This window comes from Lonchura striata, chromosome 11 (genome assembly GCF_050655825.1).
Source record: "Lonchura striata isolate lonStrDom1 chromosome 11, ASM5065582v1, whole genome shotgun sequence".
Lineage (NCBI taxonomy): Eukaryota > Metazoa > Chordata > Aves > Passeriformes > Estrildidae > Lonchura > Lonchura striata.
In genome coordinates, this window is record NC_140713.1 from 12,817,750 (window position 1) to 12,880,528 (window position 62,779).

General features: G+C 42.1%; 2 protein-coding genes and 1 long non-coding RNA gene across 12 annotated transcripts; 2 read left to right on the forward strand and 1 right to left on the reverse strand.

Moving 5' to 3' along the window:
- Window positions 1–26,308: 26,308 nt before the first annotated feature.
- Window positions 26,309–37,242, reverse strand: LOC146766415 (uncharacterized). Its single transcript, XR_014957883.1, has 3 exons — window positions 36,844–37,242; window positions 27,238–27,329; window positions 26,309–26,553 (listed from the first exon to the last, which is right to left on the reverse strand). It is a non-coding gene; the product is annotated as an uncharacterized LOC146766415 (long non-coding RNA).
- A 73-nt stretch (window positions 37,243–37,315) lies between these two features.
- Window positions 37,316–43,342, forward strand: CNEP1R1 (CTD nuclear envelope phosphatase 1 regulatory subunit 1). Of its 8 annotated transcripts, none has more exons than XR_014957880.1 (7): window positions 37,316–37,600; window positions 39,556–39,627; window positions 40,932–41,005; window positions 41,338–41,447; window positions 41,584–41,638; window positions 41,891–41,991; window positions 43,205–43,342. XR_014957880.1 is itself a non-coding variant. In XM_085589580.1 (6 exons), exons 1-6 carry the CDS (start codon window positions 37,396–37,398, stop codon window positions 41,930–41,932), a joined length of 558 nt encoding a protein of 185 aa, XP_085445706.1. In that variant the 5' UTR covers window positions 37,316–37,395; the 3' UTR covers window positions 41,933–43,169. The 8 variants fall into 8 exon arrangements, 3 of the variants coding, with proteins under 3 accessions (XP_085445706.1, XP_021391805.1, XP_085445707.1); XR_014957879.1 differs by lacking the exon at window positions 43,205–43,342 and adding an exon at window positions 42,418–43,169; XR_002465896.3 differs by lacking the exon at window positions 43,205–43,342 and adding an exon at window positions 42,418–43,169 and having other exon boundaries at window positions 37,316–37,420.
- HEATR3 (HEAT repeat containing 3) lies at window positions 43,233–60,492 on the forward strand. Of its 3 annotated transcripts, XM_085589578.1 has the most exons (16): window positions 43,515–43,668; window positions 45,020–45,192; window positions 45,711–45,798; window positions 46,247–46,332; window positions 46,741–46,848; window positions 48,612–48,721; window positions 49,436–49,576; window positions 50,309–50,592; window positions 50,849–50,939; window positions 53,900–54,057; window positions 55,092–55,174; window positions 55,428–55,564; window positions 58,171–58,259; window positions 59,026–59,169; window positions 59,272–59,448; window positions 60,299–60,492. In XM_085589578.1, the coding sequence occupies exons 1-16, from the start codon at window positions 43,546–43,548 to the stop codon at window positions 60,416–60,418; spliced, it is 2,112 nt and encodes a 703-aa protein (XP_085445704.1). In that variant the 5' UTR covers window positions 43,515–43,545; the 3' UTR covers window positions 60,419–60,492. The 3 variants fall into 3 exon arrangements, with proteins under 3 accessions (XP_085445703.1, XP_085445704.1, XP_021391806.3); XM_085589577.1 differs by lacking the exons at window positions 43,515–43,668; window positions 46,247–46,332 and adding an exon at window positions 43,233–43,370 and having other exon boundaries at window positions 46,736–46,848; XM_021536131.3 differs by lacking the exon at window positions 46,247–46,332 and having other exon boundaries at window positions 46,736–46,848.
- The last annotated feature ends 2,287 nt before the right edge of the window (window positions 60,493–62,779 follow it).

Genomic DNA, 62,779 nt, shown 5'->3' on the forward strand with positions numbered 1-62,779 from the left:
TTGAGGGACAGGTGCTGCCACAAAAAGGCTCTGACATTGCTGATGGGCTGTGCAGCTCATTCCTTGTCCTAAGAAAAGGAGTATTTCCAAAAATACAATGACCTGGAGAAGCAGAAGGACAATTTAAAGCTTTTGTGTTGGGCAGAGGTGTCCTAGGGGACACCTGAGCACACTTCCTGTTGTTTTGAAACCACTGGACAAGTTCCTGACCCCAGCAAAAGGAAATGGCACAAGTGGGCTTCACTCAGTCTTCACTCAGGTCTCTGACACCAGCAATAGAGTGTGCTTGGGGACTGAGGATGAAATTTAATTTTGCTTATGTGCCTGATCTCCTTTAGCATCAGGATTGCTAAACAGAAAAAAAAATTTAAAGAGACACTTGAAGAATGGACTGGTTGCCTCATATATAGCATTCATTGAAGCACACTTGGGAACAGACAGATGTATGACCACAAGGGATGACCCACCCTATTTAGTGTTGTCTTCCTCCTCACACTCTCTCCTCTCTGTGGTCCACATCTCCCATTACATCCCAGCAGAGCTTCAAACCTGCAACCCAGCACCTGGCACGGCTAAACCATGCTCTGCCCACTGCCTCCAGCCAGGCTCCAGCCCACCGTGTGGCAACCACAAAAGGAAAGCAAACAAGATAACCATAAGAAAATGCTTTGCATTTTAGTTGCAGTTTTCATCTGAACAAAGCATTTTACAAGCCATGGTGAATTCAATTAACAAAGCCTTAATTTCTTAATTCATTAGAAAACAGAGTCTGCATTATGATCTCATAATTGAAATCAAGTTGCAAGACACTGACTAAATTCAATTTTTTCTCATTTTTGTGAGCAAATTAATGAAAAAGAGTATTAAAACCTTTAGTCAGTTTTGAGTGGGAAGGGAACAAAATCCACTTCTTTGTTATAATGAGCTATCTATATTTCTGCTAAAACATTCTGCAGTCATGACATCCAGCAGGCATACTCTGCGAATCTGAAGGCAGAATGAGGTCCCTGCCCTGGGAACACAGTCCCTCATTTGGGAAGAAAGTGGCCTGGAAGCTCTGATCCGCAGCCAGCGCTCATCCCGCAGTGTCAGGGTGGCCCCGGAACAGGCCTGCCCAAGCAACCAGGGACCAAAGGCAAACAGTACCAAGCCCCCAGTTAGCATAAATAATTGGCTTTTCAACATGAAGGCTCCCACAGTGACTTTCCCATCGAGGAACTACGTGCTACTAAGAGAATTAGAGGTTGAAGGTTCATTACTGGGACAAGTAGAGCACGAACTTTTGCAAAATGCCTCATCGATTAGCATCATCTCTTGACCTAAAAGAGAAATTCTAAAGGGAGCTGATGGGAACTTGATTCCTGCTGGGGTTTATTACTATTAAGTATTATTACTATTGCTATTATTATTATTATTGATTTTGGCTCATTATTTTCCTTTATTAAAGGAAGGGAAAAAAAAGAAGAGGAAAGAGAAAGAAGTTCAATGGGCTTTTCATCAGTCTGGTTTCAGGTAAGGCTACTCACATTGCAAGGCAAAATAGAGTTGCACACACAGATGCTATTAATACTTCCTTTCTAATTAAATTCCACAAGAAATTGTGCAGGATATTTTTGTCCCCATACTCATTCTAGTCCCATCATCTTTTGATTAACTATCCTCATGCACTAGGAATTAAGGTGTGACCTCTAACTTTTTTTGAGAGATATGTGCTGTTTTTAATATTAACAGCTCCATCTTTTCATTGTTCCTTGAGTAGAGTTGGGAGGAGAAATATAATTACACACAATGGGGGTATAATTCATGCATTAAAAGTGACATTAAAATGATAGGTAGCAAAATATAACAATGTAACAGCTTGTCTGTCACTCTCATACATTGCTGGCACCCTCCAACCCCATTACAAACAGATCCCTGGAGGGAGTGCAGCAGGAAGATGTGAGTGAGATGAACAGCAGAGACCTCCTGGTGCCCAGTGCCACGGGGCTCCAGTCAGGGATATCCAATTTAAACTCCTGGCAGGGCTCTGCTTCCCGCAGGTGCCACATCCTCGAGCTGCCTGCTGCCACTGCCCACACCACCAGAACCTGTGGGTCCTGCTCTCCCAGCGAGAAACCACCCCAGCATTGCAGACTCCCGAAGCAGAATCCTAGCACTTCCATGGGGAGATAATGTTATACACTTGGATGTATCCAGGGCATAGGAGGTTCTCCTCAGTAGCACACTTAGGAGGAGAGCAGCTTTGCTGTCTGCAACATGCCCAGAAAAACAAGCTGGCAGTGAGGAAGCCAAGCTCCCATCAGTGGGGAGCACACCACAAGGACTGTTTGCACAGAGCCAGGCTGTGGGTACCAGCTGCCCACGAGGCAGGGGACGCCTGTGTTCACCTACGGCTCTGCCGCAGTGACACGTCTGGCCTGGCAAATCGTGTGAGCTTTGCCTGCCTGCGGAACCTGCAGCCCAGTTTCACTTGCACTGCTTAAACACGGCTGAAGAGAAACTGGTGCAAACCCCCAAGCATGCAAATCTGGGGATTTTTTTCCTGCTTAGCTGCAGGGTACTCCCTGTCAGCATAACCTACATGCAAAGCGCTGTTTGGAAACTGAATTAGGGCATCATCTGCTGAACGCACCGATGTCCAGCATCCTCCCCCTCCACATGGCTGCCAGGCACCTCTCTGGGGTCCCTGCACCAGCTCGCAGGCAGACTGGTTCATGCTGATCTGCCCTAATATGACCCATTGGGGCTGAAGAGAGTTAAAAAACATCCATGAGGGTGGGATCAATCCCCCAGGGAAGAGAGGCACAGTCTCCCCAAAAGCCCAGCTAACTCTGGAGGAGGATGCTGTCCATGGACAGGGGAAGCTAGAGCTTAAATGGTCTCAGTGTATGCCTTCCTCAGGCTGCAAAGAACTTTCTTCTGAACTCAAGTGCTTTGGTTAGTGATCCCCATGCTTTATCTAGTATGAAAATCAAATTAACTTAAGCATATACTCATATTTAAGTGTAACTGACTCCTTGGTTTATCCCCACAAAGAGAAATCTGCAATTACTCAGAAGAGTAATTTATAACCTTCCTGTGACACTGGGGCCATGCTGCCTCTCCTGAGTGAGCTTCACAGAGTCCCAGTCTTCATATTCCTCAAACACAAATAGTAGATGTTGCTTCTGACAGGAATTAGATAACCTCCAATTAAAATTTTTTTCAAGTTCAGTTTTGAGACCTGATGGTCCTGATGAATTAAATACAAGTGTAGAAACATCAATATTTTGCTGGGGGATTCTGAAAAGGTGCAGCTCCATGTGGAGAGGATTGTGAAAATCCAGAAATATTCATCTTGAAACCTTATACCAGCAGTCAGCAAAAGTCTAGCAGCAGGAGCTGCACTGTACTCACAACATTCTAGGTAAAATATGCAAATTATTCACTTTTGTCTGGGCAGTGAAATGTGTATTTTAAGACTAACCTGTTTTGAAAAGCACCAGCCCTTCCTGCTCCCTGCTTTATACGCCCACAGGTCTCATTTAGACACCAGTTAACTAACTGGGAGGTGAGACTGCTGGGGGTCCTGCTGCAGTGAGCAGATTTCTTGCCCTTCATCACCCTGAAAATGTAACTGCAAGATTTTTGCCATGGTTGTATTTGTTTCAAGGAAAATGGATTATGGGAGGTCTCCACAGCCAGAGTGCACCCCTTGTTCTCTCCAAGCCCTTCCCAGCCACTGGCCCTCACTCAGGCCTGCCAGTTCAGCCTATTTCTTCATGCACAGGAGTTTGTTTCATCCCCACAACATTTTTATGGTTTTGCCTTTTCTTTTTCCTTTTTCCAACATTGAATATTTTAGTTCCATTCTTCATCACTCTTCACCATATGAACATAAGGAATTAACTGGCACCAGAAGCAAGGTTTTGCTATGTTAATTACAGCAGCCCCAGTTCTTTTGGAGCGGCGTGGAGCAGCACATCGCAGCAGCCCCAGTGGAAAGCAGATCACCGACACGGTGCTGCGCTTTCTCAGGCTGCAGCACTGGGAGCAGCCCCGAGGAATTAGGTTTTCTTGATGTCTAAAATTAGCTGGAGAAAATAGTACTTGCCATAGTGGCTACCCCAAATAAAAGCATCAGATGCTTCCTGTGGCAGAAATGCAAACTGGTGTAATCTCTAATTTCTACATCAAGTGAACCTGGTGTCTCTGTGGCACAACAGGCTGCCCGAAGAGTAGGACAAAGGTGACTGCTTCAGCATCCATCCCTCCTTCTGGGGCCCCATCCCACATGAGGCACTGCTTCACTCTTGGCTTGTCCTCCCCTGCACTGCTTCACTCTTGGCTTGTCCTCCCCAGAACAGGGAATGAGTCTTAGTCATCAGGTACGCACAGTATTAAATAAAATCACTTTCTATGTCATCATGACTTTCATGTCAGTTGGTAAATTGTGGTTATAGAGGTTAGAGCAGTCACTGATGTGTTGTTTCAGGCAGCACATACACAGAAACTAAAATGACCACATTGGGATAAGTGGGCTTCATGTTAATTTTCTGGTAACGTTCAGAATGCTAAATGTAAGACTAAAAAATAATGCACTCCTGGAAAATTTAGGACAGTTGGGATGGGAGGTTAAATTTTGTGATTTATAGACAGCTGCAGTTTTATGCAGTCTTTGAATTACATTTTATTTTCCATGGGCTGCTGGTTCCTGCAGCCTGCATCCTTGTTAGCCAAAAAAGTAAAAGGATAGTGGCTCTCATATTAAACATTTCTGGGCATAAACTGGTTTCTAAACAACAAAAATTAAAAATATTTGGACATGCATTTATCCCACAGCATTAATTCTTCTTTTTCCTCAGTTATACCCACCATTCTTTACAATTTCACACTCTTGAATCTTGCAAGGCCTGAGGTAAGACTATTTAATGGCATCCATACCATGGACAGACCTTCAAAGTGCCATACCATCATCTGATCCCAGTGCCCCAAGGAGCCCTACATGATGGACAGATGAGTATGATTGCATAGCATGGGGAGTAACAAACTGCATCTGGCTTTAAAAAGCTCTATTACATGAAAGGCTAAATCTGTCTGTCTGTCTACCTAGTAATTATTCCAAGATATTACCACAATACTCAGGAAAACACACAGCTAGAAATTCCTTGGTAAACTATAGATATAACATTATCCTTTTAATAAACAAAATATATAGATATTTTTGAGCCTCATTCTTCCATTCTCCATGAGGCCTTTACCTGGATATGCACATTTTCACATTTTATTATTAACATAAGATTTAAGTGCATATCTAAGGGTTTAACAGTGCAACTGGAAAGCTCTCCATGGACCATGAGTCATTAGCTGCAGCTTCCAGCAGATGAGCACTGAGCCTTTGGAGTAAAAACCAGGGGACTGTGCTTATTTGGGGTGGCTTGCAAGTGCTGGAGGGGAGCAGTGTTGAAGGGTGCAGGTCCAGCATGTCACCCCTAAGGAGTCTGTGGTCATGTAGTGTCCTGGGCACATAGAGTTGCTGTATCATCACCATGCTGGCACATTAACCCATAACTTTATTTATTAAATGGCATCTTCCCATTTTTTCTCTTTTGCGCCTCCTAACATCCTCACAACACTTGAGACAGCTGTTCAATATACGTGTCTCGGCCAAAAAGAAGAGCTAGAAAAGAAGATACAATATTCTTCCTTCAAGATAGCCAGGGTCAACCCCTACACTTGTTCATTCGGGGGCTTTTCTACACCCTCCCACTCGCAGCCACCAGCCACGGCCAGGCTGCTCGCCCAGGCGCTCACAAGAGCCACTGCACAGATTTAAAGGCTGCTTTTGAAAACAGGTCCAGCAAGACTGACCTGGGATCTCCTCAGTAGGGCCAGGCAAAGCTCTTGCAAGCTACAGACACGAGCAGCAGGCTGAGTATCCTACACGGGCAATTGAATTCATCAGGGTTTCTATGCAGGAGGATGGCACTGGGGCACGAAGAGTGCAGGAGCCGGAGATGGATGCAGCTTTTTAGCCACACTCACTTCCTGTATGGGGGATTGGATTCATTTCACCTCCAGCAGCTCTGGGAGGCTGGCACAGATGCCATTAACACCAGCCATAGACAAGTTTGGGTTTCCTCGGGCCCAGCAGTGCAGGGTGGCAGCAGCAAGTGCCCAGGCAGCAGGTGGGTGCAGCTCCAGGGCCAGCCACACTATTGGTTCAACTGCTGGTGTTTCCTTCAGCAGGAGTGAAGTGACACCTTTGAAAAGGAGTTTGAAGGAGGTGAGGAAAACCCCAGACACAGCCCCATCTCTCTTAAGCAATGCCAATGGAGAAGTCAGCAGGGTGGTTCAGCCATCAGCAGCAGGAACTCCAGGCACCAGCACAAGGGGCTACCCACCATGAGCTGCAGAAAGTCCAGAAGAGCATACTGGAAACAATGAGCATGTACAGTTTAAATGAGCATATATTTTGGGGAGGGCCACTGCAAATGAGCTGAACATCTGAAGGTCCCACAAGAGTCAATGGCAGTTGCAGGTACATGGATTCTCTGACACAACCTTTTCTCTCATAATGACAAGATATTAACAGGAAAAACATAGTCCTTACACCCTCCAAAGTGCATTTGCAACTTGATGGACAGGTAGCAGATAGAGGACTCCCAGCACCAGTGCCTCCAGCCACCAAGTGCCAGCAGAGGAGGTGCCACAGCTGTCACTGCCAGCAGTCCTGCTGCAGGAGGGAAGGGCATGCTCCCTCTTGCACCAGTATTTCTCATGGCATGTCAGGTTGCTGATAGCAACCCAGCCCTGGGCCAGCATGGCCCCAGAGCTACTGGGCACACCTTGCAGCTTCTTCTAACAGTGACAGATATGTTCCAAAACCACATTTCCTCTTTACAGAACTCTTTAGTGGCTCTGAATAATTATTCCCTGTGATGCTATTTCCCATACTTTTAAGAGCCAGTGATATATTTTATGCTGTCCTTCCATTAGATTTTAACTTCCTCAGGAACACAAGCGCTGAGAAAGGAGACAGTGCAGGCTCCCTGTGATTGGACAAGAAGCATGGCAATAAAAACTTGCAGCAAGTTTTCATTTTCTGCTTTCTTGAGCTGTTTCTGGAGATCTGACATCCATTTGTCAAAAGAGATTATTATGAAGTGATACCTATGAGCTTATAAGCGAAACCTATTGACTTACTGTCTCTGTGAAATTTCTTCTCAATTCTTTCCAACAGAGCTGAACACAAAGCTGGCCATGTCCCCAGAGAGCAATTCAAATAAACTTTTCAGGTAGTACCAATGCCCAACACATCTCCTTCCAGGACTGGCAAGACTTACAAAAATCCACTGGGAAGAGCTGTACAAGTGCTGCTGTGGAGAGCTGTGAGATGCACTTCCCTCTGCTTTGGTGTGGCCGATCTCTGGGGACCATCACACAATGGTGGTGGGTCACCCAGGGGATGAGTTATCACTTTCATCCATGCAAATGATGCAGATCTCCTGCAAATAGCAAAACACTCACTGCAATGCTCCATCCTCTGAATTAAGAAAAGAGCACATGGCATGTCCAGAACCTGCAGCTGAAGGAGGCAATTACACATCAGAATGCAGGACTGGTTCACACCACACAGATAAAGACACACACAAGTGTATTTCCCCCCTTTTTCTATTCTGCAGAACAGCCCAATGCCTTGGCAAAGGAACAGAAAGCTGCGAGCTTGCCATGTGCTCCAGGCAGGCTGAGCTAATTTGGGTGTGCAGTGCCCTGTGCCTCCTGCCCTGTGCTTTGCGGGGGCAGTGAGGGCAGGCTGCGGTCCCTGGCAGGCGTGAGAGGAGCCAGCCACCCGCATGCCCAAAGCCTGTTTTATGGAAATGCACTGTGTGATTGTACAAAGTCTCCTGACACAGGGACAGGAAAAGTTTTGGCTGTCTTTTTCTTTGTCATCTCTGCCTGCCGTTATCCCTCCTTGCACTGGAATAAGGAGGTCAGCCAGACCCACACAATTAGAGGAAATTGTGCAAGGTTGACCTTGTACCCTGTCAGGTCCTTTCAAGCATGGGCAGTCTTTATCAGTAGCAGCATAGAAAACAGAAGAGATGTGCTTATAGGTGGGAGAATGAGATTGTTAAGACATTTTTTCCCCTCACTCTCCACAAACTAAGACAGTACCTCTGCCACTTGGGTGAACTTAGGTTATTCCCACTCATATCTGGCAGCCCGTGGTTTCCGCCTTCATCTTGACTTCTGCTATTTTCATTCTGTGATGTCTGTACTTTTGCACTATTGGGAGTGGATTGTGTGTGGATCACTAACTTTTGGACAGGTCAGCTATCTCAGCCTGAGCACCACTAGATGGATACTAATAAGAGGAAACGAATACATCAAAGACAATTCTCTCTTTTACTCCTCATATCCCTCTCCCAGGCACGCTGCTTTCTTCTGCTCTTGTTGTTGCTGCCCTTTCTCACTCTGCATTTATGCTCTGATTTCTGCAGATGGAGCTGTACCAAGTAGAGGTGAAGATTGGCTTTTTAGGTCTGCTGGAACTACACGAATGAGCCTGTGTGGAGTCTCCCCTTCAAAAGGGATCATGTAAAAGAGATAATGGATTCTACAGACTGTGCATCAAATTTAACAAAACAATTAGAGTTGTGCCTGTTAGGAGACAGGTGATGCTGCTGTGGGGAACACATTGATGGAATGTGGAAGTGTCTGTTTGAAGGAGAGCTTTAAACCCTGCAAAGGATGGGAGTGTCCAGTCCAAATAAGTCATTTGACAGCTGGATGTGGCTGTAGCTAATATTTGGTCCACATGGGTCTAGATAAGCATACCATGTTTGTCACTTCTTGACAGAAGTGCAGGAGTCCTGGAAGAGCAGAGCAAACACCCCTTCATTTTGTACAGCTTTAGACCACCCAAGAGTGGAAGCCTAGGGGATCACTGTGGTTGCTGTGAGCTGGAAATAAGTTTTTCCAAGGATATTGCCTAAACATAAGGTCAATTTCCCTTTATTCAGAAATGGGAGAATCTGGTACAGGGCATGACTAACCAATACATGACAAGGGTGTACTTGTCCTACCCATCAACAGACCCTGTGTAACTCAACTCAGTGACACAAGTGAGGTGGCCATGCAGAACTGTTGGGGCCCAGAGTCTCTGTGGCCACACTGACCTTGGCTGCAGACATGCACATGTCTCAACTGCATTGCTGTAGCTGCTTCTGAAGGCTCAGTTTGACTGGCAAAATCTCAGCTACCAATGGCAATCCTTGAAAAGGAACTTCTCTAGCCTGCCTGCCAGTCTGGCTCACAACAGCTGCAGGAAAAAACACCCTTTACCAGTAAAGGGAGTAAACTGGATTTGGAATCATCAGGATACAATAACATGGATTCCCACAATACTGTTTCTACAGTACTTTGAGGATTTCCAGAGCAAAAAGCACTCATCGCACATGGCAGGAGGAATGTGCTGGGTGAGACTTCCTGTTTCTGCTGCATTGGCAGGTTGCAGGATACAAGGCCTGTCTTGTCAAAGCTGAGAAATTTGGTGGTTTGGAATAAATTCAAAGCAGGTGGGCCCTGGGAACTTTGTGCAAGTTTGTCTGCATTGGGACCTAGGATGCTTGCCCAAAGCAGTTTGAGTTACCTTCTTTGGAAACACATGAAGACAAAAATCCCACATGGCAAAGGTCTACCAGGCCACCAAGCTTTTTGTAGCACCTGGGGAAGAGGGTGGCAAATATGATGATTTCCAGCAGCTGAATAATTTTGTGGGATAGTTACAGATGCACGGAACTCTTGCCTGCCTAACCCCCTCCTGGATTTTTTTCTTTTTCCTCAGTTTAAGCATTAGCTATAAGAACAGTGGTGTGGCATAAGGAACTTCACTCAGTCCAACCCAAAGTGCTCACCCTGCTTTGGATACATTAACAGGTCTGGGCACAGCCAGCAGTTGCTGGAGGTGCCATGATCTGCAAAGGAGCCCTGAGACATCAGCTCACATCAGAGAGCCTGGATTAGACACAGTGGAGAGAAGCAAACCAGAAGTGCATGACAAATTAATGGCTTTGCAATTTGTCACTACAGCAATGGTGTGAGTTCAGGTATGCAGACCAGGCTGTTTGGTACCAGCCTCAAGGCACTCTGGGCAGATAACATGTGCAACACGTTCTTGAAAGACACAGCGTTCAGAAATAACTTTCAAATCAGTTTTCAAAAGTGGAAAGTCCTTATTAAACTAATGATTAAGCATATTTTTTATTATCTTAGCAAACAAGTAAGCGCACAAACACCAAGGTTCAGTGACCAGTTGCTTCCTAGACTTTTTTATGCACAGGCTATTTGTTGAAAGCTATTTTAATGGCTTGTGCTAAGTAAAATGGAACAATCCTTCCATTAGTGCAACTCAGAGATGGTATCTCACTTGTGGTTTTCATTTTTCAGATGCATTAATAACTACAGCCCATATTAAATCCCAGCATCAAGGACTTGCTCCATGTCTGGTTATTAACAAGCCAGTGGGAAGTTCTGCCTGACCCCCAGGGCACTGCTGGGAACAGGAGTCAGCTCAGACATCTCCACCCCAGGGCTGCCCATAACCTTACAGCCATACCCTTCAGCAGGCAGCGTGGATATAACACAGCATACATGGATCACAGGCACCTGTGTGGCAGCACAGGGCAGGGCACAGGCATGGGCAGGGCACTGGCTGTGCTCCCAAGTAGGGCACTGCCAGCCCCTTCCACAGCTGTGTGCAGGCACCTCCTCCTGAAACCCTGTGCCCATGCTGAGGCTGGCCAAGCTGCTGGGCACAGTTCATGCTGTGGCCTCCTGTCACCACTCACTTCAGCACAACAGCCCAACAGCTCCAGCCTTTGCTCTGTGCTTGGCTCAAGTTTGGGTTTTCAAATACAAGATACATGCAGTATTTTAAAGACTAAACATCGATCACCTCTTGACACTGCTTGTTTTTAAAACCTCATTTGATATTTTTATGTGCCATGTATTTTCCCTGGTGGTTGTACTGAGAAATTATGGTAGATTTAAATTTTTTCAACTCAATTATTCTCCTGAATGTTTTTCTGCTAGCTGAAAAGTAGTATATGGAAAAAAAACCCCAACAATAACAAACTCAAATTTGGCTACTGGGGTCAGAAAACATCCTCCCACATGGCAGGGTGGTCCCATCCTTGTGTTGAGGGAGCTCACAACTGTTCACTCACAGCAGGTACCTCAGCCCAGCCAATTTTCTTCAGTTGTGATCTAACACAGCTATTGCACCACATGTGAAAGCAGGATACTCAGTTCAGTGAAGAAGGTGATGTGTAACTTTTTAACAGCACCAGTGGAAATGTTTCCACCTCCAGAATTTTTCTGTGCACATCAACGCTTCCTGCCCAAAGCAGGGAGGTCAAAACTGTTTTCCAAACGTCTCTGATGACAGACAAGGCAAGTAGAAACGCACAGCCTAGAAATATTGTGGTGCAGATTCCAGGGAGACCTCAGGAGGAGTGGACCTTGGACAAAGAACCTCCTCTGATCCCAGCAGTATCTCTAGGAAGCACAGCTGCCTTCAGCTATCACCATGTCACTGGGGCAGGGTGCAGGCCACTACAGCCCATGCAGAGTTGAGCCAGAATTGATAAAAACTAAGCCAGACCACTTTTTCTGAAAGCAGCATGGGAACACTCATATTCCCATACCATTGGGTCCCCCTGTGGGAAGGAACAGACACTGAGGAGTGGAAAATAATCCTGACTACAAGGAGATGTCACCTGGGTTTCCCTCCATCCTACCAAGCCGTAGTTCTCCAGGTCCAGCAGTCATTTTTGGAGGCACTGGCTGTCTTGGGCCTGCCCATAGCAAGCCCCCAGATCCTGCCAAGCCCCTGTGGTGGCACTGCTCTCCTGCTGGCCCCCACTCGACCACCCCCTCGTCTCCAAGCTCTCCCCTTTTGCTAACATTCCCATTAGCTGGTAATGACTGCCATTTAGAAAACATATTTCCTCCCACATGGTTCCAGAGGGGTTTGCAAACTGAGCGACAAGAGCTCAGCAGGGACTGCTCTGCTCTCTGGGGCAAAGCATCGCGGCGGCTCCAGGGTGCACTGCAGCCCAGGAGAAGTCCCACGCAGCAGCACTGCTGTGGGACAGGGCTGAGCAAGGGGCTTGGCACCGGGGACAGATTCCCGCATGCAGAGCATCCCTTCAGGGATGGGCGGCCCCAACGCGACCAGAAAGCCTCGGGCATCAGGGGCTGCTGGTGTCCCAGGCAGCGCTGCATCCCAGTGAGGTCGGTGCCCGGTGGGCAGAGGCTGCCCAGGGACCACCGGAGGGGCCTGGCACCGGCGGCTTGCAGCACCTCCTGTCCCACACCTGTCACGGGGCAGAGCGAGCTGGTGAGACAACAACCTGACAAAATTCGGCTACTTTCCTAATTTTCTGAATGTCCAGCCATTAAGTGTTTATTTCAAATTCATTGCCACGGAGTCATTACGCATTCAGGTGGAGAGGAAAGTGAGCTCCACGGGAGGCTGACAGTAATTCTGCATTAGTTAAGCATTAGATGACAGACGTACAAAGCAAAGCCATTACTCCTGTCAGCTGCTCTGTCCCAACTCCTGTCCCCATTGTGGAGCTCCTCCAACCAACAGCTCCAGAGCACCACATAAATGCAGGAATGAAAGCTTGGCAAGAGGGGGGAGACGGGAGGGGCCAGTCATAATTAGAGGTGAATGAAAGTTGGGGGGAATTTTGTCTGGAACACAGTTAGGCAAAGTGTTACCGTTGCGTTTATTTATTTGGGTACTTTTCTGTTGAAGCAATGTCATGGATACAAACCTTTTCCTAATGCACACTGGCCATTTAGAGCAGGCACACCAGAAACAATGCTTACACAGACTTCAGATTGCTAAATAGTAAACAAATTTGAATGTATTTGAAATTCATCCCATTAGTAATGATACTGTAAAACCACAAGAAGTCCCTAGAAAATTTGGCCTCCAAATAGTTTTGACTAAATCACTTACTACGTACAAATCAGTAAGTACTATTAATAGCAAAATAAATACATGAAGAGATCACAGACTACAGCCAGGATCCAGAATTGTATAAGAGATCAATTATGCTTTTCTGCAGAGTAAACTTTAAAAAACATTAAATATATAGAAAATCAATGCAAATTACATTTTCCTGTTATTGGGTGCAAAAGCAAGGATACATGCAGCAAATACTTAATTCTTTGTAGCGTTTCTTTAGCCTGTCATGATGAGCCTGTCTGAGCCCTCACAATCCTGAGGACTGTCCCATCACCAGAACCCTGCAGTTCAGAAACACCTTCAGAGCTATAAAAAAGATTTCCAATGTGGCAGAAAATCAAACTGGTGTCTTGGACAAGTCCTTGTCTGAAAAGCAGAGCAAATCTCAGGTAAGTCCTTCCTATTGCATTCTATTTAATGCAGAATTATGTCCAGGAACCTTAATAACACACTATAAGGTATTTAGACATAATAAAGCAAAAAAAATTCCAACCCCCCAAGCCTCTATCTATTCTTGCTGTTTACCAGATGTGATGATGCTAGAAGCTTTTGCACAAGCAAATGCAATGACACAGTGTGAACAGGACCCACATTCCCCATGTGTCAGTTTGTGTGAGGACCCCCACAAGTATAGAAAATAATGTCCAGGAAGAAGAGGAAGAAAGTAGTCTTTATGATTCTGGTGAGACTCCGCTGAATACTTGCATTCAAACATCTGAACAAGGTCTGCTGAACTTTCAGTGCAATTAAATCCTCCTGGTACCTTCTGGTGCTTTTTTTGCCCCAAACACTGTCACTGTTGTGCAGCTTCAGTCCTCTCACTCTCTGTGGACACACAGTGTCAGCAGTGAGGATGTTTCCTTTTAAAAGTACCCCAGAACAGATTTAGTCTGCTTTTACTTTCTTCCAAAAATAGGCCATACAACAAGAGGAAGGGGACAATGGCTGACACAGTGGCACCTGGATGGCTCTGTGCACCTGAGTCTCCCAACAGCACCAAGCTGCCTGCAAGGCTGCTTTAGGGGTGCTCTGCCCCAAGTCCAGCAGCTCAAGCTATAACAAAACCTTTCTGTGAACTAAGCTAATAGCAGAGAAGAAAAGAACAGTGAATTCTGAAAACCAGAAATCTCCTATTGTATCTCTTCAGTTTTAAGTTTAAATCTTAATTTGGAGATGAAAGACACTTTAGTCTAGCCCATGCCTTTAGGACCTCTATGGAAAGGCACAGAACAAACCTCACACCCAAAGGACTTTCTAATGGTCCTGCAGGGCTCCTTGCCCAACACTCTAAGCCTGTTTCACTTTCTCTCTCTCCTCCCACCTTTAACTACTTCGACATTATCCACCTTTTAATGACTGACTTCAATATTTTATTGCCCTATACCACTTTCTGTTAAACTACCCTTTATAATTTCCCTCCTGCCTGTTAGACGCTCCCCCTTAATAAATTATTAAAGCATGTATTTAGATCACAGAAGCAAAGGAATTAGATTACATTGATCCATGGCAATTTGCTCTCAAACAATTTCTTCATGAAACGACATCCCTGCCATGCTTCATTCACATCGAACCTCAGTATTGAAATCTCACCTCCAATGTTTCCATCAGCCTGGGAGTCAGAGTGGGCATGGGGAAGGAGCCCCATGTGGTGGGGATACCCACATCCCCACTGGCAGGTGCTCTGTAGCATGAAAGGAGGACCCCACAGAGAGGGTTCTCAAACTTGAGAAGGGGTATTTCCTCCTTTTGGCATCCCATTTCTCTGTGGCAGTATTCTCAGTCATCTCAGCTGGAGATGCAAAGTGAAGTTGCAGAGGGGGCAGTCAAAGATGAGCATGTCAGGGTGCCGTGCCTGGACATCCAGGTCTCAGATCCGAAGGCCATGATCGGGGAGATCCTGAGGGATGGGAAGCTGCCAACAGAAGACGAGGTAACACCCTGCAAGGCTCAGATCTTGAGCTTGTCATGGTCTTGGGCCCTGGAGCATTGTGTGATAATGGCACAGAGCCTTGTCCAGGTTCCTTTAAGAAGAGGCCAGACTGAATTTTAATTATTTTCAAGGCTTCCCTGAAATACCAATGTCTCCACACAGCCCTGCACACTGGCTCAGGTGGCTGTGATGCCTTCCCAGTGACAGTGTGCTGTCACAGGCCTGTGTGATGGCAGCATAACCACAACCCACAGCACTGCAGTGGGCACAGGCAGATGTGGAAGGGGCTCACAAAGGCAATTGTAAGAGAACTTCTATGTGTTTTTATTCATAGACAAATGTGCCTCCCAGTATTTTTCATTCTCCAAAACATTCCAGGTATCTGCATAAATTTTTTGACACAGCAATTTATTTTCAAATAGAAACCAGCAAAACAGACAGCAAAGTGTCACCTGCAAAGTACCATAAATAAACAGTACCAAAACCAGCCCGTGCCTCCGGGGAGCTCGTAGTTCTGCCATCAGGGGCTGAGGTACCTCATCCACAGGGAAAGGCTGGGACTGGCAGGCAGGTTGAGAAGACTGCCAGAGCCTCCTGTCTCTTTCTGGATGGGATGGGACCCTCACGGGTGCTGAGGAGCCCAGCTGAGCCCAGTGCCCACCTCTGAGAGGGGCCCTGCCCTGATGGCTAATTGCAGGTGACACAATACATGGGCAAAACCCACTTAGCTTCAACAACTTGCCTCTGTGGGGAAATTCATCTCAATCCAGCTCAGTGTATTCAAAGCAGAATAGCTATTCCTGACCAGTCAAATCCATTATCAACCTTATTCCAAGCTCTAAAATTAGCCAAGGCTGAAAGTACAGATGAAAACTAATCAGGTAATTCAGTTTGTGCTTAAGCACGGGAGGTGACTACACACACCGGTGTTTTCCACAGCGAAAAACAATTCCACTTCTGAGGGGATGCACTTTTCCAGGGCAGGCCCAGGACATTGGCATGAGCCACCCTGCCCTGCCCAGGCCAGCACATGGTAAATCAGCAGCACAGGAGGGTCCTGCCTTCATGGGGCAGTGGTGCAGCTGCAGACACTTTGCTAAGGGGCTGCCGGATGTGTTCATGTGCCCAGCAGCCCTGGTGCACCCCAGAGCCAGGTGACCTCCTTGACACAGCCATGCTCCACCCTGTGGAGCAAGTATGTTTCTCTGAATATTTCTCAGTTCTCCAATAAGATATTAAAGGGGATCAGTTTTATTCAAAAAATCAGCAAGAATAATTAGAGAGGTGTACAAAATAGCAGCAGCCAGGGCACCTTGCTCTGCTGCACAAAGCTTAGCACTGTGTGGCTGGCTGGCCTGCACAGCACTCACACTGCAGAGCACAAATATGCTAATTTTGTTAACTTCCCACATCAAAAATGAAATTAAACTCTTTCCTTCAGAGTCCCATTTAAGGCTTGTGAGCAAAGAGTTTTCAAACCCACTTTGCCACTATGGGAAGACAGGAAAGAACCCAGAGTGCAAAGGGAGTGTTTCTAACTTGGGAATTTTTGGAGAAAAACAGCCATTTAATTGCTGTTGCATTTATCAAATCTTTCAATACCATATTGAGGAAACTACTAATATATGACCTAGTCTGCATTTGCTATGTGTTATGATAGCAAATCAAAGCAACACACTATTTTCTACATTATCTGTATTGTTTAGGTGGGCGCAATGCTCCCTGCACAGGAGGTGGAGTGCCCCTGGTTGCCTGCCTGTCACTCCTAAACACTGAAGGAGCATCTCTAAACACTGAACTCACCCATCTGCGACAGGCTGGGGTGGTGGGCAGAGCCAGGAGAGGTTGTTTCTAATTTTGGGGTTTGTTTCCTTGTTTTTAGAACTCAGAGGTAGCTAACAAAAAGTATCAGTTTCTCACTCAAGTCTAATTCAATGTTTAAATAGAAATTTCTATCTTTTCGTTTTGTTACATGTTGTTATATAAATGCTCCAGGTAGGAAGCCAAACAAAGAAACTGCAATCCAGAAACAACTTTCTGCCCCTCTGCTTCCAAGTTCATCTCCACAAGCTCTCAGTGACAGAACACTTGGAGCACAGACGCAGAAACAGAAGACCACCTTTGATTTTCCCCAAATAAAACAACTTTAAATCAAAATTCCAGTTTGATCAAGTGAGGGCTGGTGATTTCCTCAGCCTGACGGTACTGCTGAGCTTTCCTGCGCCCCTTGTGCCGAAGCGGGGCCGGCCCGGGTGTGCAGCCGCACAAAGCTGCTCCCTGTGCCCGACCTCGGGGCTGCAGCTCTCGCCCATCGCGCCCCCGACACACGGCCCCAGCTGTTCTGATTGATGCTTTCAGGATACGGGAAAGGAGCTGTGCGGGATACTCCTCAGCCTGGGGAAGGAAATCCTCTGTCATGCAGCTCTATTTTTCCTTTCTGTTCTTTCTGTAATCATCAGCCAGAGCAGACTCCATACTGAATGGTTAAAAATACCCTAGGATACGCTACTGATACAGATGGATAGCAGGGAAACAATACAGCCCTTCCATCATGTTTTACTGACACAAGCATCCCAAGCTATATGAGAACCATCCCAACCGAGCCGAACAATGCTCAGACGCATTATTGTAATTCCCCTTCTTGCGTTTTCCCCTCTCTCCTTTCTTTTCCGATGGCTCCAGAAGCCAAATGTGTCCTGCAGCGCCAGGATCCTGCTGGCCGCCTCCCCCGCCCCCGGCACGGGTCTCGCTGAGCGCGCCGTGCCCGCGCTCCGTGCGGCCCCGGCGGGCCCCACGGCCGGGGCTCCTGCGGGCATTCCAGCCGGGAACGGCCGGGGCTCCCTGCGGGCATTCCAGCCGGGAACGGCCGGGGCTCCTGCGGGCATTCCAGCCGGGAACGGCCGGGGCTCCCTGCGGGCATTCCAGCCGGGAACGGCCGGGGCTCCTGCGGGCATTCCAGCCGGGAACGGCCGGGGCTCCCTGCGGGCATTCCAGCCGGGAACGGCCCGAGATCCCTGCGGGCATTCCAGCCGGGAACGGCCGGGGCTCCTGCGGGCATTCCAGCCGGGAACGGCCGGGGCTCCTGCGAACATTCCAGCTGGGAAAGGTCGGGGCTCCCTGCGGGCACTGCAGCTGGGGTAGGCCCGAGTTCTCTGCGAACACTCCGTCCGGGAAAAGCCGGGGTTCGCTGCGAACGTTCCAGCCGGGAAAGGCCCGAGATTCCAGCCGGGAACGGCCGGCGCCGCGGCGCGAGGCTGGAGTCCGGCGCGGCCCGGGCACCCCCGCCCCGCCTGCTGCCCGGTGCGCCGCTGCCCCCTGGCGGGCACGGGCGGCAGCGCAGGCGCAGTGCAGGGCCCTGCGGCCGCCGGCACCGCCCCGGGAAAGGGCGCGGGGAGCGGGTTCGGGGCAGCGGGGCTCTGGTTTCCTCTTCGTCCTCCTGCAGGGGCACTTGTCCCTCCCCGAGCGGCACCCGTGGGCTCTGCAGAGCCAGCACACCCCGCGGGCACGGGCAGTCTCTGGGTTTCCTATAGGTTTTGTCCTAACCTGCAACTCCGCATCTCCGGGCTCTGCCAAAGCCTGAAATAAAGCTATAACGCTTTTCAAAAACTGTCCGAACAGCCCTCTAGCTTCCCACTTGTCCTAACAACCCACTCGTATCTTCCACTGGCTTTAAAGGCCAACTTTCCTAACCCTTACGGCCCTTTCCCACAAAGCTGGAAAGCCAGGGGCCAGAGGAAGAGAGCACAGGTCCATTCGTGTGCGAACAACTTAAAAAGTCGCGGGGCAGTTTATTTCTTCTTCCCTCCCCCCTTACGTCACTGCTTGAGGACTCAGGCATATGGCATTCCTTCGAAGGAAAGACTCGGGGCTGGGGGAAAAAAACCCAAAGCAAACAAATAAACAAACAACCCCCCAAAACACTGAAGGAACCGTTCAGCGAGCTCAGGAAACGTGCGACAACCCCGGCTGGGCAGGCGGCAGCCGCTGGTACCCCTGCGGCTACTGCCAGGGTCCTGAGCCCAGCATCGTTAGATCGCCTGATTACACACTGCCCGCTCAGCCAGATGACTTCTCCAAAGAACTTAACTCCTTTAAGTTAAAAACTGTGGAAAAAGCATCAGAGAAAAGCCATATCAATAGTGGTTTTGTCAAGACCTAACAAGGACAACAAGAAAAAAAAGCAGTAAAAAGAGAGAAGTCCCTGATTTAATGGGTCCAGCCCTGGAACTTGAGGCACATTGTTTCATTGTCAGGAAGGGTAAAGAACTTCCTAGTTATTTGATGTCTTTACTCTTCTGAGGTACCTGGACACTTACCACATCCAAACAACTATTTTGTTGTTGTTGTTTTGTTTTTTGTTTTGTTTTTTTGTTAATGAGCAAAATCAGTCTCTTAACACTTTAACAGCATGAGGCTTGTTTTCACAGCCATAGCTCCTTTCTGTGGTCTCTAATAGAATACCAGTGTATCTCTAAATTCTCCCTAAAATATGGTCTCCAGGCAATTCCAGTATTTTTCCTCTGAAAACAGCACTTGTAAAAGTGCTCTCCCTTCTGCTAATGGAACCAAAAGAGAAAAAAGCCATGCAAGGCTTTGGCTTATGTGTTTCAGTGCTATACAGCACTCGGTCTTACAGTGGCAGCTGCAAAGCACCATCTCCCAGCTGAAACACAACTTGCTTTCTTTGTGCCTGGATGTGCTTGCTGATTGAGTCCCCTTAGCCAACGGAGTCACCCAGAAGCAAAATCTTGGTTATTTACTACTTTGCTGCTTTGCTGTTTAGAAAGTTTCACCACAAAAGGGTTCCCATCACTTAGAAGAGCCCAATCTATGGCACAGAGGCTGTGCTTGGCCTGACAAACCAACTCAGCCTTCCTACAGCCTGCCTCTGCCTCCGGCCTTTCCACAGGTGTCACTAGCTGGAATTTCAGAAAGATTTAGCTCAAGAGCCTAAACATAGTGAAGGAAGAAGAGGCTTGAAGCCTCACAGCTTTCATGAGAAACAAGTACACATCCTGTTGCAATTTCAGAGTAGCTCACAAGAGGCAGCAGATACATTTCCAAGAAGTTTCTACTTCCATTCATGCCATCTGCGATATGTCTTCCTTCACTACAGCTCAACAGTTTACACAAGTTACACAATCCAGCACTCTTCCCTCCCAAAGTCAGAGAGAAGGACCCACGCAGACATCACTAAAATGTTCCACAGCTGGTTTGCACTGAAATATGCAGGAAATTGCTACTAAGAAAGGCGAAGCCATACAGTAAAGCAATACTGACAAGCAAGATGACATATTTAAATAAAGACGCACCACTTCTTTAACTGACTGTCTATTTGATAAGGAACACAGCATCATTTTATTTATCATCAAGTTTGGAAATTTTTTACTATAGGGAGGATAACTAGAGGAGTATTATCACCCAGCATTTAGCACACACTGGACACAGTGTCCTTTTCCCCCTAACTTTTCTTTATCCCTTGTCACTGAGGACAAAAGAGTCAGAGGGTTTGGGATATCCACTGACAGCACACCAACCTGGGTACTCAAAATAAAAAAATCCTTACACAAACAGGATCTAGTTACAGACACTTACTTGGTTTGCACAAAGTAACACTGCAACGTTGTGATTGGTAAGAAACTCCAGGAAGAACATCATGATTTTTTGTGATATCTCAGCTCTCAGGTTTAGCACAGCCTTAGAAAATCAGTCTGTTCCTGACTTTTATCTATGAGAAGCCTTCCAATTTTGGCAACACCCTCTTCCTTTATTAGATAAGACAGCTTTGATTATAAAATACCCCAGATATATTGAGACAAACATCCTGCACAAATAAGTGAACAATAGTCACACATGACAGAGGACAACCATAGCTAGGGAATACAGCATCATCATTCACACCTGGGATGGGACTGAACTGGAGACTCAGTTCATCATCTTCTAAGCACTTGGTATTGCAGCTTTAGTGTTATTAATGTAGCCCTGATACATAAACCAGCACTGAACTTACCTCAAAAGAATCACAACTCCACAGTTTTCAGTTTCTGACTTAGAGTCTAAGATCTACCCAGCAAATCAGGAATTATAATTACTGATGCCAGAATTTGCCAGGGAACATTTCTGAACAATTAGCTCTCACTGAAGGGATATTAAGAAGCTGCTAAGACATCAAAGTAGCTTAAGTACTGTCAAGCTAACACTGTACATAATTTCATTCATAACAGACTTGAGAATGGATTTTTTTTCCCTCCACATGTTCCACTTACCTCCCCAACAGTGTTACACCCCGTTAAACACTATAAAAGGATTATAAGGAAAAAGTACCAAAGAGGAAAATATCCAATAAAATACGTACTTTTACAAACATAGTAGGAAGTTTACAACACACAAGTGAGCCCAAAAGAAAGGATAAGAGCCTTAGGCTCACACCATTTATTCAGCCCACAAACCAAGGAAAACCAAGCACACGTGAAAATTTCTTAATACAAGAGGAAACAGTGTCCTGCCTAGTACCCACAGAACACTCTCATCTTTAGTAAAACTCATTAAAATAAAAAAGCAAAGTAAAAACACAGTAAAGAACTTATGCTCAACCCTATGTAGCATAGGTAACTAAAAAAAACAGTTAGAATGCAGAATTACAAAATTAGAACAGTATCTAAAGGCATTAAAATAATTAGTCACCAAGCTTCCATCATCATGCACTCAGTGCAAGATGATGGAAACTTGATGATAAATTATTTTAATCATCAGTGCACTCAGACTAAAGCAGCAACCCTCATCACTCAGGCAACCAGTATCTGTATTTTTCAATACATCTGTTGCAAAGACTGTTTAGACAGTACAGACAGTTTACTGCTGCCCTACCACAGTCATGCTCTGCAGCTGGAAAACATGAGAAGTAACCTTCATAAACCAGTAACTCTTCTTTCTCAATCCCATGGCTCATGTGAGTGTTTGAGGCGGACTGAGCTGACAGGCTTTCCCACAGCCCACCCAGGATTCATACTATGCCCAGGCACTACAAGGCACAGAAACAGCTAAACCAACTGTACTGAGGTTTTACATGCAGCTTTGCAACAAGCATAAGCAAAAGTGCATTAACTGAAGCTTTCTTTAGCAGCTTGCAGATTACTTTAGACAAATATATCATGAAGAAGTTCTTACCTGCAGCAGGGTTCTTCTCCTGGCACTGCAGCAGCAGGCAGCCTTCAAGGTGGCGTGGGAGAGCTGCCCACCCCTGGCACAATGCTCACCTGCCTGGCACTAGCTGCCAGCTGGTGAAGCAACAGGATAAAAGAAATGACAGGAAAAGGGAGCAGTGTTTTTTCCTCCCCAGTCTGCAGTGGGTAGAGAGCATGCCATTTGCATTTTGTCCATGGAAATAAAAGGCAAGGCGAGGGCAGTGGTTCCTCCCTCTTGGTTGGGCTGCAGCAGCTACGAGGCTCTCTGTGTCACTTTGATCTGCTCCAGCAGGAGACCAGCTTCAGATGCCTCTTTGCCCTCCACGATTTGTGCTCAATTCCCAGGCTCTCGGTGCAGGGCTAGCAGTGAGAGCTGTTTTCCTCCTTGGCAGCTCTGACTACAAAGGTGCAGCACGATGCTAGCTGGGGAAATGGGCAGCCTCCCACTCCCTTCACTCCTTGTCCTGCCTCTGCCATGTTAAGTGCATGGCACCAGTGCAAGCATCAGGCTGGGATGTAGCCAGGATGTTGGTACACTGCAGAAAAGTTCTATGCCCTGAAATACACATTTTAAACAAGGAAATCACTTTCTCCTGCCTTGGTTACTCAAACTTTACCAGGCCTCTGCAGCAGGACTACAGTTCAACAACATTTTCATTTATTCCACGTAAAATATTTGAGTGGAAAAGCAGGTCAGAATAGCACTGGTGTTTGAAAAATATTTTAAATACAAGTTTTCTGTCAGAAAAGTAAATCCAGCTAAAGATGTAAGAGGGCAAGATGAGAAATACAGTACGTTTAAAATACATCACCACAAGAGACCTGAGGAAGTGGAAATCAACAGCCGTATTGGCGATATGAAGACAGTCAATAATTCAAGCACTCTGGGCAATATTTTAGCCTTAACTAGAGATGAAAGTTATCATTCCTCTTTCTACTTGATCACTGGAGCAGGGTTCTAGTTAAAATCTCATCTGCTATGTTTTCTTTTTGGTAAAACGCAGTGTAGGCCTCAAGTGATTCCTGCCCAGCTGAGCAGTTTGGAAAACAAACAGCAGATTGATCAAAGGATGTGTTGAGAGCAATTTTCTGCCCTCAGCAGCCCTCCTGTGGGCCCTGATGCTGGTCAAAGAGGGTTTGTTCCCATCCTCAGGTGTGACTCAGAGGTTTGAAGACAGTCGGTGGCGATAGTTTGTGTTCTCCACCCTGGCTCTGTTTTGCACAGCCCCACACTCCACACACGGCCGCCGGCCCTGAGGGGAGCAGAGGCGCCTCAGGAGCTCCCCGGTGACTCCAGAAGGAGCAGCGGAAGCAGCCAAGTGGGAATTTGATGTCTCCACAAGCAGGGGGCTGAGGCAGGCTGTGCTGGGGCCCTCAGGCTCCTGGGCAGGGGAGATGCTCCCATGCTGGGCAGTGCTGTGTTCCCACCTCCCTCACACCCTGCCTCAACCACTGGGACACTGCTTCCCTAAGGGCAGCACTGCCAGCCCTTCCAAAGTGCAGTAGGACTTAGGAACTTAGGTAACTTCAGGTTACCTTTGCTTTCTCTTTACTCACCTCTACAGTGCTTCATATTTTCTTCTTCCACGCTTGCCAGAACTGTAAATGTTTAAGGATCACTGGCCTTCTTAACCAATTTTAAAAGAATATACCTCACCCAAACACCTAATTGAAGGAAAACCAAGCACTTTTATTTGCCTAATAGTGATTAAGACCACTTGGGAGAATCTGAAAATAGCAGGATAATCAAAAATGTACATACACTGCTCAGAAATTTTTTCAGAAAAATAAATTACAATTCACTTAGATGACAACATTCTGCAAGGCTTCAGTTTGCTTGTTTGGCTTGGTTGGTTTGTGTGGGTTTTTTTTCCTGTATTTAAATCACTGAAGTTTCAAAGGTGATTTTTTTTTTTGTACACAGGTGTGCTGAATTTAGTTTTACACTAATTTCATATCAAAACACTAACTTTAATCTAACTCACTTGAAAAGTAAGCATCCACAGAAGTGCTCCACTTGTGTCCAAATGCAGATATAAACTGGTTTTGCGTTTTTTAGCTCCTTTAAATTTCCTGTTCATATGTGAAAGCAGAGGCCCAAGTTGACTCCTAAAATGGGAACATATTATTCCTTTTCCCTTTTACACACTTCATTTCTTCGCAGTGCAGGTATGTACATCTTTCACTCTGTTTTTTTGGGATACTTTGTTTTAGCACCTTCCTGAGGACACAGAGGGGTTAGTGTTTACCAAAGCACCACTCAGAGCTGGAGGCTACTGCAGGGCCAGCAGGGTCTGATCGATCCCTGTGTGCCGGAGCAGCATCTCAACCTCCCACTCCCTGCAACTGGAAAGAGAAATTCTACACCATGACAGCTAACTCTTTAGCAAAGTTCACCTCAAACCCTCAACCTCAAGTGTTAAAAAAGAAAAGCCCTTAAATGATACAAGTTATTACATTTAATCCCTTTGGGGGAAGTGGGGAATGATTTTGTGATTAAGGACCTACTGTGGGGCTCAAGAGAATTAGTTCAATTCCAGACTCTGAAACAAGCTTCCAGGTTCCCCTGGGAAAGCCTATGCAATCTCCTATCTCACATGGACACCAGCAGGGCAATTTGTAAGTGTGTGCAGCCCTCAAACATTGTAGTACCAACAGCTAAATAAATTCATAGTTAGGAGTTAGGTGAGGTTCAATAATTTTGAGGGCTAGTTACCTATTCAACAATGACACTACCATTACACTATCACTTACCACAAATCATTCTTAAAAATTGGTATTATATTCCTGAAGAATAGTAAGCTACATTATTACTTACTCCTGCACTGACAGGTAATTCCTAAGGGTTTAGTTAATGTATTAATGAAAATGATGAATGAATGAAAAAACCTGCAAGATAAAAATAAATTGGCAGGTCTTACAGAAAGACACCACTTAGTTCTCAAGCACAGGACTATTTTCTATGGTTTCCATTGCAGAGAAATTTTGTTCCATTAAGATTTATAGCTAGTATTGTTTCTTGGCAAAAAAAAATCCAAAAAATCTAATTAATAGAATGAATAAATTTAATAATGAAAACTCATCTGACAATGAGTTGTGATAGAGAAAATCCAGCAAGCACTATCAGAAAAACATAATATTGAAGTCACTGTGTAACCTTCTGGACAGTGAAGCACTGCACTACACAATGCACTGTGATAACATTAGACAGTTTGTCTTGCAAACAGGAACAAAACAATTTAATTACTCTGATATACTGATAACACATACTAGTCATGTTCTCTGCTATTCACTACCAGTGGAAATTTTCTCATAATATTATGAAAAAACAGCTGTCACACCCCAGAAATATAAAGCAAAAGCTACTTCATATTTTTAAAGACATGGCAATAATTTTAAAATTTCACTCATTTCTGCAAAGGTGCTGTGCCTATTATGGTTGGAGGTAATGATGTACTTAATGCATTACAAAAGTTACTTTCAGTAATAGACATATACTTCACATACTTTTAAACTATTTGCTGTAGAAAAACAATAGCCTCTCTCAGAAGTTGGAAAAATCCACATACAATTTCAAGATCAGCATTGCTGGCATGTTTGTTCAATCCATAATCTTGAATCTATTTTAATCTTAATATTAAATATTTTGACAGAGCATGTGCCATTAATTTTGTATGTATTAAGTTCAAGTGTACTTGTTATTTTCATAGAATGGATGTTAAAAATGTTTAAATCTGATATTTGATTGGAATGTATGTAACTACAAATTAAGGCAGTTCTTCACATTATTTTACTTCACTGCTTTTCTAATTATAATTATTTCAGTTTTTTCTTTAATTTTTCCACTGTTATAACTTCAACTTATAATAGAAGTTAAAGCAGTTGAAAATTAAAAATATCCAATAGCAAGAAAATTCAGCATTCAAAAGACTGATATAAAACTGTTTCAAACTGTCAGTAAACAGACCAGCAATTCACACCAATAATTCTTGGTCAGTGTCTTCACTTCATCTCTCTAAGGTAAAATGCAGAAACAACTGAGGGGTTTTCCATGAATTAAGAGAAATTCCATCCATCTTACACAACATGCAGAGAAAGCCAGGTCTGATAAGACCTGCCCATTCTAACCTGAATAGTCTGATGAAGTTCAAACACAAGCTGAAACTGGTGGCAACTGTGTAAAACACACAACTTTATTCTGTGACTGTTTACAACTTGAATTTAAAATCACAAAGGTGCAGCAGTGACATTCATGAGCATTTGTTTTAAAGGAAAAGCCTTCTTAAAATTTTAATTTCTCGCAGGTGACAGAGGGTGTGATGGTGGTTACAAGACTTCCACTATTCTCAGTGCTGCCAGCAGTGTCTTCTTAGCTAAAGCTCCCCATTGGTGCTGCACTGGTTTAACACGAATGGCTGTGACAAAATATAACAAATACTGTAAGGCAGCTGTAGTTTCTGCATTTGGTCATCCTCCCCACATCTGCTTACATCTAAAAATCAATCCCCTCTTTCATTAGGGAAAGGTTAATTGCCACCTTAATGTTTCATTTTACTGTATTATCAAACCTAATGATTTGATATACACCTTTGTGTGTTCCATGTCTTTGTGGTGTCCCGCCCCGAAAGGGAAACAATCAGGCAGTTGCCCATGGCTGGATTGGAATGAGGAGTCAGAGAGACCACAAAAACTCGCAAAATTTTATTACTTGGCATGAAAACCAAGTTATTTATTCCCTTCTAGTATAAACACATGGTGATGGAGTTTTGAGTATGGGGTAAAGAGGGAGGAAGGGGAAGAGGAAGGGGAAGGGGAAGGGGAAGGGGAAGGGGAAGGGGAAGGGGAAGGGGAAGGGGAAGGGGAAGGGGAAGGGGAAGGGAGGAATTATTTTCAATATAGAAACAGTACTTTTCAGGCTAACATGGGCTTGAAGAAAAATGGCTGGTGTTTTCATTATTTAAATGAAAAGTTCTTTAAATAATTATTTAAATTATTTAAGTTCTCCAGCTAGAACAAATGTCAGTTGTCAGCATCAGGTTCTAAGCAGAAATGATTTACAGTTATTAAACTGAACAGTTACAGGGCTTTGTCACTCTCACCTGATGGCAAAAGGGCAGGTGTCCTCCAAGCTGTGGCCATTTTGCAGGTTGATGTCAAGAACATCACAGAAGTCCAAACCTTTTAACAGGTGCTAAAAGAAGAGGTCAAGGAATATCCTTTGCATCTGAGAGCCCTGTTTGGAAATAGTTTTTGTGTTTTATTGTCAACTGCTTTAAAACAAACAGTAAAATCCACCTTTGTTTGTACAGGACACTCCTTTACTTGTGAAGGTCTAAAACCACCAGGCTTAAGAAATGCCTAAAAGCAGGCAACTGAAAGCCCAACAGCTACAAATGCCTTGGCCTCTCTCATTCAGTGCCCTACTTTAAAAGATGTGCAGGCACTGAGCTACCAGTCCCATAGGTATTAACAACAGAGCACACTGACCTGCAGTGTTACTAATCATAGCATGAGCACACTACAAAGATAAACTCTCTAATATTAATGTTAACCTGCACACAAGTTAAAACAAACTGACAAATGAAGTGCAATTGGTATGCAAATTTAAAGCCAGATTTTATTTCATGACAAACAGATGTCATCTGAGGCTGGTTCTAAGCAAGGATTTAATCCATGACCATAATGTAGGTCACTAATTTTGATAGAGTTTGTGCCTAGTATTCATGCAAGGAATCAGACTCAGCACATCAATAGCTGTCAAGAGTTTACATGTAGTTTCTTTTTATACCAGCCTTTAATAAAAGAAAATAACCCAATTAAGCAGATGTCAAAATATTTTTCTGCTGACTTCCCCATAATTTTCAATCATTAAAGGAGTATTTAATTTACAACAAAACATTATACTGTAATCCTATGCATCCAAGAATATTCATGTTTAAAACCTGAACCGCCCTCACCGTTTCTGCTGCCCTTCTGGTTTCCCCATGAGCTTCAGTAACTCAAAAGAATTGCAACCAACTTGGTAACTAAAAAAGAAAGCTTTGTGGAATGGGAAAAGTTCACAACAGGGGAGGAAAAAAAGCATTCTAAAATAGCCAGGTGTTCACCTCAACCCATACCAACTTCAAACAGATGCAAGGACAGTAGGTGAATCTGATTTCAGACTAAGGACATGAAAGATGAGTTTTATGTTCTTATGCTTTTATAACATTAGAACGAATTCATTTTTAGATAAAGAATAGTATACTCCCCTACTCTCCAATTCTTTCACATAAAATTTGCTCTGAAAATAGCATGGCTGAGTTCCACTCTTTCAACTGTTATTTGATCACTGCCAAATATTTGCAAGTACAGATTGTTCCACATCTCACCCATGTACTTGATTGTAGTTCATGTAGTATCTACTATGTTTTGTTCTACTTCTATGAATAAATGTACTATGGTAAGGGATCAAGTCAGTCATAGAAACAGAACAAATTACTTTAAAATATGAAACTGAAAGAGTGCTGGAAGAAGAGCCCCTGGCAGCCTTTCACCCAAGTCAAGGTTTAACCTTAGGAAAGGATGACTAGCCTAAGACATCAATACTGCTTGGCAGCAGAGGAGGTGAAGGTGTGTTCAAGGTGTGGATGGCAGTGCCTGTCCATGGCCTTACATCCTCAGGAGATTGTGTCTTCAACTTCAGGTGAAGGATGAGTTTTTTGCTCCAGGAAAAATTGCATTTTTGTTACTGTGCTCCTGATACATGAAAATACATGAAATTTATAAACTTAAAATATGAAGTTCTGAAAAAAATAGAGCTAAACTTAAAAGCATTTTTACTTAGTTATATACAATCAACACAAGAAACTGAAATTATAATTAGGCAATTACTATATAACTTCCTATATTTAATTATTATACGTGAGTTTGTTAAGTGCATTTTATGCCATGTAAGCAGCATTCCAGGACAGACATTTAATCACTACATGTATTATGCATTATTAGAAATTAATTCAGTGAACTATTTCAAAGCTGTTTCATTTTAACTAGGTCAAATGCTGTTACCCAGAAGTGCAATGAATCTGTGTTTAAAATTTAAATGCATTGAAAGAAATTTAAACTGAGGTTCTGAATGGAGAATATTTTAAGCAACATTCTCTCAAACAACCTAAACTTTCTCTAGATAGAATAATGAAGTCTGATTACAGGGCAAGAGGAAAATGCTATGTTGAGCTGTTCAAGAATACAAAACAGTCATTTAACTTCTTGGAGTGCAGGTGTGAGACCTTATTTATGTGAGGTATGTTATTTTCACCTCATGTTCAGGTTCCTGTAAGTGATTGCCTACAATTCTAGAATAATCTCCTGAAGAAAAGAGAAGTTGTTTATATCAAACTAAAAGTTGGTGTCCCTGTTTCCCATTGCTGTGCTGTTGCCATCCTCTATGTACCAGAAGCCACAAGTACCAAGCCCAATGCTAAACTGTGAGGAACCCACAGAACAATGTGTTCTTTGATCAGAAACATCTTTTACAAAAAGGGAGGTATCTGTGATCTCTATTTTAAGATATGCAGGAAAAGAAAGTATTTGTTATAGTAGGAAGCTGTAATGTACATCAGAGGAAGATTTTTAGTTAATGATTCCTGCTTGATCACATTTTAGTGCTAGAGTGAAAAAATATTAAAATGTATATTTATAATCTGATTTAATCTCATCATCCTAGCATACTAAGGAATAGTCAGCTGAAAAGAATACTGTCTGTTATGAACTATTACATTGACATTACTGTAATTTTGTTAGTAGCTTGTTTTTTTGCAAAAATACTGAAGATAGCACAAAAATTAAGACTAGCAATACATATGTTCTGAGGATTGATGCTGAATGTTAACCTTTAAGAATTTTACTGGTAACTTAATTTTAATCATTTAACTTGGAAGATTACATTTCTTAGCAATGTGGAGAGATGAAAATCACAAATTCCATTTGCTTCACTAGCAAAAATGTTTGTTTACACTGATCCTGAAATTATGAGTGGAACAGTAGATAGTCAAGCAAGAATAATTTTTTTATATTGGAATACCTACTTGCCTACTTTTCTAAGCAGTTCTAGAAGTGTTTCACAATCTGCAGAAAAAAAGCCACATATGTGCTTTAAAACACGTGAAAACAAATTAATTTCTAAGCTTTGCAATTTAATAGTTTAATAAAATTTGTAAGTCTATTTACAACCTGCTCCAATTATCCCACATGATCTTTGCATTTCAGACACATTAACCAAGCCAGTTGAAGCAGCTGTAGTTCTATCTGGATTCCTGTGCCTAAACATTTCAATAGATCACTAAACTGTGATAGTGGCATAGAATTTCTAACTCTCATTTGAAGATATTATGTACTGCTATACATGTGGAACACGTCATGAACCAAAAGAGAGAATCTCTGGTGTAGTTCCAGTCATATGACTATCAGAAGGAGATAAGTCAAATTTGGAAGTCAGTGAGGAGGAAGGGAATTAAATATTGCAAAAGATATTGCCTAGATGCATAAGAAATTTTAAAACTAACTAGAAGTTTTAAGGTGATCCAGAAACATTAAATAGGCATGATCTTCAAACATTATCTACATATTTGCAGGGTCACGTATCTGAACTGGGTTACACCTATCTATGTAATTACCATCTCTGTAACAGAATTAGCCAAACTCTTTAACAGAAACCTACTTTTCTTCATTGCTGGTGGCAGCAATGACAGTCAGAAGGTGTCTCATTTTTTCTGCATCTGTTGGTAAAACTGCATGTATAGCTTCTCTCTACAGTCACCCCTGGTGTAGCCATCTGCAGTCAACTGGAAAATCAATTAAGGAGTAGCACAGACTGCAAAACTGTACTAGAACATCACCAAGATTCACTACTTTACTGCTTAACATGCTGCTAAAAATGCTAAAAACAGTTCCTTAAAGCAAGGAGTTTCCCCCCTCACTTTTCATTTCCCCTGAGTATATCTGTTAGACATTTAAAAAATGCTAAGAAACATGGCTGGTTAAACTGGGCTGCAAACTTCTCAGAATTATTCTACTGAGAGCAGCCCATTAATTTATTCCAACCCACAGAAGATTACTTTTGTAGCATTCTCTCCTGAACTGTCTTCCATTTTGATGCTGGAACTCAAATCTCACTCCAAGGAAAGGCAGAGCAACTAGGAAAAGCCACCAGACTACAGTCAGATACTAGAGACTAACCAGGAACATTTTTCACCTGTGCTATAAAACAGTTTTCATAAATACTTTTAAAGCTGTGTTGAAAACACCCACAATAGACATATACCAATGTAGGAGTCATCAGAAATGAGCTTGCTTGCCTATCTCCAACAGAAGCCACCTCCCAGTTTTTTTGGGATCTGCTAAATCTACACACAGCAGACCAAAGGCCAAAAGTACAAGCAGATTTATATTGTTCTATTCAGGCAAAATTTGCATAATGAATCTATATCACTACTTGGCTAAGCCACTATTATTATTAGATACTATTAAATATGATTATTTGCTTAAGTTTCTCTCACCTTGATTTAAAGGTATGGTGCATTTTGTAAAGATTCCTACTAGAACAGGTAAGAATATGAGTTTAGGTATATGTTACCAGAAGTGAATTTTAAAAGCTAGACTAATCCAAAGTGTTGAACAGATAATATAAGCATATTTAATAGATTTTCACACTGTATTTGCTTTGTAAAGAGTGCCATATCAATGAGAAGTCATGTACAATTTTTCCTTCACCACTTTTCATTAACAAACTCTAGGGAGATGTGGAAAGGTCAGATTTCCTTCTTTGGGTTTGTCTAAATTACTGAATGCCTTATAACACACTTAGAGCCTCTCAGTCAGCACCTCCTGACAGTGCTTAAATAAAACCTAAAGTATACGGACATCACAACAGTCACAGCAAAAATTTGCAGCCACAGTGGGACATTTTAATCCAAACTTTCTGCTTACACAAGATGCTTCTAAGGCTTTTGCTACATCCATTTTTCCCTTATGTAAAGAGGTACTGAAAAGTGTACAGCAGCAAGTGCCTTCATTAAGCATCAGCAGCTAGAAGTGACTTCTGCATTAAGGGAATAGAAATTTAGCAGAAAAAACACCCCTTTGCATTCCAGCTGCTCCTCAGAGATCAGAGGGGCTAGGTGTGACAAGGCTTGACTTCTGATTAGAATCAGTTCAGCACTATAGGTCTGGCTGAATTCAATAAGAACTTCCATGATTACAGGTTCATAAATAGTACAGTTTATTGAAGCAACAGGAAAGCAGGTTCAGGATTGCCAGTTATAAGGGCATTAACAATGGATTTTGTTTTTTAAAGGTACTGATAACCTGAGTACAAATAATGAAATATAAAGAATCCATTTAAATTCTGTATTTATCTAGAAATAGTGTTTTTCCTCAGAAGATGATTAACTAAAAATCTCAAGAGAAATTATCTCCCACTTCTGTGGTATGGCAGCAATACTACAGAGAGAAAAGCATGAGAAGTTTACTTAACAGAGGGGTTGCCGTGTTATTTCAGGATATGCTCTTCTGGAAGCAGGTATAGGATGGAGCTATGTGAGAAAAAAGCTATAATCAGATTTGTGTGCTTGTGGTTATTTTGTTTGGTTTTTATTAGAAGCACTTAATAGGCTGGAAGGAATTCTTTGTTATACAAAAGTAGCAACAACTTTAACCCTACAGGACAAGCAGATAACTAAATGCAAACAACCCTCACAGCAGCTGCTGTGAATAGGATCTCAGGCTGAACACAAAAATGCCCAAAAAGATGGCTGGAAACAACAAGAAATTCAGCAAGAAATACAGCATATCCTGGCAGCCAGCAGTGTACATGGCTCATCATTTCAAAAGCCAACAAACCTCCTACTCCCATGTCTGGCACAAAGCAGGCTGTGAGCAGAGCAGTTCAAACAAGTGATTTGATGCCAGCTCTCAGAAGCTGCCACAGGAATCCAGCTGTTGCAGCACCACAACCTGTCCCACTGTGCTCTGCCCCCATCACAGCTGCTGGGAACACCTCAGGGCTACCCCACTCAGAGGTGGCAGCTGCCAGCCAGGGAGGGACATGGGGACATACCCACGGGGAATGACCAGGCACACGGGAACAGTGGCCTTCTCAAGGTTTGCCTGCCCACAGCACAGATTCCACACCACTACCTCCAAAAGAAATGAAACAAATCCAGCTTCCAGTCTTGGCTTCTCCACACTGTCACTAACAAACAGTTTGATTTTCCTATGAGCCTATATTGTGTTATGATCTAATGTTTTCGGCATAAATCTAAGATTTCAAAGAAAAATGTCCTTGTTCTAAACAGTTAACTTTCAACCTGAAAGTCAGTAAAAGAAGACAGTGTTATCACTCTATTATCATACCAGGAATGACATTTGAAGGACTAAAGCAGCCTTGCAAACAAGGCAAAATCAGATGAATACATCTGTTCCCCGATAGCTTTTAGAAAACCAAATACAATGTGTAGGAGAATGTGGGGATTAAGAGGCTGAGACTCTACTGGGGAATTAAATGGAAAGGACTAGAAAATAGAAAAGCTGAATACATATGGTTCAAGACTGAGCACTTCAAAAAGTGACAAAAAGGTGAACAAGAATCTGATGAGGGAGTTTCTTGTGCTAAGTGTAAGTAAATTTGGCAGAAAACAAATTCCCTTGCATTCCAGCTGGTCCTTAGTTATCAGAGGGCTGGAGGTGGCTGGGCCTAATTTCTGAGTAAAAGCCAATTCGGGACACTAAGTAAATGCAGAGCCAGTTCAACACTACAAGTTCAGTCACCTTCCAAAAGAACTATCATGGTCTGATTCACAAATCGCAAATTATTGAAGCAGCAGAAATGCAGATTCTTATTGGATTGCTGGCAGTGATTTGATTTCTTGCCCAGAAACTGATGTGTCTCTCATGTGACAGGTGTGTAAAGAAGAACAATAAGCTAAATAAGAAATTAAGTTATTCTGAATAAAAGAAGCCAGTCTTCTGAAGTGTTAGAAGGAATATGACAGTGAAGTTTTACCACACCTGCTGTAAGTACCTAAAATGATAAAAAAATCTCATTCCAGTTGCAGAAAAATAGCAGAGGAACACAAATTAGCTTTACAGTCTACCAAAATTCAAACCATTTATAGCATCTCAAGACATAACATGTTCAGTGTGGTAGAAAAAGTTTCATACTACACTTCTAAGAAGTGAAAATAAATCTATTGCATTAAGCTACACACAAAATCAATATTTCTACACTATATTTTTATTGTGTAGAGATGATCCTCTGAACTTCGTTCAGATGTATAAGAAAAGGCATTCTCTTTCCTACAGAATATGCATCTATTTGATGAAGCTCATCTTCTGGGATAAACTAAAATATTTTCTATAAGCCTGCTACCAAAAAAAAAAAAAAAGGAATGGAATTTTCTGATCAGATTTTTTTTTTGTTGTCTATACCAAGAAGTCCTGAGTATGGATCTTCTTACAGAAAAACCCCAGACAGTCTCTTGATAAGATTTAAGCTTTAATCTTCCAAAATCAACTCAAAAAAAGAATATAAAGAATGTAAACACTCTCATTGTATCACTAAATGCAAGTTAGGATTATATTTGTCAAACTTACTGCAGTAAACAGATTTATAAAAATACAAATGCAATTAGGATTAGTAAATGCAAAAAGACTGAATATGTAACAGTCTTAAACATTACCACAGAATCTCTGAAGTAACATATTGCCTCCAGAGGGAGGGATTGTTCAGAGGAAAATGAGTATGAGAAAGGATATGTAAGCTAAAAAATGCAGACGGCCGGAAAAGCAATCAAACTAAGAAACAAGTGACCCATCCTAATTATCTCTGATAGCAGATGCTGCCAACAGATGCTCTCACATTATGCTTCAAGTACAGCTGTGAGAATCAGAAATAGATACCAAAGATGCTAAACTCAGAAACATGCATTCCTTGCACCTTGAGAAGAGATACTTGAGACAGCACTCTAAACTGACAAAGCATGATTCTTCCAACCACCTCTGCCTTGTGAAGCAATCCAAGGGTACACCCAGCCCTTTTGCTTAGGCTGTTAATTTTCAGGCTTCACATGTGTTGGCAGAAACAGATATCAAGGGTTACTAACAGATGCACTAACCCTAAGAAATAGTTTATTTAAGTCATAGCTGTAGTGCCATGACAGTTACATTGCCTTGCCTCATTTATCTTGGCTAGTCAACAGAATTGTACAGTAGACAGTAAAAGCTATTTGGGGGGGAAAAATTCCAAACATTTTTAACAGTCCAAGAAGTTTTACATTAGACATAATAAAGGAATTACAATTTACTTAAGTATCTCAAGAGTTATAGATCTTGGAATTTTTGTCCTGATGTAGGTTCAACCTCTAAGTGTCACCAATCATTGAAGTTTGAATAAAAAACAGCTTTATGATATCTGTATCTGTTCAGATATAAACCTAATAGCTGGAGCAACATAAAAGACCAGAGGAGATCTGCACATCAGCAAGCTCACATAAATATAAATAGCTTAATGCAAACAATAACTTTCTGATCCTTTCAGGATGCTAGAAATCCACAAGGGCTATGCAGAGAACTCACTTTTTGATAGCAGCATCCAGTTTCCTGGGGTCTGATTAATTTAAGGTTCTACAAACTGCAAGAGTACAGTTGTAGAAAGGAAGAAAACACCTACTTTCCATACTCTAGTCTTTGATTCAGTGAAACTCCAATGGTAATATAGGCTATAGTCTTTGTCAACAGCCAGAAAAAACACCATTGAGGTGTTCTGCCTTCCTATATGGAAGACATAATTCAACCAGCACGAGTATCATGTTTTTTCTGGTTTTTACACTGGCAAAATTGGTATAAACTAACTAGGCAAAACTATAATAAGCTGGACTCAAACACTCTTAAGAAAATAATAGGCCATCATTTACTCAGTGAGCCATCACCAAAGCAAAAGTAATGCATGAATTTCTAGAATACACAATATTTTGTAATTATGCTTAAACCAATGAGAGCAAAATTACTATAAATCATATTTTCATGATTTTCCTTTTAAGAAACAGACGGAGAGAAATTAGACCAGATCCCAACCCCGAGAGCACTGCAGCGCCTCTGCTTTAAGCAACACGAAATTCTTACTGGACTACAAAATAGAATCCAGGCTCCAGTACCAGTTAGCTGAAAACAGATGGCAGCGCACAGAGCCCGGGTCCCTGGAGAGCTCGCTAATCGAGTCACTCAGTAACTCAGAAAGCTTTCACTTAGCGAACAGACCAGTTCAGTTACCTCTGCAGCCCAGCTGGGCCAGCAGCAGGCAGGCTGTGGGATCATGACGGCTGATCCCGGCACGTCCCGTGGGACGCTTACAAGCGGCACAGAAACCCAGCCTCTCAGCGCTGCTTTTGGCGGACCGCGATTCCGGCCGCTGCCGTCCAGCAGCGATTGCTGCCGCGGGGGCACAGCGGGGCCACGGCGCCGCTGCTGTCCCCGTTACTAACCCCGTCCCCCGGGCCGCTCCGCTCCTGCAGCAACGAGCCCGAGGGACGGGGCAAGGGGTGACGTGTGGAGGCACCTCACACCCCTTCCACAGAGATACAGGCCCCACACCCAGAGACAGATGTCTTCGTGCCCCAGTGCCATCCTCCTGCACAGAAACCCTGATGAATTCAATTGCCCGTGTAGGATACTCAGCCTGCTGCTCGTGTCTGTAGCTTGCAAGAGCTTTGCCTGGCCCTACTGAGGAGATCCCAGGTCAGTCTTGCTGGACATGTTTTCAAAAGCAGCCTTTAAATCTGTGCAGTGGCTCTTGCGAGCGCCTGGGCGAGCAGCCTGACCGTGGCTGGTGGCTGCGAGTGGGAGGGTGTAGAAAAGCCCCCGAATGAACAAGTGTAGGGGTTGACCCTGGCTGTCTTGAAGGAAGAATATTGTATCTTCTTTTCTAGCTCTTCTTTTCGGCCGAGACACGTATATTGAACAGCTGTCTTAAGTGTTGTGAAGATGTTAGGAGGCGTAGAAAAGGAAAAACCCCGCGGCTGCTGTTTAACAAATAAAGTTCAGCGCAGCTGTCGGACAAGCCGGCCGAGCCCGCCCCTTCCCCGCCGGAGCCAATGCGAGGCGCGCTTGCTGCGGGCGAGTAGCGCGGGGCGTTGTTGCGGGGCCGGGCCGGCGGGGCGGTGCGCGGGGAACGGCCCGCGCTCGGTGCTCCGCCCGGTGCGCGCCGCTCCGCCCGCCCGCCCGCCATGAACTCCCTGGACCAGGCTGAGGGTGAGTGCGGCCGCTCGGAGCGAGCCCGGAGCTGCTTCTTCGGCGCGCCGGGAGCTGCCGGCTCTGCGCCCGGGCTGCCCGAGCGCGCTGCCCCGTCCCTGCGGAGCGGCACGAAGCGGCCGCGGGAGGCCTCGGCTCCCTCTGCACCGCGCTCCCGGCGCTCCTCCGCGGCCCAGACAGGCGAGCTGGGGCGGGGTTCCGGGGCCTGCTCGGCGTCCCGCGCTCGGGGCGGGCTGCGCTGCTCGCGGGCCTGTGCTGAGGGCGGCTGCCCGCCCGGGGAGGAGGGGGTGCCCGCGGTTCCCTTTGGCTGCCGCTGCTCGGCTGGAGCTGATGGAAATCCTCCTGTGCTCGGGGAGCTCCTTGCCGCTCACGGCTTTTTGCGTGAGACGCGTTTCTTTCGGCTCCGGAGCCGCGCTGTGCGTTACGCTGAGCCGGGGCTCCTTTCGCATTTGAAGAACGCGACCTCAAGTAGCCCCTTCTTGTCTGGGGACACTCGATGGTTTGGGTTACGAGTTCCTGGAAGTTACAGCTTGCAGAATGTCAAAACCCCGAAAGGAGTTTTCAGTGTCCGAAAGACTGGCAGAGATTTTTAAAATGGACCAGTGTTTGGGAATTAGCAGGTGTTTTGTAGCTGGCACCAGAAGTAGGCAGTGTCGACAGAAGCCGACAGTCCGGCGTTGTCAGGGCTTTGTTGCTATGCTTGTGCAATCTGAGGGTTCCCAGAAGTGTGCCCTGCTAGTCACAGCTGCCAAAAGCATCAACTCAGAGAAAGCTCTTAGAGCGTGCATAGTTGAAAATAAGTTAAAACTTCCGTTTTCTTTTTTCTGAAAAAGTATTTTTTCATATTTTGTTTCAGTGATGTCTACATTATGTGAGTGTTTTCTTGAAATCTTTGTTGTCAGTAGCCTTTTTTATGCTTTCAGGGTGCTGTTTCTCAAATAGCGGGTTTTAGTGTGCTGCCTTGTGTTCCCCCTTGCTTCAGTGAGTAGTTGGAGGGCTTTGTGCTAAGTCAGGGAACAGTTAATTAGCTGTAATTGCCGGCGGTGGTTTAACTTCCCCAGAAGGGATGTGGAGGACAGGCCATTAAATACCCTGTTCTTGGCAGTAATTAAGACTAGTTAGCTGTTCTGTGGCTGAAGTCAAGATACTGTAATCTTCCCCCATAAATTCACCTGCAAACCACTTAGGAAGAAATTCACAGTGTAGAAAGCTGCTTTTATAGTGATCATAATATATTTATTTCTTCCAAGCTTATTCTTTAATTGCTTTATTGAGATAACTAATACAGCAATAGTTGGAGGTTAAAGTTCCACATTGATGCTGACAGAGACTTTAGCTGAAAGTTGAGTTGATCCTAATTAAAACTTCAGGTAGAATTCTAGTTTCAGCTGGAATGTTATCAAATTTTGACCTTGTTGAAAGGAAGTGAACTTAAGTGAAACAGCTCCTTGGAGACAATTAGGAGTATCAACTTGAAATGGATTTAATAGCGATTTTGGTGGAAAGACCATGGGAGAATGATGGCAATAAGAAGAAGGATCTATTTTTAAAAATAATGATTGGAATAAGATCATTGGTGTAGTGTTTGCTGCGGGATTTTTTTGCATATATTTGTGTGTGTATATATATATATATATAATGATATTCAAATTTTCTACAAAACAAAGTCATCAAAGCCACACTGCTACAATAACCCTTTGAACAGTGGCAAATGGCCAACAATTTTTTTAAATTGACATTATATTGATATTAGGGCATTATGGTTTTCTGATACAGTTAGTATTTCAAAATGTGATACTTTTTTTTTGTTTTGTTTTGAGAGGCGATTTAAGTTACTATAAATCAAAGTCACTATTTCTAAAGATGTCTATAATAGTGTGATTTCTTAACTGTATTGATTTTTCTTTTTGTAAGTGGGAATGTTTTTTGGCTTTTAGATTAACTCCACCACTTATTTCTTACCTGAAATTGAGTAAAGCTACTATGGCTGTACTTCTGCTGCATATAAAGGATAATTGCATTGGCTTTTCTATCAGTTTAAGAACTGGGTGTGCATGGGAGAATTCTTTTTATCTTCTACTTTGAAATATGACTAAACAGATGATCTAATTATGTTTGATGCACATCTTCCCCAGATCTCAAAGCTTTTGAAAGAAGACTTACTGAATACATTGCATGTTTGCAACCTGCTACAGGACGTTGGAGAAGTAAGTTTGATATTCCAAGGAATAAATAGTCTTTCATGCTTGTTAGATTTACCAGTGTGTATCCTTTATTTAAGTTTGCCCAAAGAGAAATTTGTATTTAGACTTGCTTTAAAATTTGTGGCATACATTCAAACACTCTGCAACAAGTTCATACAGGATAATAAACTAATATTTTAGCCAGAGTTAGAAAAATTAGGTTAAGTTTGAATTGGCTCAAGGCTGAATTATTCTGGAAATACCTGAAACAGTAAGTTGTGTTTGTTTCTGTTTTATCTGGTTTTTATTATGTTACTGAAGTTTTTTTCTTCAAGACTCAGACTTCCCAGACTGTTGCTGTAGTTACTTAAACTAAACATGGTTAGGTGAAATAGTCCCTCTAAAATTGAAGGTGAAAAAGTTACAGCAGTGTGCCATAAAGGCAGCTTTGTTATGACAGGAAGGTTTGAAGGAGGGGGGAAGGCAAAAAATTCCACAGATATGCTGCCAGCTTTGGGATCCCTGGTCTGTGGTGGATACATACAACTTTGTTTTGTTTTTGAGACTGCTGAAGTTTTTCTACTCAAAGAATACAGACTTTTTTTTAGAACACATAAAACAGTATGTTTTCTCCTGAGAGGTCAATTTTGAATGAAGGAACTGAAAGAGACACTACTTAGAAAGCAAAACCAAACACCACTACCACCACCTCAAACCCCCTTGTTCCAGGGAAATCAGATATTTATGTGTAGTTCTGCTTTAGGAATGCATTTGGCTTCCAAAATGGCTGTTTTCTGTCAGTTACAATTAAAAAAAAAATTCTGGAAACTTTTAAGCATATTTAAATGAGGTTTGCATAACTGGTATTGTATTCAGTGGCTCATGTTTTTTCCCCAAATTGCTTGTTTTGTAATTCACATAAGAGGGACTTTCTCTTTTCATTATAATGGGGTGTGTGACCAATGTTAGCTTTTCTTCCTGTTATCCTAAAAAGAAAGTATTTATATGATATAGAGAAGAAGCTCTATGCTTTTGATAATCTTTTGGAAAGATAACTCTGGTTCCTTTAAAGGATCAGGATGTTTTTACTTGACAGAATTTAGATTTTTCAGATGTACTTGTTCTGTCCAGGAAGTTTGTACAGAATCCTTAGGGTTTCACATTTAGATGTTTCTTTGCATATTTTCATTTTTGCTTTCCAATTAGGAGCTCTTCCTCCCTCAGAAGTGAGAAAGGAAATAAATGTTTAAGAGTTGCTGCTGAAAAATAAATACATTTAAATTTGAGTGAGGTATACTGTTTATGACTCTCATTCTTTTCTTCATCAGTGATTTTGATAGTGGTATCAGTCTGCACAGCAACTGGGGCTTGGAACTGGTTAATAGACCCAGAGACACAAAAGGTAAGGTCAGGCTAATGCCTAATGTGCTGTGTTCCATAGCTTGGTGCTGCAGTCAGGTGGTGTATTGGAAACTGAAAGGCTGAACACATTCTCACATGAAACTGGGAGGTGATTTTTAGTCAAGCTATCAAGCTGTCTGGAATTGTTGTGGAATGTGTCCTGGGACATTGCCTGCCAAAATACTGTACTCTGAATGCTTATCTAAAGAATTGTTCACAAGTACTTGGAAATGGCTAGGGAGCAGTATTTTATTTTTAGTTAAGGGATCTAGGCAGCAACTTTCTGTGTGTTTTAGGAAGTATGCAGTTGGAATAACCCGATTTCTTTCCTAGGTATCATTTTTCACGTCACTTTGGAATCACCCATTTTTCACAATTAGCTGTATTACCCTAATAGGCTTGTTCTTTGCTGGAATACATAAAAGAGTGGTGGCACCATCAATGTATCCTTTGATAATGTTTGTCACGTTAAAAGTGTAGTTCCTGCAGCCTGTTGGAGCCTGTGCTAATACTGCGTTTTTAGTTTTTGCTTACTGTGTGTGCAAGTGTTACTTGCTTTCCTTGACACAATCCACACAGTATAGCAGCCCGATGCCGAACTGTTTTGGCAGAATATAATATGTCCTGTGATGATGTAAGTGTTAGTGCTTCATTGCCTAAACCTTCTTTGTTAAAAGAAAAAAAGGAAATAATCCAAAAAGTCTGTTTTTCTGAACAGCACTTGTATATTCTTCAGCAAATTCTGTGTGTCTGTGAAACTGGAATGTGGAATACTTAGTATCATTTTGTGTGTTGTTTTAAACTCTTACTGTAACATTGAACTTGAAGTGTAATTGTTGGGTTCAGCATTCAGGGTTTAAACTTTGTTTTCTTTTCTGTCTTGCAGACTGGAAAATTAATTTTGAAACCTAGGCCTCATGTTCAATAAGGGCTGTCTTCCTTCATTTTTTTCCACTGCCATGGAAACCAAAAATGACCTTTTTTAAGGTAGTATGACAGCAAAAAAATTAAAATGGGACTGGTTGTCACTGCCTGGGAGTAAAAGTCTTAACACAGTTGACAGTGAAAGTGTGCAATATTACTTTCTTGAATATTTATCCAAATTCTTTGTTATCACATTATCAGTGCTTTTGCTACTTCTGATTACCTCTTTTTCAGTATTAGTGTCACTTTTTTACTTCAGCTAGAACAGAACATACAGGTGAAGTATGTTAATTGGCAATGAAGTTGAACTTGAAAATGAAACCTCATTTGTGTTACGTGTCTTTCTAAGCTATTGTAAATAGCAGATTGATGCCAATGTTCAGGAAAAAAGTAAAATCTGGTGTATGGATTTTCTTGTTCTCATGAAGAGTATTGAAAGGAACGTTTGCCATTCTCCTGATGTTTTATTAGCACACTTCCTCATTGCAGCCGTCCTTGTCTCCTGGTCTCTCTTTTGGAACTGGTTTAAAGGCTCGCAGGAAGACTGACTGTTTGTGCCGGAGAAAACTGGTCTTACTGTTTAAGAACTTCGCAAATATATCAAGGATTACATTTGTCAAGTTGTGTATATAGTGCACCAGCCACTTTCCTTGTGGTCATATGTAGTTTCTTGTTTGATCTGGTTCAAAACACTTATTTTAAGATTTTAATTTTTTTTTAATTGTCTTAAATATGCTTATATCTTCCCAATTGTAAGTTTGTACTGTATCTAAATCCACCTGACCATTCTGAGTGGGTTTTGTTGCTCTGATAGTCAGAATACGAAACTGGTATTGCAAATGTGTAACTTAAGATTTGGTGAAGAAAATCTAGAGTGCCACAATAAAATAACAAAGTTTGTTATTCAGAGTGTTAACAACAAGGCGTGGACGATATACACATAAAGTGTAACTTTTGAGTAGCTAAAACTGGCAAATTTTAAGGGTTTAAGTTGTTCAAGGTGCCTTTTAAAATGTTTTGAACTCTTTAAATTGACTCTAACTGCAAAGCTCTTGCAACTTCAGTAACCCCTACTACAGGGTAGACTGGCTTTTAAAGGCAGTAATTGATGTAACTTTGTCAGTTGAAACTTAAGAATTGTCTTCTGGATTTTTTTTCCAGTAAGTCTTCTGCCCATCCATTATTTTTAACTGCTGTATATTTTGTAGGTAAATGTGTATAAAATAAAATCTTTGTATAAACAGGTGTTATCTTCTTTTGTACTGTGCAAATACAGATCTCCACTGAACACAGAAGAACTTCAGAAAATTTATAGCTGCACTCTCTAACTTTCATACCGGACCAACATTTCCTGTATTTGATGTGGGTCTTATAATCTAAGATACTGACACCCGAGAGGAAACCCCTTCCAGGTTTCCACCCTCCAGGTCAATCCCGCCTCTGTAAGTGCCCTTAGAGGAAATTGTTTCTCTCGATAATTTTCTCGGAGCGCAGGAGGCGCGGTGCCGCCCTCGGTGCCGGGCTGGGGTCGGTCGGACGCGCGGCCGCGGCAGGGCGGGGCGGGCGCGGCGCCTGCGCGGGGCCGCACACGTGGGCGCGCCGGCGCCGAGCGCAGCCATGGGCAAGAGCCGGGCGCGGCGGTTCCGCAGGGCGCCCCGAGCCGCCGCCGGCCCCGCGCAGCAGCGCGACGGCGAGCGCGGCCCCGAGGAGGAGGAGGCGGCGGCGGAGCTGCTGGAGAAGGTGCGCGCGGGGCCGGGCGGCGGGCGCGGGCGGGCGCGGCGGGAGCCCCGCTCCGGACCGGGGCAGCGGCGGGGGCTGCGGGGGCGAGGCCTCGGCTTCCCCCGCGCCGGTGCTGGGCGAGGCCCCGGGCGCGGTCCCGGCCCCGGCGGGAAGGAGCCGAGCGGGGCCGCCCCTCCCTCGCTCGCTCCGCTCCCGGCCGTCGCTCCCGCCGCGTCACGGCCGCGCCGGCGGGGCGGCCCCGGCACCGCCCGCGCTGCGGCGGCGGGGCGGGGCGCTCCCAGCGCCTCCGCCCTGCGGCGTGCCGAGCGGTTCTTGCGGGGCTCGCCTTCGGTCTCCCCGGCCGGAGGCTTCTGCACGTGGATAGAGCCAAGTGTGCAAGAGCCACATGTAGGGAATAAGGGATAGAAAATGCTGAGAAAGACTGGTTTGGCCACTTGTAGGCCATGGTCCTGGCTTAAGTATTGCAGGTGAAAACTGATGTGAATCTCCTTCCGCAGGTGTGATTTCAGAATCGGAAGCAAAAATCAGTTTGCCTTTAAGTAATTAAATCCCCTTTGCTCGCTTCACCCCACCTAATTCATTGAACACACCACTTATTGATTATTCTTTTGGACTAACCTGTTTAGGAAAGAAATGGGAAGAGAGAATAAAGGCACAGATGAGCATGAGCTGAGACCCCTTTTTCAGAAATAAAGGCACAGATGAGCATGAGCTGAGACCCCTTTTTCAGTGGAGGCAGAATCTGATGTTACCACTCTTCTGTTCTGCTCTTCAGCAGATGTTTATCTGCTAGGTTTTCAACAAACTCCGTGGCCTTCCAGGATATGCACTTCTACTGTGTTATTAATTTTGCAATTTGTAATTCTTGTATCTCACCTAAACTGTTACAGCATGTGTGAACATTGTCTTCAGGAATGTAGGGAACACTTGTTTCTTGCTGTTATGCAGATGCTTTTTGTTTAAAGGCTATATTTTTTGTTTTTTTCAGCTTGTCTTTATGGAGGCATGTGTTATGTCTGTTACACTTCAGTGATGATATTTTCCTTCTCACTTCAGTCTTTTTTTTTAATACATGGTAATTGAGGTCTCACCAGTGCCAGCTAGTGTCAAATCTGTGTCTGGACTGTGGCTATCTTGTCAAATACCCAGAATAGCATTTATCTAGTCATAAAGTTAACACACATAGCCCAGTCAAGGATTTATAAGCTTTCATGGAAGTTAAAAGTTCCTGCTTCCATTCAGGAGCAGTAAAATGGGAACCACGGTGCTGGCCCTGATCAATCTTTTCACTCAGGAGAACCCTTGAGCTCCTTTTCCCTCACTGTGACGTGCCCTGTCCGTGTCTCCGCAGCTGCAGCACCCAAGTGCTGAAGTGAGGGAGTATGCCTGTGCTGGGATTTCCAAGCTGCTGCAGCAGAAGCACGTCATCCCAGCCTTTGTGCAGCGGGACGTGGTGCGCTGTCTGGGGCCCTTGCTGATGGATCCCAGCTTAGCTGTCAGGGAGACTGCTGCAGGTGCTCTCCGGTAAGCACTGGCCACTGCTCAGGTGGAATCAGGGGATCATGGCACAGGGGAAAACTGTGGGGTTCTGCTGGTGACAGCTGTGAACTGCAGTGCCTTCTTCTCTTAAAGCTTCTCTTGCTTTAATTCTGGCCTGAGGAACTATGCCTACATTAGCTGAAGTCTGTGGGGGAGAGGAGCTTTTCTTGCTCTGGCAGACTTTAATGTCAGGAGCAGGCTTTGTGCTAGAAATGTATGGCTTTGTTAGGAAATAGAACTTGAGTGCAGTTTGTGTCATGATGTTTTAGTACAGATAAACTTTCTAATTATGCTTCATGAATAAATAGAAATAATTTTTTTAACTGCAAGGTTATTCTCTTGCGTTAGTGAGGTAGAAGACTAAAGCTACAGTTTAAGCAAATTGAGTTTAAAACAAAAAGTACCATAACGTTTAGAGAAGAATGTCAAAGGCATGGGGTTTTTGAAATGTTTTTGGAAGGTATTGTATCTCATCCAAAACACTAATTTTTTGTTTTCCCCAGAAATCTGAGTGCTTGTGGAGGATTTGATGTCTGTGATGACATGGTGACAAGTGACATCATGACACCCCTGGTTGTACTTCTCAAAGAGGTGTGCTTATTTTTGTTTTGATTTTAAACCTGATATAGGTATTTAATTGTCCCATGTACAAAAGCAGTTCTATTTTTGTAGCTGTTGTTGCAATAAGGTACTTGAAAGATCTTTTAAAAGAATGTTTTGATATGTTTAGTGATACAAAAGTTATTCCAGAGATTTCTGACCACTACCTTCTGGCTTCTGGCCACCTAACTTGTGTCCACGGTGAGGTTCTCTGCTTAGGATGATTTTTGAGTGAAAGGTTTGGACGTTTTGGGTCTGTAATGTCAGTTAAGACAAGTTTGTTCTGTCAGTGAGAATCAAGGTCCTTTATTTATGTTGTGGTATTATTCTGCTGATGTTTTTTTGGTGAGCAATTTTGTCTCAATGGGTATTTGGATCTAGAGCTGGAAAGTTACTGTAGAATAACCTGTACTGAATTTGTATTCTTTATTTGGTCCAGGTGTTGCATTGCAGTTTGGATATTGCATTGATTTCTCTTACCTGCTATCTTTCTACGAGCAGCCTTGAGCAATATCATAATTTTCTGTATGTTTCTTCCCCATTTTAAAATATGAGTAGTAGCATTACTATAGAGCGCAGTAAGGTATTAACTGAGTTAATCTTCGTGGTTAGAAACACCTGTTGCCAACGGCATACAGACTATTAGCAAGAAACAGCACTTCAGGTTCTAAAATTCCCAAGTATTTTTTTTAATCAGAAAGTGATTCCAAATACTAACTACAAAGTGAGTACTGTAAGAGTTTTTCTACAAGAGAAAAACTCTCAATGGTTCAAGTTTTCATAAAGAAAGGAAACTAGTCAGGTGTTCTGGTAATAAACACTGCATGAGAGGATCTCTCCACTCAGTGCAGATGATACTTTAAAGTTAGTTTTGCTTCTCTTTGTGACTTGATTGTTTCCCAACCCTCGTTCTTTTGTTTGGTTGTAGTGCAGCACTGAACTGGATGCTAACCAGCTCTCTCCAAAGAAATGCAAAGAGAGGAACAAAAATTATACTGAAGACATAGCCAATGAGGCTATTAATTTGCTGTGGAATATATGGTAGGTACTATGTAAGCACTGGCATTTTAGCTAAATTAAATAGTTCCTGAAAAGGAGTGTGATAAGTGAGGCAAAAAAGAAAGTATTGTACTGGCATGGGAAGATGCATTCATTTGCTGATTCTGATTGTGTTGCTCCTACACATACCTTGCTTTAATAATGATGAGCCCTCATCTTATCTGAAATAAAAGTTTATCTTCTAGTATGCATTACTTTTTTAAAGTGAAATATTCTAAAATTGCACAAAGTTGGTAATTAGTTTTAGAAGAGTAGCAAACTCTTTTTTTCTACTGGTTCTTCATCCTGAGTTATGATCCTCTTTTCTGAACTTGTTCTGTCATAGTCTGTTGTTTGGGTTGTGGCTTCTTGCATGTATTTCCTGTAGATCCATATCACAATACAAGAAACTGAGAAAATGAAATTCTGATCAGTGGATCAGTGCTCTCGGAATATGAAGATTTTTTATACTACTTCCTTTGCAGGTCATTCCAAAAATTAATATTAACTTTTTGGGGTAACTATTCCTTAGTTACTTAGGCACTGATAAAAATTTACTTATTATATGAGAACATAATGTAAATTGTTCTCTTAGTAGTTTACATTGGAAACACCAGTTGAAGGAAGAGAAATGGCAACACTATGAATACAGAAATTACTGTAAATATTGAAGTGATACAAATCTGTTCCAAAAGTTCTCCTTGAACTTTGTGTTGTTTCTCTTAATTTTTTCTCCCATGATACACTTTACATACAGGATTTTGTTTGGTGCTGTACAGCCTCAGTGGAACTGCCTCTATACCTGTCTGTGTGATATGGCTGCTGGCTTGAGGTCTTATTTCTAAGCTGGGATATTTATTTTTTAGGGATTGGAATCTAGAACAGTAGATAAACTCCTTGTTCAGCATCTTGCACAGAACATATGACCCTTTGTAACTGACTCAGCAATGTTGCGTGTCATATTTTTTTGCTTTTTAGTCAGAACTTGAGAACAGGAAGTATGATCAATAAGTGTGATGTAAATCACTTCTGTATTTTGAACTTTGTGGTAAGGAATGTGAACTGCTTGTTTCATTGCTAAGTTTGATACTGATGAAATTAGAGCTGACATTGATGCTGAGATAATATTTTGAAAATAGTTTCAAAATTAAAGTTTTGAAAATATAGCTAGTAGCTATAGCTTGTAGCTAGTTAGCTCCTGTGCTTTTTTTTGTTCGAATTAGTTTTGTATCAATATGTCAATTTAAAAGAGAGAGTACCTGTGAGAACTTGAAGATACACAAATTCCACTGTTAGATAATGAAAGTAAATGCATTTCTGAATGGTAAGAGCAGTCATTTTGTGGAGTGAGTACTGATGTGAGAGGCAGCAGCCTGCTCTGCTGGCAGTGGGTTTGTGGGTGAAGTCTCCTGTGGCTGCAGGAAGCCCTGGGCTGGCTTGCAGCCCACAGCTCTGAGCTGCCTTCCACACTCCAGCAGGAGCCTGTAGTTAGGATCCCAGATAAACTCTGAACACTGTGTGAGGAAGCAGCTGGCACAAACCAGCTTTCCTCAAAAGTGTCCAGGATTTTGCAGCTTCTCTTTCACCATCTCATACAGGCTTGATGATAACCTCAATAATGAAGGATAGCTCTTTGACTACTGTGTAATTCTTAGGTGTCTTTTAAAAATGTGAGTGAGTAATAACAAGTATGGGGTGCTTAAGATGTTGCTACAGTACTTTTTTTTTCCTGGAAAAATGTTTGACTGATCTTTTCCATACATTAGTGAATGCAACAATACTGCCCTATACATATTCAATAAAGAAGGATGTTTGGAGGCTGTGTTACATTATATGAAGAAATTTACCACAAATGTGGATCTGGCTATTTCAGTAGGTAAGTGGTTAAAACAGAAGAGAAGGGTTTAAAGATACTTTTTTTTAATTGTATGAATGTAACACTGATATTGCTTTCATTGCATAATGGACCCACTTTAGCATTGCTTGACTTTGCACTGAATGTAAAACTTTAAATTAATTTTTGACCAGTACATAATAAAGAAGCTGACCTCTCTTGTGCATCTTTTCAGTCCAAAAGAGAATGGCCTATTCCTGGTTATGTGGGAAGAGGGCTTTAGATGGCTGTTTTTTTCAGTTTGTTTTCATGTTTCGATAATTGAGGTTTTAATTTGTTGAACAGAGTTGATAGTCCTTCTAAAAAAAACCCAAACAATTCCAATCACTTTCAGTCTGATTTTATCAGTATTATTGTTATTATAGTTTCATAATGGTCATACAGGTATGTGTGCTTCCAGCATTTTTTATGCTGTCCATTGTCAGTATATAATGGATAAATTACAACCAATTCCATGGCTGATGTAGTATTGTCCTCACCTATTTTATGTATGGGTTTGCCACAGAATGTCTTCTAATCCAAAACACAGCTTGTGAAGGACAGTGTCAGACAATTACAGCATAACGCTGCATGAATTTTTTTTCCTGTGTCAGCATTTCATTACTCCAGCTTTTAGAAAGATAATGCTTTCTCATTAGCAGAGAAAAAGCTACTACTGGGTTTGTTAATTATGTTTGCTCTTGTTGTTTGCTGCAGCAAACTGCTTGCAGGCAGTGACAGAAGATAATCCAGATCTTCTTTCTTCATTTAATGCTTCTGCACAACAAATATTGGAAACAGTGATGCTGAGTCCAGAGAGCACCATGAAGCACATCCTTCTGAGAACACTGATAGCAGGTACAGTGCTCAGGGGGGTTCATTGCTTTGAGATGGGGAGCATGGCAGGTAAAGGAGGCTGGGAAGGACAGAAGGCTTAATCTTCTCTGCTGTGGTCTGGGCATCTGATTGTCAAGGCCTGTTCAGATGGTTTGTGAGGTTATATCTGCCCATCAGAACTCAAGTAGATATTTGAAAGTAGTTTTAAAACTGATTCTGAATTCAGGCCCTGCTCAGTGTGATAGCACACTTCAACTGCTCACATAGTTTTTAACAGTTAAATGAGTGAAAAATAAGTGGGACAGGAGTTATTTTGATTTTACTGGTTGCAAGTTCTTTTTACTTCAGATTTCTCCACCTTGAATTCTTGTTGCTTCAAATGTTTAACCATTATGATTTTAGATACTGGACTGTAATAAATTAATTTTGAGACTCCTTAGAAAATGTTTCTTGCATGAGGATTTGTTATCTCAGGTACAGAGTGACACCAAGGTCATGCCACATAAATATTCTGTAAATATTTACATGCTGAAATTTACTTGAGCTGAAGATGTGGGCATAACAATTATTACAGATGAGTATATTAATTGTTATAAAAAATAGAAATCTGTAGAGAAAACACTTTAATACTTATAGAGAATATAAGCACTGAGTATTTTACGTAGTGGAGGCTGTGTCCTTACAAAATGGCTATTACAGAGCTGAGAATTGAGCACTTTAATAATTTATATCATTTGGTTACCTCATATTTAGGCACTATCTGGAATATAAAGGATACCATTCCACCAGGCAGCCTGGGAAGCACGGTTAATGCAATCCTGAAGATATTTTCAGAATCATTGGCAATAGATGCTGGTGAAACAATTATTCGTATGAATGAAGCTGAAAAAAATGGGTTAAAATTTGCTGTGGAAGTAGAAGCTGAGGAAAACATGAGTGATACTACAGAAAACTGTGTTTTGGGTGAAGATGATAACATGGAAGAAATACCAAAAGGAAAAGTCAGAAGAGAAAATGACATTTCAGATTTACTTCCAGTAAGTGTGGCTGACTGGCGTTTGGACAATTTTAGGGCAAATGACATTCCTTGAGAATAGAATTTACTCTGGAACATCCAGCAAAAAGATGGTAGATAACACTGCTTGGGTTTGTGTTTCGGGGTTTTTTTTCAAGTTTGGACTGAGAAGAGGAAATGACTGGGACTGTATTTTTAACTGACAGCTTGGATACTTTAAATGGCACTTAAATGTTGTTTTCCAAAATCAAATTTGGTTCATGTTTTTAATTTTTTAGTCTGATAAGTGGGAACTGAAAGAAGTGACAGCTTTACTGACGGCTCAGCAGACTGCTCTGGAAATCATTGTTAATATGTGCTGCAGTGAAGGTTAGTAGGAGTCCTGTTCATTGCAAGAGTTATGATGTGTTTAGTTTCTGTATAGGTCACCTTTAGTTTGCTGTTTGGTCACCTGGGTTTCTAAGGGCAAACTCCCATGGGCATATTGTCCCTGATATCCTCATCTGGTGGCAAAGTAGGTTACCATTTTTGTTGCTAATTTAAATATTTTTTCTTCATTTAAGTGACTTATGTTGCTTAGTTTTAATTTTTTTTTTTTTTTGCATGATACTGTATGTGCCAACATTTAAGAGCAAACAAAAAAGCACTCATGCCAGAGAGATATTTCCTAAAGAATTGCAGCAAAATCTTTGTTCAGTTAGAGCGAGGTCTGACTGTTCTTCTGTTGCAAAATGTGTGTTAATCTGATTGCAGGATGGGGGCATACATTTTTTAAAATCAGATAAATCTTATACCTTTCATTTAGTTTTAATACTACAAGTGTTGCACAATTAGGAGTAGGGGCAGCTTTTGCATTCAACTCTGGCAACAATGTAGATCTTGGCTTCCAGAGTTCTGTCTTTATGAACCTTGAGGAGGAGGAGAAAGAGAGGCTGTTATTTGGAGGAGAGTAGGAGGTAGATAGTCTGTATCTTTTATGATCTCTGAAACCCTGTTTTGATAACTTTGCTTCTAATCTTCACGAAAACAAATGAGAGATTATCAAATTCTATTTCATAAAGCCAACAAACAAACAAAACTAATCCCCTAAACCCTCCAAAACCTGAAAGCTTTGACTGCTATTGTAGTTTTAGCCTGCTGCAGGAGTAATTGTGTAGAAAGTAACTGAGTAAAATGTTCAGGTTCTTATAAAATCCAAAATAATACCCAGTTATTCTCAATGGTAACTTTTTTTTTCTCTTACAGCACAAGGAAATTCTGCACCTAGTGTATGAAGCTCCTTTCATAACTGCATTTCTTATCTAATGAGCTATAATTCATAAGCTTTCCCCTTTAATTGGAAAATCTCTTGTGGATAAGCTGCATATTCTGCCATTCACTCAGTGTAATGTAAAATTGATTGTGTTGTATTTTGCTACAGTAGTTTACCCATTCATGGGCAGACAGTCTCTAGAAATTAGGAGGAATCCAGAGGCAACTGTTCATTTAATTTTCAAATTATTTGAGGACTAAAATAGCTTTAGCCATTATGCTGAGTTCATAAAAACACTCAGCTTGCAGCAGGCTGGCGAGGGATGTGTTGTACTGAGCACTGGCCAGTGTTTGGAAGGAGCAGAGTGCTTCCCTTTGTTGGGCACCTGGGCAAGGAGCCAAGAGACTCCAGCACTGCTGACCAGTCTGTAGTTCTTGGGTCACCAGTGCTAGGTAAGATGGGATTGCTGCTGGAAATGTCTCTGTTTCACAGAACTTTAGAAGAAACCTGATCATAGTTATGGGCCAGTGTTCTAGATCCCAGTTCCTGCTCTACCCTGGTCACTCACTGTCAACTTACAACAACTGCTGTCTTTGTTATTGCTGAATTGCATTGTCAGCTTGTGTCATTATCAGTTGGTTTTCAAGGGATGTTTTTTGCTTTCTTTGTTTTCTAAAGATGGAAAAGGAATTTTTTAGAAGAAGCAGGAGACTGAAAAAGAGGCTTTTCATGTAGTCATGTTCCTTGCTGCCATGGTTTAGTAAAGCATGAAAGACAACCATTTTCTCATGCAAAAGCTATTAACACTGGCAGGTTATGACTGTAGAACTAATTGGATATTACCATAAGATGCCTGTGTGGTCAAGTTGCCACACCTTGATAAGTTACTTTGCATCAGATAAACCACAGCCATCACCTTCAAATAAATTCTTAAACTTGCACAATGCAAGTGAAATGCATTCATTTGGATCTTGGTTGCTGTATTTTTGGTGAAGTTACCTTTTGCCACAGAAGTGCATGGCTGTTCCTGTAGTTACTACATCTCATAGAATCTGTGTTGTCAAGCAAAATTACTTGGGGGTGAATATGATAGTGGTTTTTTTTGTCACAATAATTAAACATCCTGACCTATGTACACAGAGCTTTCATCTGTTGGGAAAGAGGATCAGTCCAACCTGTAGACTTAGGACTTGGGTAAACACTAGTTAAAATGTAACCAGATTTAAAGAAACTTCAGCTAAATGAGTGTGAATTCTGTGGATGTAGATAGACAAGTTAAAATATAAATGAGGGTGATTTTAGATTGTGCTTGTCAGCCAAAGTCCCCCTTCAGCTGTGGACAGATTATTCACACAGTAGCCTGTTGGTGATAGAACCTCGACTTCTCTCACCAGATCTGCCCTTAAAGATCTGCTAGTAGAAAAAGTCATGTAAGTATGACCCAGTTCAGGTTTAAGATTATAAACCTAGTTTAATTTATGTGATATATGTTGCTTGAAATGACTATCAGAGAGGATTTAGCTTTCTTTGCTGTCATAATTTTGTTTCAACTGACCTTGCTGTGGAGGCAGTAACATCTTCATCCAGCCCAGTTACTGCCCAGGCAGAGGACATCTGTCTGTGGCTTCAGTATTGCCAGAGGAAACAATTGCCTAAAAGTGACAGCAATTAGTAAACAAGTTAAGTTAAACTGGTGTATTTGCATGCTTGAGTCAACCTCAGAAAATGAAGTGGTACAGTCCAAGTTAAAATCTTAGTAAATCTTTGTTAAATGTTTCTTCTGTATCTTTTTGATATTTTTAAACAACACATTGTTAATATCAGAGATTAACATGCCCATGTATGATGAATCTCTCATAAGAATATTTGTGCCTCTGCGAGTATAAAATATTTTTAATAAAATATTTAGAAGTGTGGCTTAATGGCATTTGGTTTGTGAGGAGTTTGTTAGAGCCCAAGACCTTAAAGATTTCTAAACCAAGAAGTTTGGAGGAGCCAATTTTAGTTGGGAAGTAGGATACCTGTTGCATGAGAGCAACAGGTATCCTACATTTACAAGTCTGTCTTGTGTTTTCAGATCAGTCTGATGATGAGTGGGAAGAACTCTCCAGCAGTGATGAGAGTGACTTGTTCATGGAAAACTCTTACAACGAGGGGAGTGGGCTGCTGCTGTCACCCCTGTGCCTCTCTGATGAAGTTAACTCAGCATTTCTGAACAACCTCATTCCAAAGAAGGTATTGTCTTCTGTACTATTTCCAAAGTCTTTCCCTTGTTCCTGCTTTGTATCCCAAGTTAGGCAAACAAATTATTCTAATCCAGCTGGAGGAAGGGAGTATTTTTTTAAATGAGTTTGGCTTCACTTTTTTTGGCCTAGAGGTGGTGCATCATTGCATGACCTAAAAAATTTCCTCATGTAAGTGAGAATAGAAGGGTCATGTGTTTCAGAAATCTGGTAGGTCTTTTTAAATTCCACCCCCTGCCCCCCCCACCCCCAAATACAAAGGTTGTTATTCCTTGATTTGAACATGAAAAAGATTACCCACAGAAAGAAAGGAAACTTGGCTGAAGTGACGGCCAGATTTCTGTATTAGCTAAATGAGGTGGAAGTAACATTAATAAATGGCAACAGTCAGCACTGTAAAAGTGCAAGTTTCTCTCCCTCTGTTTTATACAAAGTGTCCGAAATACAGTATTTGGCACTGACAGGAAATAAAATATTTTTGTTTCAGAGTTGTTTAGCTCATTTTTATTTTGGGTTGCAATGGTGAAGTTTGTTATTTGAATCAGTTACTGTGTTAGGTCAGCAGCATTGTAGAATTCTGAGCTAAGACATCAAAGTGTGAGGTGAAAACTCTGAAGACATTTTGAGTTTCATGGTAAGGCCTTCCAGACTTGCAGCTGTCTGAAATTCCTGTAGCAGAATCTATAAGAAAGAGAGAAATAAGAAAGAATAGCAGAGACCTAGAAAATCACCTGTCGTTAGTACAGTTGAATACTTAAAATACTCTGTGTTAAACCCAGTGTATAATTGCACCATTTAAGTGATAGAGGAAAATTCTGGCATTCTTAGCAGGCAAGAGATTTGCTATCTGGAAAACTTTGAAACACATAGTTTGAAGTATCTATCTGACATTAGGCTAAAATTTCAGTCTTCCCTCTGAACACACTAACAAAAAAAAAAAAAAAAAAAAAAAAAGGAAAAGAAAATAAAAAGGAAGACATGGGCTTTATTGCTAAACCTTAAACCTTTGTTTTTTCCCCTCCTCAGATTCTTGAAAAAACTGCTTTTCCGAACAGTGTTGCTCTAGACATCTGTATGCACAATCCATCTTGGAAGCCATTAATTAAAAAGTAGGCATCTCATTGTCTCTTACTATTTTAATGTATATTCAGTTGTTTTAAAACTCTTAGAGGGATTGTCTATCTTTGGGCTGCTCTTAAAATCTGGAAACTGGCAGATCTGATACATGATTTTGAATAAAGATATACAAATGTTTTTGTGAACTGCATACTGGATTACAGCCTTATTATATTCAAGATTCCTCTTTATATTCAACAGGTGTTTTGAAAAATACCTGCTCAGTGTGTTTTTTGTTTGTTTCAGACTGAATGCAGTGCAGTGTAGAGCTTTAACGTGTCTTCAGAGCATTTTGTTGGTGTCAGATGTGGATTGTCTTGGGGGAGCTTCAGCACTTCAGTCCCTTGCACAGCATCTCTCACAGCTGATCTTTTCTAAAGCAGGTAAGCTGTTCAGTAAAGGGGACTTGCTGACCCCCTTTGCTGATCACCTAGATATAAGGTAGCCATGGATGTTGTATTCAGTGCTGCTTATTACTATCTTTATCCCTCTGGTCCTTCAAAATATGGATACTGAATGTTGACAATGTACTGACATGACAGTGTATCCTGTTAAGATGTATTTATCCAAGCTGCACCTTGAGCAAGTCTGCTCATAGTGCAAGAATCTGCTTCATGTTTGGGTCTACACAGAAACTCTCTGAGTGGATGAACACTGCCTTGTTGTGAGACCAGAACTGTTTGCTTAAGTGTATTTGTGGTAATAACAGTTTTTCAGCAATCAGACAAGCATGAAGAAGATGGGACATTTTCTTTTAAAAGTCCTAACTAGTCTAAGGAGATGTGAAAACAAAAAATGATGTGAAAACTGTCTAGCACAGTCTTTCACATAATTTTTCCTAGTAATCTTACCAAATTATGGCAAAAGTAATTGGTGCAAAAATCTCAAGAATGTCCATGTTTATTACAGTAGCAAAGAGAGCAACCACCTTGTTCTCCAGGATCTGCTTTGTGCTTATGATAGTTTAGCTTTATTGGAATTATATTTGTAGTAAGAAAGTGTGCAAAGTTGTTACAACTAAGTCTTAAAGCTGTTCAGCTTCCTGTTCTGGTTGTGGTTCAATTTCAACAGAAAAGTTAATAAATTGTAATTCTTCTAAAAATACTATTTTAGAAAAAAAAATATATATATATTATATATGCAATATCTGTAGACAGTGGAGTGAGCTGCCCAGGGAGGCTGTGGAGTCACCGTCCCTGGAGATGTTTGAGGACAGACTGGATGTGGCACTCAGTGCCAGGGTCTGGTTGACAGGGCAGTGATCAGTTACAGATGGGACTGTTCTCAGAGGTCTTTTCCAGCCTCACAGATTCTGTGATACATCCTGATAAACACTGGAATGTCTTCACTGTAGTTCCTTCAGGATGCATTGTTTCATAGATATACTGTAAAGGTCTCCCCATACATCTGCTAGTAGAGTGTTATTGGATCATCTCTATAGCAGGTAGCATTTCCAGCTGCTTTCTGTGATCCTATACATGAGAGCAGCATAATTTCCATAATTCTGTTGGATTGTTTATGCTATGACCTCTCTGTTACTGACATGAGAGAGGCTGAACCAAGATTGAAAAAAAAAAAGGCTTAAAAAAACCCTACCTGTTTCCAAACTGAGGCTGTGGGTCCCTGGCAGGCTGTTTCCTCAGACTATTCTGATAATCTTTGTTTTAAGGTCAGTGGTGATGGGTTTTCAAAAAATAAGAGCGATTCTTAGAGCCTAGAAAAGCTGCCAATTCTCCAAACTGTCAGAAAACATTTTCACTAAGACAGTTCTGTTGAAGTCTGGCATATGTGTGGCTTTGTCATTTCTCATTTCTTAGAAGCTCAAGAAGTTTAGTTCCCTTCCATCAAGTGTCTCCATTTGTAGCCATAGATGCAGCTTATGTAGTGCTCTACTGTGGTGTATGAAATGACATTGCATTAGTGCTTGAAAATGCATCTGCCTGCAAAACACACTCTTTTCTCAATGTCTTTAAAGACATGTGATTAGTCTATGGGAACATTATTACTGAGTGCAGTGTGTGGAAAACTAAAATGCAGAAATGAAAATATACCCAAGGAAGTTGACATAAAGTATGTCTCATGCTTGAAGAGAGGATTTCCAGTTTTTTGGGTCTACATGTTATGCTTTGTAATAGAAAGTTCTCAGATGAAGCTGGAGAAGTTGCTATCTGAAGACAGCTAAAGATGCTAAAATTAATTAATTTGCACAGGCCCATTTTTTCATGTTTAAATGCTGTGTAATGAAAACTGCCAGATAGAGCTGATAAAATACCAACATGTGGTTAGAAGGAATTCTGTGGTTTACAGAGTTAAAGAGAGGCATAAAGATCTGATTGTTTACATGAGAAGGGAGGAGATGCACATAAATCAAGAAGTTCTGCATCTGAAGTGGTCCAGAAAATAAACCCATTAGAGGAAAATGAAAAGCCTCAAGAAATGCAGAACACAGATTGAAGGCTGCTACTGATGAGTTTGTAGTTAAACAAGAATAATGCAGTGTTTGAGTCATACATTCCTGGAATGTTATTAAACCACCGGAAAACATGCTCTTTATATGAATTGGAAAGAGTCCAGTGTTCGGGTGTCTGAAAAGCTTGCTTAAGAAGGCAGAAGAAAGGAGGTGAAGTATGCAGTCAGCTTCTGCAGTTTTCTCAGTTCCTGTGTTATGGCCTCCATGTGATACCAGTTTTCAGCTGCTGTTCTGGTGACAGTGGCTGGCACCGTCCAATAGGTCACACAAGTGTCTCAACCAGGGATGTGCCTGAAAAAGAGGCCCAGCTGTGTTCTGACCTCTAGATGCAGTCAGTGCTGAATTCAGACAAATCACTATGGTTACAACCTACAGAGACCAGTCTCTGAAAATCTAGCTTTTCCTGTTGTGGTAGTACCTGGAGGAGCAATTAAGGGATTAAGGAATTTGTATTTCTTTGCTTCCTATGCCCCTCATATCACTGTTTAACTTCTGGCTCTGGGTTCTGTTCTTTGACAGAACTCCCTACAGACACAGAATTCCTGGAAGCTGTAACCAGTGCTTTGAGGGCTCTCCTGCAAACAATGGCATCAAAGAACATCTCCCAGGTAAAAGCTTTCAAACTCAAATGCTCTGGTAGGTTCAAATTCCTGTGTGATTGGGCTGGAAAGTTTTTGAAACAAAGCAATATAAATTTAGTTCAAAATTTCAGCAGTTGTGAATGCTGAAACAGATTAATAGCATTATAACTGTGTTTTTCATGGACCTTACAGGAATATTTTTTTTAATATATCCTCCTCAATGTGTAAACAGATGAAAGCTATTTGAAAACCAGAATAGCAATAAGCCACAGGTATCTTTAGAAGATAGTTATAATGACAAATATTTAGAAAATTAACACCTAGAAATATGACTTGTTTATTTCCTGATGTCACCTAGCTGGTGGTCCTTGAATCTTGGGTGGATATGAATTAGTCAGTTGAATACAGGAATGAAGCATAATGATTTCTTATACAAGACACAATACCATATAGTCTGCTAGTTCTTTCTGGCCTTAACTGAAAACTGAGATTTTATACTGTAAGTTGTAATGAGTTGCAAGCAGGTGTTGAGCTAGATAAATTTGTGAAAATCTCAGAACTTCAACTTCATGTCAGCCTTGGATATGTTCTGGGAGAAACAAGTTGAAAGGGAGTTGAAATTTCTTGGTAATTGCATTTTCAGAATTCTTAAAGTTTTCATAATCTAGGACTCTGTGAAGAATTTGCCTGTGTTCTGTAAAAGTACAATGTCTAAATGTCATATTTCAAAAATTCTATGAAAATGTAATTGTGTGTGTCTTCCTTCTTTTCCTTCTTTCCCCTTGCTGACCAGTGTATGACTCCTGAGCAGCTATTGGCTTTATGTGAGGCTGGTATTCAAAGCAGCAACGCCAGTGTTAGAGTGAACGTGGTGAGCATCCTTGGAATTTCTGGCAGTGTCCTGGCAAAAGGACAAGATACAGCTGAAACACTGAAGGTGAAAAAGCAAACTTTGCATTGCAAGCTTGAAAGAATTTTGATGTTTCTTTCAATTTTCTTCAGCATTGCTAGAGAAATCAATTTTTCTTTTTTATTACAGATGATTGGAAAATTTCTTCTTGAGGTTGCTATGAAGGAGTCTTCTCTTGTGGTAGCAGGGGAAGCCTTGGATGCACTTTTTGATGTATTTGCAGATGGTGAAGAAGCAGAAAGGGCAGCATTACAGATCAAGTTGCTTCCAACACTGAAGGAATTTCAGCCAGTGTTCAGAATGAGGGTAGGCATCGAGGGCAGCCAGCTCAGGGTCTCAGCACACAATGTGGGTTAAAGGTTGAGTTTTGGGCTCCTGGAAGAGATAATTAATTTATAAGATGACAGAAAAAAAAACATTTAATTTTCTGATAATGCACTTTAGGAAAGCAAATACCTTAAAATTCATGGTTGTGTTATGGTAACAGTGCAGCATCTGCATTGCAACATCTGCATTACACCATCAGTATGACTGATGTCCAAATCACTGTATTGTTCTGAAATAGTTGTACAAAAAATCCTGCAGATGTCTCTGGAGGTGGGAGAAAAGTCCTTTTTGAAGTTACATTGACATCTTTGGTTTTTAACTTGCAGTAGCAGTTGGATGTTTTTGTTCCATTCTTGATTAATTAAAGCAGTTTATGTATCCTGTATTTTCAAGAATAACAAGGCTGGCATTCTAAACTCTAATTTAATTACATCCTAGACTTAAACAGAGAATGACCTTCCACACTTTGTTTCTTTGGTCAGATGCAGCCTGAGGAATGACTTCCATTGTCTAAAAGCTATGGAAAAAAAAAGCACTGTACACACAAAGTACATACCTGATGCTTCAGTTGTTAGGTTAAATGTGTTTTATATTTCCATATAAAAAGCCACAGATTTTTGGATGAAATAATGTGCCATTAGTCTAGTTTTAGGCAGTAGTGCATTATAGTAAATTGACTTCCAGAAATAATTGCTAAGCTCCACATGTGCACATGGGAACACCTTGGAGTTCTCATAGAACACCTGTATACAGAATTACAGTAAACTTGAGATGATCTGATAGGAGAAGCTTCTCCCATAGTAAACCATGTGTTCTTTTGGTTTTACAGATGCGAAAAGAAGGCAAAGGACAATATAGTACAGATCAACTGTGTGTTCTTGACAATGTGAAAATGAATTTGAGAAGATTCATTGCATATCAGGAGACACTAGGGAAAACCCCAACTTGAAACACCGAGGAACTTTTAAGGTTTTCCTTATTGAGTAATGTTTTCAAAAAATATAACTGTTTTGAACTTCCAAACTTTACTGAGGAGAGCAGTTTTGCTTTGATGTTAATGCTACATTTTATAACATTCAGTATTTTTATACTTTTGGGTTGATGCAATATGAAGGACATATCAGCATAAAAAGTCCTGTAGCATACCCTGAGATTGTTGGAGTTGTAAGAAGGTGCTCTTCAGATCCTGAGGTCTGTACATGCACCATGATCATTGCTTGGATATCTTCATGTACCCTGGCAGAAAACCACACTTGTGTGAAAAAGTAATTACGAAAATATTCTTGGTCATGTGACATATTGAAAAAAAAAAAAGTTCAAGGTCTATTTCAGGGAATGGAGCAGTGGGAGAATGTTCATATTTGCTATTTGCTCTTACCTGTTCCTAGAATTACAGAGGCACTTATGGCAGACTTCCCAAAAGAAGTGTGTGAAAAATATGTAGATTCCTGTCAGCACTTGGATCTGTTATTCCATGAGGTTCATGAGGAGAAAATTTTCAGATTCATTTATGATAAATTCAGTGTGATAACTTTTTGCTGTGAAAATCAGTGTAAGCAGATCCTACACTTAGACACAGCGCCCTGTTTTTATTTTGATTGGTATTTCTGAAAATTAAGTCTCCTATTTTACAGTCGTCCTTGTAATTCTACATCAGCACAAGTTTGAATTCAGAGAAGTAGTAAACCTAATGGAAAGTATTTTTATACTGTGGTAAATATATATTTTTTTTTATACTGAGGTAAATGTAAATTTACCTGAAGTAAATTTATATTTGCTTAAAATACCTTTTGCAAATATCTGTGATGGAGATTTTTAAGATGTAAAATACAGAAAATATTTTTTTAAACTATCACTGATTCATGCAAATTGTATTTTATATTCCATATATCAAAAGCTTTGGTTTTGTTTCTGTGAATGAGGTCCTCTCATACACATTTTTCAAGGAAAAAAAAACACGACTAAGCACAAAATCATTTTGTTTTGCTGGTTTTTGAAATGGGAGGGTTTTTTTCCTCTCAATGTGCTGCTATAGCTCAGGCATCCATTTTTTGGCAAAATTTTTCCCATGTTAAAAGCATGGAACTTAAAATGACCAAATTTGCTTGGTTTGTTAGATTTCAGTCTCTAAGTTTGGAAAGTAGACTTGAAAACTGACTGGTAACTTGCAAATGACTGACTTTCTGAAATCCTGACCAAGAGGAAGGAAAGATGAGTTTAAACTGCCTGGAAGTGCTGTTACTGCTGTTAATTTACAGGAGTCAGGTGAAATGTGTGATGTGATTGGGAGGGCTCAAGGGCCACTGAGGCTGGACTAGAGAACAGCAGAAGTCAAGAGCGTGGGGCAGTTGAGAGGTTATTCAGGGATTTGGCAAGCCAGGCAGTGAAGAGGTCTGGAGTGTAACAGCTGAGGAAAGGTGGATTATGGTATAATACCCTACAGTGTGTGGATTTTAATCCTGGTGTTAGTTATACTGTGTACACTGAGGATAGTGTACTGTTAGCCTGATGAAAGGTATTAGTGTTTGTTTGGAGCACTTAAAGGACTTCCACATGGAAAGTTCTGCTCTCATTTTCTGGGTGCTACATTGAATTGTAGATGTTCTCAATTGGAAGGGGTCTCTGAAGGGCTCTTAGTCTGGTCCTCTGATCAAAGCAGGGCTGACTTGGGAGACAGGCTGTGCTAGGCCTTGAACATCTCCCAGAATGGAAATTCTACAACTCTGGACAGCCCTTTACAGGGCTTGACTGCTGTCACTGGAAACACATTTTTTTTCCATTTTCCCCTTGTGCCTTCTAGGACTTTCCCCTGCTGCAAAATGTGCCTCTTGTCCTTTGACTGCATGCAACCAAGAAGAGCCTGGCTCCATCTCCTAACCCCCACTTGGCAGCTGAAAACACCAATTGTATTTCCCTCTTCTCCAAGCCAAATAAACCCAGCTCTCCTTGTATGCCCTCTCACTCTCCAGCCATCTTAGTGGCCTTCTGCTTGACCTGCTTTACTGTGTCTTGTACTGAGGGCCCAAAATTTGACACACTACACCAGATGTGAACTCTTAGATGCTGAATAGAGGCAAGTAGTTGGTTTTCTTGTCCTGCTGGCCATGCTCCTGCCAGCACAGCCTGTTATTTGTTAGCTGTTGTCACTGCAAGGGTGCCCTGCTGGCTTGAATTTACTGTCCACCAAGACCCTTTGGTCCTTCTTTCCAAAGCTGTCCTTAGGTCATTCAGTCAAGAGCACTGTCCCAAATGTAGGACTTCGCATTTTACAAGTGTAGCAGCCAGAATCTGTTTCCTGGGGACCATTAGA

What these genes read in the sequence shown, in the direction of transcription:
- HEATR3 (XM_085589578.1), top strand. Translation starts at nt 43,546, where the DNA reads ATGGGCAAGAGCCGGGCGCGGCGGTTCCGCAGGGCGCCCCGAGCCGCC. An exon ending in ACATTTCAGATTTACTTCCA is followed by an intron (nt 50,593 to 50,848) that starts GTAAGTGTGGCT and finishes TTAATTTTTTAG; the next exon opens with TCTGATAAGTGGGAACTGAA. An exon ending in TAATATGTGCTGCAGTGAAG is followed by an intron (nt 50,940 to 53,899) that starts GTTAGTAGGAGT and finishes TTGTGTTTTCAG; the next exon opens with ATCAGTCTGATGATGAGTGG.
- CNEP1R1 (XM_085589580.1), top strand. Translation starts at nt 37,396, where the DNA reads ATGAACTCCCTGGACCAGGCTGAGGGTGAGTGCGGCCGCTCGGAGCGA. An exon ending in TGCTACAGGACGTTGGAGAA is followed by an intron (nt 39,628 to 40,931) that starts GTAAGTTTGATA and finishes TTTCTTCATCAG; the next exon opens with TGATTTTGATAGTGGTATCA. An exon ending in ATAATATGTCCTGTGATGAT is followed by an intron (nt 41,639 to 41,890) that starts GTAAGTGTTAGT and finishes TCTGTCTTGCAG; the next exon opens with ACTGGAAAATTAATTTTGAA.